The 72,089-nt window shown below is 32.6% G+C and overlaps 1 long non-coding RNA gene across 1 annotated transcript; it reads right to left on the minus strand.

Moving 5' to 3' along the window:
- Window positions 1-31,433: 31,433 nt before the first annotated feature.
- LOC131383412 (uncharacterized) lies at window positions 31,434-33,654 on the minus strand. Its single transcript, XR_009213415.1, has 3 exons — window positions 33,605-33,654; window positions 33,172-33,214; window positions 31,434-31,527 (listed from the first exon to the last, which is right to left on the minus strand). It is a non-coding gene; the product is annotated as an uncharacterized LOC131383412 (long non-coding RNA).
- Between the last annotated feature and the right edge of the window lie 38,435 nt (window positions 33,655-72,089).

Here is a 72,089-nt window from a genome sequence, read left to right on the forward strand (position 1 = left end):
TTATATTGAGTGAAGGAAACTAGAAAAAAATAGATCCAATCATATAAATCCATTTAGATGAAATTATAGAAAACGTAAATAATCAATAGTGACAATACTGATTGAGTTATGGTCTGTGCAGACTCTGAATAGTGTGTGAATAGTAGATTAAAAACAAGCACTAGGTAATACTGGTTGATGATATTTTTCTATTCTTTGTGATGATGTTTTCAAGTTGTATATATGTAAAAATCGATTAAAATATATACTCTCCCTGGGTGTGGTGGCTCACGCCTGTAATATCAGCACTTTGGGAAACCAAGGCGGGTGGATCATGAGGTCAAGAGATCGAAACCATCCTGGGCAACATGGTGAAACCCCATCTCTACTAAAAACAGAAAAATTAGCCAGGCATGGAGGCACACGCCTGTAATCCCAGCTACTCAGGAGGCTGAGGTAGGAGAATCACTTGAACGTGGGAGGTAGAGGTTGCAGTGAGCTGAGATCGCGCCACTGCACTCCAGCCTGGCAACAGAGCAAGATTCCTTTTAAAAATAATAATAATAATAATAATAAAATATATACTCTAAATGTTTGCAGTTTATTGTACATCAATTAAATAACAAATTTATAGAAAAAAGAATAAAACAATGTATCAATTTTAATTTGTGACTAAATTATCATAGCAAAAACTATATCTAAAGCATCAATTATGAGAATTTATTTGTGTCAAATATTTTTAACTTATCATCAGATTATCATTTAAAATAGAATAAGTAAATTGTTAGTTCATTAAAGATTATTTCTTCATTAATTTTATTCATTTTTTGTGGCTTTTCTACTCACAAGAATTTCTTTCAAACCTTTCAATGTATCTTGTTATTTTTTAGTACTTATTTGTTATCTTGTCTTACTTAGGGAGAATATTAATCCTTTGTTTCCTCATATTTAAAAAATTTAATTTTTATCCACCTCATATTTCATTTTATGGGGTTAAATATATTTGATTATCAAAATGCTAGTCTTCTTAAAACTACATTTTACATTGATCTTTTTCTTTGAGAACATTCTTAGAAATATTGGATCCATTCCTGTGTGATAGTGTCCAAATGCAGATTCCAATAACATATTCCATCTGTACATGCATGCTACTACTTGCATTATTAAAAGATAATCTATTTCTCCCCTTAAACTTTGGTTTGTCTCATGACCCCCTTTGACCAATAGAGTGCAGCAGAATTGATAGTCTGAAACTTTCCAGTCTGCACTTACTATGTACCTTTGTCAAAACTAGAAAACCAGTGGGAAAATTATTTTGGTGGCCAGAGAGTTAAAATTTTTATGAATTGGCAGGACAATTACTGAAACTATTACAGAAGATATAGAATGTACCAAAAGAATTTATGAATTTGAGTAAGATGGTATCTGGTTAACAAGTATAAAGTTTATTTGGCTTTGAAGTAGATGATCTCTGGTTTAGTTTCAGTGTCTATCTTTCCTTTGAATTTGAACTCGACCTGTGGCTTGCATTGATCAATAGATTACAGAAGTTGTGATATTCAATATTCTATACCTTCCAGGTCTACATCATTAGAAAATTGATAGCTTTCATGTTCTGTCTCTGAGTGATTGGAGGATCTTAATGAAGAGAGAGTCCAAGAAGTTAGAGATCATCTTAGATATTCAGCCCCAATTGAGCTTCCAGGTCATACAACTACATGAACAACCTTAGCTGAACCAGCTGCAAGTAGTCAATTCACAGAATCATAATAAATGATAGCACTATTGCTCTGTAAAGCTTCAAAATTTAGGAGTGCTTTCATTACACAAAAATTGATAACTAAAAGAACTAAAACCAAAAAAAAAATTTCTGTCTTTTGTATCTAAAATTATTAGTATTTTCACTTGATTTTTTCTTTCTATTCACCTTTTTCTCCTCATAATTTTCTTATTTCTCCAATCCTCTTCCTCACTTCCTCCCTCTCACCTTCTCTCATTCTTTTTTCTTTTTCTTTAATTTGATAATGCGTTTGAAGCCTCAGAGCCATTATTGTTGTACTAATATTGACTTCAACAGGGAGACATAAACACACACACACACACACACACACACACACGCAATGTATATTGACAAGGACTCTCTCCTTGACCAAACTTTAGTCAAGGTCTTGAGAACTTTCTTTTTAATTAGGCCTCAACATTGTCCTGGAAACCTTGGTCTACAGAGCCCAGTTTTAGCAGAGAATCTTGCTAAGCCAATTTATCAGGAATCTCCCACCTTTACTATTTGATCAAATTCATCATCCCTCATTCTTGGTAGTTCAACCTTATCCTGCCTTCATCAAGAATCTTGTTAAGTCAGTTTAGCAAGAGTCTTGGTATTTAATCAAGTTCCTCTTAACTATTTTTCTATCTACTGACCCTCTAGCTCTACTCTTATTTATTTATTTATTTTTTTTGAGACGGAGTCTCGCTCTGTCGCCCAGGCTGGAGTGCAGTGGCGCAATCTCCGCTCACTGCAAGCTCCGCCTCCCAGGTTCACGCCATTCTCCTGCCTCAGCCTCTCTGAGTAGTTCTACTCTTTAGCTACACATTTTCAACCATCCTTGATGTGTTTAGAGTTCAGTAACATCCTTCACTCCTCTGCAATAGTTGTGAGTCCTGCTGCAATAGTCTTGAATAGTCTTCTTTGCTGTTTATAACAAGAATCCAATGCCATATGTATGTTTTCTTTTTAGCACACAGATTGTTTACTTGGACACCAAAAATAATTGTTAAATTTTAAGTCCCCTATTTGTGTAAATTAATATCAATATTTTGTTTTGGTTTTATTAATCTTATTGTTATTAACACTTTGAATATCATATATTTGAAAACTTCTATGTATTTGTTTCCTTCAAGTTCTCCATATTAAATTTTCTAAAGGTAATAAATACCAATAAGTGGTCTAATTTTACCTTGCAATTCCCGTTTTATCTCTCTGTCTCTCCATATAGATATATGGTGTGTCTGTGTGTATTTTTACTTAATAAGTGATGACATTTTGATTTTCTATTTGTATATTACTCATTGAATTTTTTATGGACAAGATGCCTGCTTTTGCAATGAGTCAGTGTTGCATAACTTTTATGTTTCATATTTGTTATGGCTCGAGTGTATACTGTTCATATTTTCATATGATCAAAAAAATAAAAAATCAGTACATACAAAATTTTATCAAAATAAATTGTAATATTTTGTTAATGCCTTCATATTTTCTATAAGTTAAACATTTGATATGTTTGAATTTTCTCCTCTTGATAATGGTTAATATTTTACACAGACTAAATTTCAACCCAAAATTCATATATTCATTGTTGATATATAATTTATATGTCTGTTTATTAGTTACTTGAAAAGAAATTTTTTCTTAAAGTGAAACAAAATAACTACTGATGTTGACTGCTATATTCCATAAATACAGAATTTAAATCATGCGATCTTGAACAATGTCATTGTGTTATAATGTGGATTTACTATGCTATTACAAAGAACATTAATGACACATATCTGATAGGTAATTTCTGGGAAGTGATTTATGTTACTGTTATTTCATGTGGAAAACTCACAGTGTCACTTTTCCTTTAACTACATTTGCTCTTTTATTAAAAGCTTTAACAAGCTCATCCTGAAAACACTGGATGCAAGATATTTTAACTTTCTAAAAATGCTGAAAGAGTAATATGGCAAAAGAATATCAAAATATAAAAACAATCTTCGGCAACCCGCTCAGGTCCCCTTCCACACTGTGGAAGCTTTGTTCTTTCCCTCTTCACAGTAAGTCTTGCTGCTGCTCAAAAAATGAAAATAATAAAAAAAAAATAAATAAATTTTAAGCATTTGAGCTAAATCCAGAGATGGAAAACAGATTCTGTAGCTATGGTTTTATTTCTGACTACATGTGGAGCTCAAAATGAAGATGTATATTGATCAAACTACTAGAGGACACACTAAAATTCCTCCTGGTTGTTGTTATAGTATAATGAATGCCCACAGCTCAGAACACATTATAATGTTCCTCTGAAATATTTCCTGCCGTGAAGTATATTTTAGAATCATATTATCTTAGGTCATTTAGGCTGTTATGACAAAACGCCATAAACTGAGTGTCTTATAAACAACAGAAATTTATTTTTCACAGTCCTGGAGCTTTAGTGTACAATCAAGGCACCAGCAGATTTTGTGTCTGGTGAGAGCTCATACTTCATACATAGATGGTGTTTTCTTGTTGTGTCCTCACATAGCAGAAAGGGGAATCAAGCTGCTCTGGGTGTCTTCTATAAGGGTATTTATTTCCATCATAAGGGCTCAACTCTCAGAACCTAATAACCTGCATGCCCTACCTCAATACTATTGCATTTGGAGTTCAGTTTTGACATATGAATTTTGGAGAGACACAAACATTCAGATAATAGCAGATACCTATTTGCAATTTTCATGTCATATTCTACTACTTTACCTTTAGTGAAAAGTGGCAAGATTATTTTAGGATATAAATATATAGAAAGTAAAATCAACAATTATATTAATTTTCCATTCAATAGGTAAATAATGTGTACATACAGACATAGAGTGTGGAATCATAGACTCTGGAGACTTGGAAGGGTGGAGTGGGTAAGAGGAGGTGGCTGATGAGAAATTACTTACTGGGTACAATGTACATTAATCGGCTGATGGATACAATAAAAGCCTAGACTTCACCACTGCACAATATAGTCTCCTGACAAAACTTTATTACTGCCTCTCGAATTTACACAAATTTTTAAAAAGAAAAACAAATTAAAAAATAAAAACATATAGAGGTGACTAACAATTAAGGCCGATTCTCTAAAGATTTATGAGCAACTCCCATAATTCAATAGAAGTTCAAAAGGGAAGAGCATAAATAACCAATTGACTACTAGAAATGACCCTTAAGGGTACGTCGACATGAAAGCATTTTTTTGCAATGTTGCATGGGGAGAAATACTATGCTAGATGGGAGCAATAAAACAATGTAATAATTTGAAGTCATTCATGGTTTTTGAAGGCCAGTCCAATTAGATGTCAAGTGCAAGGTCCTCAACTTTGCTGCCAGACCTTGGATAACATTTTCCACACATTTTGATAATTAATATATTTATATATGAAATGAATATAAGAATGATTTATGTAGGATGGTTGTGATTATTTGAGTGAATGAATGAGAACATACTCTATATCATGAAATGGCATCGCTAAGTGAAACTATTATTGTTATGATTAGTTCTGCTTCTACTACTAATGAGGAGTGGGAAATTAGAAATACGATTTTTCTGGAATTAACCTACAGGCAAGAGAAATGGTGATGTAGTATTAATACTGCTAATAATCTACACCAACTATTGATAGATCGTTTTAATGAATTATGGCCTATTGGTCATGGAAAATATGTTGCTAACCTTCATGTTTTCACTTTAAAGTGATAACAAAAGCTTTCTCTGTAAGTAAAAAATAAAATATTAAAAGTCTAATTTTCAAAATGCTTTCCTTTACTTGATTTTATTTTAACTAGACATTAAATGCACTGATGCCATATCATGGTTATGAGTAAAATCTGAAATAATCATTTTTGCCTAGTCTGAATTAACACTACAAGCTCCTTTAATTTTTGTAAACATTAGAAGATAAGAAAGCATACCCATCATAACTTGTATCTATGAATTATGTTCTGTATAACTAAGTATTAAATAATAACAATAAAAAGCAATGTAACTAAACACTTTCATGTGTTTTGGAAGAAAGCTTTTCCATGACCATATTGTAACGTGAATCCGGAGGGACAATTTCTCCTGTCTTGCTATAGCAAAAAAATAAATTTCTGTGTCATAGTTCTCATACATATTAGCCAATTTGTGCATAAATATGACTCTTTTTTCATTTTTTAACAACCTAAAAGTTATTAAAATGGCAAGTAGATTACAAATGATTTTATGTTTTTTTCTTTAAGTTCCTAAATCACATATAACTTTATTTTTTCTGAATTATTTAAGAGTAACTTACTGACATGATGCCCAGTCATGCAAGTAAAAGTCATTGTGTATATTTCTTATTAACAATCATGTTCCATAAAACCAAAGTAAAACATAAAGATCAAGATTTTATATTTATGTATTATCACCATCTACTCCAAAGACACATTTAAATTTCTTGAATTATTCCAGTATTAATAATATTCATTCAAAGATAAGGATGTAGTTTAAAATGAAACATATGCATTTATTTATGTCATTTTAGTTTTATTTGACCTGGAAAAGGACTTTAGTCTTTCACTGCTTTTGATGATCTTGATACATGGTAATATCATTTTTGTGATTTATTTGATCAGTTTTATTAAGGTATACCTGACAAATAAAAATTGTATATAATTGAAAAAGTTTTTTAAAAGTATGCAGCTCGATGTCTTAATATTCTCATACATTGTGAGTAAATAACATAATTGAGATAAATAACATATGCACTAACTCACAGTTACTTTTTTTGTGGTGAAAATATTTAACATCTACTTAGAAAATTTCAAGTATACAATATATTGTTATTAACTATTGTTACCATTATGCACAGTAGATCTTCAGAACTTATAACTGTAAGTTTGATATCTGAGAATATTAAAAGCCAGTAATTTTGTATACTCCCCTTCAATTTGAGATCTTCACGTATTTCATCATAATTAGATTTAGATTAAGCATCTTTGATAGGAATCACAAAGAAGTGATACTGTATTCCTCCTATCCAGTCTATCAGGGCACAGCGTTTAATTGATTTCATTGTTTATTGATTCTGAGCCCTTTATTAAGATGACACATGCTAAGATTATTCATTCTAAAGTTATTGTTTCTCCCCCGTTTCTTTTTGCTCTAAATAAGTATTTGGATGGAGATATTATTAAATATCTCATCATATTTTCTATGTATTCACTCATTAATTTATATTAGTATAGACTCATGAATTTCTATATGATTTAATGGATTATAATCCATTACTATTATTATTAAATGCTCAAATTCCACAGTGAATATGTCTTTAAGTTGATTTCTGTGTCTTTTGACATGCACTCATTGTTCTTTGAGCACTTTTTAAAATTTTCTGTCCCAGAAAATTCTCCAATCTCATTTTGTACTTCTAGAATCAATCATTTCTCCAAGGACTCCTAGAACATTTCAGTGGATAGTAGAGAAAAGAAACAAAAATCTTGGCTCTACATGTACTCATTGCTATTGGTATGACACTGTACATGGAAATATTGTAGTACAGGGAGGTAGATATATATATGCACACATACCTATATGCACATGTTCATATTTATATTAATTTTATATAGATATGTTGAAATCTCTGAGCTCATACTGTTATCTCCAACTTGAATACAACACTACAGGTTTACTTTAATTTTCCCCATTTTTCTCCACTATACATTTGCATGTCCTCATACTTCTTAGGCTCCAAAACCCAATAATGAACTCCTCCCAATTAATTTAATGCCTCATCACCTTGACATGTGCTAAGACTCCCTACTCTAAGCTACTAGCCCACCAATGATAACCTCCTTACTCCACTTCTTCAACGATATCCCAGGGTAGACTGCAGCTTCCTCATATGGATATCATTCTACCGCAACTCTAATTCCAATACTGTGGGCTGAGCAGCCACTGCCATTTCTACCAACTCCTCTGCCCAGTATGGATTTTCTAGGTAATACTGTTTTGTGACCAAGAGCCCTTGTGAGGATGTCCTTTTTCTTTGAACGCTGTCCTCACCTTACTCAGAGTCTGACTCCAGGTGTTGGAGTACCATGGCTTACCATCAACACACTCACACACATAAGCACCCGCTCTGCTCAGTCCCACCTAGTAGCCTTTGAACTAAAATATTCAGGAAGAGAAGGAGTAAAAGGCAGAGGAGAGAAGAGAAGAGGAACAAGAGAAGAGGGAAAGGCAGAAGAACTCCAGCTTGTTTTGAAATGTTGTATCACATGTTAGAACAACATAATTTACAGAATGAGCCAAATGTGAAATCTCACAAAAACAAACTTAACAAACTATTAAGCATGTCACAAAGACTGTGACCTACTGTCTATGAATATTAGATGTTTTGAAGAATTGTCTCCTAGAAGATGCTATTTTAAATCTAGTTTCTCATATATTATTGTTATTAATGTTATTGTTATTGTACCAGTTTACATTCTACCAGAATTGTAAAATTGTTCCCTTTTCACCATGTCCACACCAATATCTGCTTTTTTTATTTTTAAATTATGGTCATTCTTTCAGGTGTAAGGTGGTATCTCACAGTGGGTTTAATTTGCATTTCCCTGATAATTAGTGATGTTGAGAATGTTTCCATATGTTTGTTAGCCATTTGTATATCTTGTTTTGAGAATTGTCTATTCATGTCCTTAGCCTACTTTTTGATGAGACTATTTGTTTTTTTCTTCCTGATTTGTTTGAATCTCTTGTAGATTCTGGATATTAGTTGTTTGTTGGATGTATATATTTCAATATTTTCTCTCATTCTGTGGGTTGTCTACTATGCTGATTATTTATTTTGCTGTGCAGAAGACTTTTAGTTTATTTAAGTCCTATCCATTTATTTTTGTTTTTGTTGCATTTGCTTTTGGGTTCTTGGTCATGAACTCTTTGCTTAAGCCAATGAGTTTCCCCGATGCTATCTTCTAGAATTGTTATGGTTTCAAGTCTTCGATACAAGTTTATGGTCCATCTGGAGGTGATTTTTGTATAAGATGCGACATGAAGATCCAGTTTTATTCTTCTACATATGGCTTGCCAATTATCCCAGCATCATTTAATGAATAGGGTGTCCTTTCCACATTTTATGTTTCTGTTTGCTTTGTTGATGATCAGTTGGCTGTAACTATTTGGCTTTATTTCTGGGTTCTCTATTTTGTTCCATTGGTCTACATGCCTATTTTTTATCCAAGTACCATGCAGTTTTTGTAACTACAGCCTTGTGGTATAGTTTGAAGTCTGGTAATGTGATGCCTCCTGATGTGATTTCTAGTTCTGTGATTTTTTTTTCTAGTTCTGTGAGGAATGGTGACACTTTGATGGAATTACATTGAATTTGTAGAGATTGCTTGTGCTCTTTCAGACTTTTTGATGTAGTTATTTAAGGATATAAACTTTCCTGTTAGCACTGCTTTTGCTGTATCTCAGAGGTTTTGATATGTTTTGTCACTATTATTCAGCTTAAAGAAGTTTTTAAATTTTCATCTTGATTTTATTGTTGACCCAAAGATTATTCAAGAGCAGATTATTTAATTTCTATGTATTTGTATAGTTTTGAAGGTTCTGTTTGGAGTTAATTTCTAGCTTTATTGCTCTGTGGTCTGGAAAAATACTTGATAAAATTTTAATTTTCTAAATTTATTGAGACTTGTTTTATTACCTATTATATGGTCTATCTTGGAGAATGTTCTATGTGCTGAAGAAAAGAATGTATATTCTGCAGTTTTTGGGTAGAATGTTCTGTAAATATTTGTTAAATCTATTTGTTCTAGGGTATAGTTTAAGTCCATTGTTTCTTTCTTGACTTTCTGTGTTGAGGACCTCTCCGGTGCTATTGGTGGAGTATTGAAATCACCCCCATTATTGTGTTGCCATATATCTAATTTCTTAGATCTAGTTAGCCATTGTTTTATAAATTTAGGACCTCCAGTTTTAGGTTCATATATATGTAGGACCATGATCTTCTCCTGTTGGACTAATCTATTTATCATTATATAATGTCACTTTTGTTTTCTTTTGGTGCTTTAAAGTCTGCTTTGCCTGATACAGGAATTGCTACTCCTGCTCACTTTTGGTTTCAATTTGTGTGGAATATCTTTACCATAGGTTTAGTGAGTTCTTATGTGTTAGGCGAGTCTCATGAGGACAGTAAATACTTGGTTGATGGATTTTCATCTATTATATATTTTTCAAGTGGCACATTTAGGCCATTTAGGTTCAACATTAGTGTTCAGATGTGAAGTAATGTTCTATTCATCACATGAGTTGTCACCTTAATATCTTGTTTTTTTTTCATTTTGTTTTTGTTTTATAGGACCTGTGAAATTTATGCTTTAAGGAGGTTCTATTTTAGTATATTTTGAGGTTTTGTTTCAAGATTTAGAACTTCTTTTAGAATTTCTTGCAGTGCTGGTTTAGTAGTGACAAATTCTCGTAGCATTTGTTTCTCTGAAGAACATTTTATCTCTCCTTCATTTATGAAGCTTAGTTTTGCTGGGTACAGAATTCTTGGCTGACAATTATTTTGTTTTAGCAGGCTAAAGATGTACTCTGATACCTCTGGCTTATAAGATTCCTGATGAGAACTCTACTGTTACTCTGATGTGTTTTACTCTATATGTTTTCTGATGTTTTTGTCTCACAGCTCGTAAAATTCTTTGCTTTGTCTTGCCTTTAGATAACCTGATGACTATATGCCTAAGTGATTATCTTTTTATGATAAATTTCCCAGGTGTTCTTTGAGCTTCCTGCATTTGGAAGTCTGGATCTCTAGCAAGGCCAGGGAAGTTTTCCTCAATTAATTCCTCAAATACATTTTTCAACTTTTAGATTTCTGACTTTTCTCAGGAACACCATTTTTCTCATCTTTCTCAGGAACAACAATTATTCTTAGCCTTGGCCATTTCACATAATCCCAAGTTTCTTGGAGGCTTTGTTCATTTTAAATTTTTTTTATTTTTCTTTAGCTGATTGGTCAATTTAAAAGCCTTCTCTTTGAGCTCTGAAGTTCTTTTATCCACATCTAGCCTATTTTTAAAACTTTCCACTGCATTTTGTTTTTCTCTAAGTGTGTCTTTTATTTTCAGAAGTTGTGATTTTTTATTCTTTATGATATCTATCTCTCTGGAGAATTTTTCATCCATATCCTCTATTTTTTTACAAATTTAAGTTGTTTTTCACATTTCTCTGATATCTCCTTGAGTAGTTTAATTATCAACCTTTTGAATTCTTTATCTGGCAATTCAGAGATTTCTTCTTGCTCTGGATCCATTGGTGGGAGGTGATGTAATCTTTTTAGGATGTTACAGAGCCCTGTTTTGTCATATTACCAGAATCACTTTTCTTATTCCTTCACATTTGGATAGACTATTTCAGTAGAGAGTTCAGAAACTCAAGCCCTGATGTTCAGATTCTCTTGTCCCGTGGGGTGATCCCTTGATGTGATGTTCTCTCCCTTCCTCTAGTGGGTGGGGCTTCCTGAGAGCTGGATTGCAGTTAACTGTTATTACTCTTTTGGGTCTAGCCAAAAGGCTACCAGGCTTTCGACTGGTGCTGGGGGATATCTGCAAAGATTTTGTGATGTGATCTGTCTTTAGGCCTCCCATCCATGGATGCCAGCACTTGTTCTGGAAGAGGTGGCAGAGAAGTAAAGTGGACTCTGTGAGAGTATTTTGTGTGCTGGCTTTCTTGAATGCTGGTTATACTAGCAGTGAAGTTGTCATGTGGACACATTCAGGACCTCTGGTTAGCCAGGATGTTGCAGGCAATGGAATTAGGTGTTGTCTTTTCTTTTCTATGATCTTGGTTATTCTATCATGAGTGCAGTAATGGCTTGAGTTTGCTGGCCTCCAGCCGGGAAGTGATACTTTCAACAGAGCACTAGCTATGATAGTAGTAGGGGACTGTAAGCTTGCCCTAAGATGACCAGGGTAAGTATTTTGAATTCTCTGTCAATGGGCAGGGCCACTAAGCTCCCAAGGGTTTCTATGTTTTGTGTACAGCTACAAAGGCAGGAAGGGAAATATCATCAGGTTGGGGCAGGGTTAGGCAGGTCTAGGCTCAAACTCTTCTTGGTTAGGGCTTACCTTGGCCACTATGGTGAATGGGGGGTTGTTCTCAGGCTAATGGAGTTTATGTTTCTTAGGCGACCTTAGCCATCTCTTCTGTGTTATATAGTTCACCAGGGAAGTGAAGGATAGCCAGTAATGAGAGGTCTCACCCAGTTCCCATGCAGTTGGCAAGATCAGTCTCATTCCAACAGTGCCTTGGTCAAACCTTGCCTCAGGCTGTGAGAAGCCCCACTGAGAAAGCAAACGTGGCTTTTGCACCGAGCCCCTTCACATCTGCCCACTCCATCAGTGGCAGCACCTGTGTTCCTGCACTCGCTCATACCTGCAGCATCTTCTGCTTGTCCCCTGGACTTTGCTCGAGAAAATTTGTGCCCAGCTGAAATTGCCTGATTCTCTTTTGCCTGATACTCAAATGCTGATTTTCTTCTTGGTTTTATTTGTATTATCATTATTTATATTTAAATGCGTTGTTTTAGTTGAGTCTCATAGAAATAACATTGATTTGGGTTCCTCCCTTCAAGACATTTTAAATTTTTTTAATTGGTGATTTGACTTTTACATTTACTCATTAGAGAATATAATGATTCCAATGTTTACATTTTATCTAAAAGTATAAATGTTTGTATTTTAAGTATACTTGTTAGCTTTACTCTTAAGCCATTTTAATATGTGTAGTCAACTGTTTCTATTAATCTTTTTTAGCTTATACATTTTTAATGATATACTTTGCCTCATATTGTTTATGTCATAATCAATAAATGTATGTTTTTTTCCTGTTTCGTCTCTTATTTTCCAATATCTTAATTTCATTATTTCTATTTTGGCAGTAAATAAAATATGTAAATGATTATTATTCTATCTTCATTCTGACCTATGATCATATCTTAGATCTAAAATTAAATATTTATTCCTGGAAACACCCAAACTCCCAAGATTGAATCAGGATGAAATTGAAATACTTAACATACCAACACAGAGTTCCAAAATTGAATCACTAATTCAAAAAAAATCTACCAACCAAAAAAAAAATCCCTGGACCAGATAGATTCACAGCTGAATTCTTCTAGATGTGCAAAGAGGACCTGGTACCAATTCTACTGAAACTATTCCAAAAACGTGAGGAGAAACTTCTCTTTAACTTATGCTAAAAAGCCAGCATCACTCCAATGCCAAAACAGGGGAAGACACAATGAAAAAGGAAAACCATAGGCCAATATGTCTGGTGAACATGGATGCAAAAATCCTCAACAAAATACTAGCAAACTGAATTCAATAGCACATCAAAAAGTTAATTCACCGTGATCAAGTAGGTTTTCTTCCTGAGATGCAAAGTTAGTTCTACATATGCAAATCAATAAATGTAATTCACCACATAAATAGAATTACAAACAAAAACCATATTATCACCTCAATAGATGCAGAAAGAGCTATTGATAAAATTCAAAATAACTTCATGATAAAAACTGTCAATACCCTAGATATCCAAGGAACATACATCAAACTAATAAAAACAATCTTTAACAAACTCATAGACAACATCACACTGAATGGGCAAAAGATGGAAACATTCCACTTAAGACCCAGAACAAGACAACGATGCCCATTCTCACTACTCCTATTCAACATAGTACTAGGTATAAACTAATAAAAATTTGGCACAGTCAATACATTTTTTCAAATGTTAAAGCATTTATTTATCCTTGTAGAACATTTGAATGTATAGTTTCTTCTCATTCCTCAGTTCTTCACTATGATGCATTTACAAAACAATTACTGTCAAAAGCTTCATCTGACAAGAGTGACTTGGAGTGGTAGAAATCTGCTACAATATTTATTTAATGATCTCTCACACCTACTCAGAGCAAGTGTTTTGGAATATCCCAACACTTGCTTTTGAATCTCCCAAACTGAGGTCTGACACTTATTAATGAGTTATTTTATTAATGAATTTTTAATGAGATTTCTAATGAATTATTTATTTTCTGAATCTGTATTTTTCACATAGGAAATGAAGAAAAATTTCACTATTTACTTTAATGTGTTAGTTACAAAACTGTCATCTAATAGGTCTTAATTTATCGGTACTCTATAAGTTGCAAAAAGCAATCTTTATTTTCTATATAGTATTGCTTACATCGGTAATTCAATTAATGTAGCAATTGCTATTCCTTATTGGCTGATGCTGTCTCAGTTTTAATACTGTAACTCCCAGAAACCAAAGAAATTTCTATAGCTCAGTACACTAAATAAGTATCAATAGATATTATGTGTTCTTTTCTTTAAGAAGCCTTAATTTCACATACATACATAGCAATGTACTGACTGAATTTTATCTCTTATTAGGCTCTTGCATGTCGCCCCTCATTTTGATAGCAAAATAATTTATTTTAATTTAAACCTGAGACTATTCTTGTTATTAGTGCTTTTCCTAATTTTCAGGATCATTCTTTCAAAACCTTGATTTATGAATGGAAGAGGAGCCCACATTGTGAATTAATTATTCATGTTTGAGAAAACATGTTTTGAAAGTGTTTATTTTTAAGCTAAGAGAAGTTAATTTACAAATAATAATATTTTTAATTGATTTCAAGCCTCTGTGCCTGGGGTGGGCTCTGGGAAGAAGTACTTTCAGAAATGCTCAATTGATTTTTATTATTATGCAAATTTGAGAAACTATGCCCAAGAAGATAATCATATTTTAATTTGTAACAAACACAACTATATTATTTATTTGCCATAAAAGTGTCATAAGAGAAATATTGCCATTGTTTAAAACACTACTTAGTGATAAATAAGAACAAAATTTTGTCATTAGCTGCAATATGGATTAGCTTGTGGGCTATTAAGTGAAATAAGACAGACACACAAAGATAAGTATCACATGTCCTCTCTCCTATGTGGAAGCTCAAAGAGTTGATCTCACAGTAGTAGAGAGTAAAATAGTGGTTACTAGAGGCTGGGAAGGGAAAGGTATGTCGGGGATAGCTGGAGATTGGTTAATGAATATAAAAGTACAGCTACATAGCAGAAGTAAGTTCTCGTGTTCCATAGCACTATTTAGTGACTGTAATAAATGACAACCAATAGTGTATTTTCAAATAGAAGAGCAGATTTGAATATTCTCAACGTAAAGAAATAATAAATATTTGAAGTGATGGATTGCCAATTACTCTGATTTGATTGATACACATTGCATGTAGGTTTTGAAATATCACCTTGTACCTCATAAACATGTACTATTATTATGTGTCAATTAATTTTTAAAAAGTTGTCAGTGTAATACATTAAAGATGTTTGTCTACTCCTATAAATGCTTCTGAAAGAACATAAGAAAATGTATAGATTGTTATATTGGTCCTTTTATATCCTTTTGAAAACACAATAGAACTTCTTTGCATTTATAAAATAATAAAACTTAAATGTGAACATATATACATTTCTGCTATTTTCATTTGATTCATACCAATGTCGAGGAGAACTCATAAATTTGTACATGACTTTTTGCCCCATGTCTTGAACACTAATCAATGATTTAAATTGGTATAAAGTGTAACTTATTTAAATAAATAAACACTAAAAATAAGCTCTCTACAGTTTCATTATTTCCATTGATATATCCGAAAAAACACATATATGCCTTTTAGATTTGTACTTTGTATGCCGAATATTATAGAGTGAATATGAGGCTTTGTTTTGGAAGGGATGGGAGGTTTCCTGTGCTCTGGGACTCACAGTGTCAAAATAAAGACAGTACTGGCCAAGATATATAAGTAAATGTGATTTTAAAAATCTTATTTAAAAATGAAACTGATATATCTTATGAAGTGTGATATCGGGCAAGATGCTTTAGGCAAACACATTGATACTTGTAACATCAAATTTTTCAAGTTTTCTTAATACAAAGTTTTATTCATTAAAAAAACTTTCCCTTACTTTGTCTTTCTCTCTCTTGTTCACATACACACAAAAATTTCTTCTGGAATAATTAGTTCATAGTTCCAGGATATCTAGTGAATTTATTTGAAATAGATCAATAAGGAAGAATTTCTTAAACAAAATAAAGGTACATTTAGTTCTTTACGTGACGAAATGCCCCTAGGGCAATTTCACTTTCATAAATTTTGGGTAAAGTATTTAAACTGTTGCATAAATTGATATCTTTTACTTTCCTCCCAGTCTCATTTTAATCCACATATTGCAAATTCAGTGCTCCTAACAAATGAGATACATTTTCTGCCTCCTAAATATCAATGGTCTTTTCAATAAATAATTTACATTTCTTGCATAAGCTCTTGATATTTTGCTCTGATGCTGTACATTATTGTCGGTGAACTAGAACAGTTATTATAAATTTAGTACTAATGAATAAGTCTATTGAAAACACTTTCTATCAAAGTGACACATAAAATTTATGTATGTTATATGCCTATTAACTGAAAACTTCATAAAAGACATCAGAAAAAAACTGTTGACTAAATAGTTATTTGTATTACTCAAATATTTTATACAGCAGAAAACCACAGAGACCGTGTTAGTGGTATCTCAAATGGGAGACACAGAAAGAGGATAATGATAAAATCTTAGGGCCTAGAGTAAGACATTTTAGGATGGCTCTTGAAAAGCAAAGGACTGAGTGATATTGTACAGACTTTTATGGCAGTTTTCTTTCTTTCTGTTTTTTTTGTTGTTGTTGTTGTTTGTTTGTTCTAAAGATGACACGTTGAAGCAAAAGTCTTCAAGCAAGTCTTGATAAACAAGCTATTATTAGCATTATTAAGAAAGCTATTTGAGGGAGTTCACAGTTTCAACTTTGATCAGCATTTTTTCCCCCTGAAACACAGTAGCTAAGCTATTTCTGGTCATCAGCAGTATTTAACACAGGAAAATTAAGCATCCATGGTTCCAGTATGGTCTAACAAAGACACAGAAACAAATGTTGCTTTAATTTTCTTGGGTGTAATGGTTATAATTTTATGTGTGGCCCTTTTCCTAGTATCTATTGACTTAATATAGAACAGCTGTGTAGACTAATGTTTGAACATTTCTGTTATCCAGTCAAAAGCAATGTATTTGAATCCCAACAATGACACTATGATTGGTACCCATGGCAAGTTACTTAACTCTTTAAGATCCTCTCTACTATTCTGAAAACATTTGCTGTAGTAAAAAAAAAAATTAACTAAAATATTTCATATATATTCTGAATATAGACCATGAAACATGGTGCTTTAAATATTAGAAAATAATATATAAATAATATTTCTAAATTTATTATAACCTATTAGTATTATTAGCATAGGCTGCAGTACATGGTAAGTGCTTATTACTACATTATATATATGTATATATAATATATATATTAATATATAAATGTGTTATTTCCCATTAGGGTTATCTTGTTTTTTCTTTTTAAAATTATTACATTTGTTCCACACATTAATTTGTTTATATGGAATATATAGAAATATTATTCTTAAAACATGTGCAACCATTGAATAACTAATAAGTAAACAGTCAACCTGACACTAATGAGAAAAAGAAATTAGGTAAAAGACTATTTTGTATGTGTCACTACTGTGATACCAATGTTTTCACCTCATAAATAACAGCTATATGGCAGTAAAAATGATGTGGATTTATAAGATAGTGGAATATTTTAGTTATTTTAAGAGTTTAAATCTCCAGAAAATGAGAAGATTATTCCAGGTACATATTCCATAACAGATACCTCCACAACGGGGAGTAGAAGCGAGAAAATGCCTGGTACTGTGAAGCGATAGCTTAAAACTGTGTTACAAAAACTAATTCAATTATGATGTCAAAGGGAAGCCAGATAGAAAGCACAAAAATATTTCCTGGAATTTGCTAAATTCTTCCATTCTTCCACAAAGAAAGCACCTGGTACATACTATGTGTCCGAAAAATACAGCCTCACTGTATTAGTGAGCTAGGGCTACTGTAACAAAATACCACTGATAGGGTGGCTTAAAAAACAGAACTTGATTTCTCACAGTTCTGAAAACTAGAAGTCCTGGTCAAGTTGTTGGCAGGCTTAGTTTCTTCTGAGGCCTCCCTGTGTCTTTCCATGGTCATCTCTCTGTGGATGTACATGTCTGGTGTCACTGTGTGTACAAACTTAGTCTTCTTAAAAGCACATCAGTCACATTAGATTAGGCCCACCCTACAGGACTAATATTTACTTAATTTATCTTTTAAAGGTCTTATCTCCAAATATAATTACATTTTGAGGTACTGAGGTTTTAACACTTCAACGTATACATTTGGAAGCCAGTGCACGATTCAGCCCATAACACTCATTCTCCATGTTTTTAAAATAACACTAAATGGGAAGAGGGAAAGACAATATATTTGAGCAAGTCGCAGTAGCCAATGTGTCAAAATAAAAAGCAAGTTAAAGGATACACAACTGCAACATCTTGGTAGAAAAAAATCTTCCAAAAAATTAAAAGGCTTTAGACAGCTGAAATAAAAATAATATTTTCTTTCTATGAGTACTATTGAGAATATTAGTATTCTAAATCACTTTTCCTTATCAGTCTAAGTGGTGTACAATTTCAGTATTCACTTTGTTATGAATAATCTAGATGGCCTCATGTCTATTGATGTTAATTACCAAGGCAATTATTCTGTTTAATTTTAGCAAATTTTTATGGCTTGATCTCTACCAATAGTATTTTTGATAAATTGTGTTATGTCTCTGAATTTTCACCAAGAACTCAACGTGGTAAATGGTTTCTATCTGAAGATATCCTAGAGACATCCCTTGAATAAAGTTGATCATCTTAGCAAGATGCCTACAGAGTGAACATGACATTTTGCAGTACAATTCATGTTTTAAAGTCTTCTCTTATACAATGTTACGGCATAACTACGTGAGGCATTTTCTTGGGTGAAATATATATCCAAATAGTGATTTCATGTCAGTATTGAAGTTTTAATATAAAAGTTCAATTATATCAGTTCTTTATGATGTCGTCTTAAAAATTCTTTAGAAAGTATACTGTTGACCCAGATGGCGAAGTCCTGAAAATATCATATAAAACAATGCCTCCTTTAGGATGCTAATATTCCAGATAACATTTATATTTGTGAGTATGGCGGATGGTGGTAGTGAGAAGTGTAACTGCATTTATGTCACATTTGTTTGAATGCCTTAGTTTTAGGTAATTGGGGTTGTCAGAAGAATAATTCTGGCATATATTTCAAAGCTGTGAAAGGGCTGAGTGGCCTTCACTGGTTTCATTTCAAGATAGAAGTAGAGTCTCATGGCACATGAAGTGCTGGAAACAGGAAAACTGCTATCAGATAACATCACTGTATAACACAAGCAGTTCTGCTTATCTGTTCTGTTTCAAAGAGTCAGACTATATTCAATTGATTGAGTGTGATTTGAATTGAAGAGAAAAATTGCATGGATGTATCCCACTCCTCTTCTTGAATTTTTTTTGTTTATTTTTGCACTAAACTACACTTTAATAAAAAGAAAAAATAAGTCAAATAGACTTTAGACATAGCAATATTTGATATCTACAAATCATAGTGAGATAATTGCAACCTAACTCAATGTAGCAAAATTTGGTGAGAAAAGATAAAATCGCAAAGTTTTAACCACAGTGATTCTTGACATCTTCTGCTGAAATGGAAAAATCATACAAAATCAGGAAAGAATGTCTTGAAAGTTATGGTGAGAACATTTACAAATTTTCTTTTTTAACTTTTCCCAGGAAGAAACAAATGTCTTAAATTGTAGTGTTATTGGTTTCCCCAGTGAAGTATCCTTATATATTTTGCCTAGGGAATTATTACTTGTCTAACCAACTTCCACAGGTGAAAAGAAAAATAATTACAAATGACTAATTTAGAAACCATTATAAAATAAGTCACAGAAAGGATCGTGTTAGTATGAACGATGAACAATTTGAATATCTGGTAAAATAATTAAAATTGTAAAGTATTTTTTCTATTTTAATATTTATTGAAGTGTTGAATACACACAGAAAAGGGCAGTCATTAGAAGAAGACAGTTTGCTGAATTGTCACAAATTAGACACACTTATATATCCATGAAATCTCTTTGAATAAAATAAATTCATTTCTTTTAAATGACTTTGTTTCCATTTTAGGCAGCTAGATATATGATAGAATTAGTTTTCTCTTATTGCATAACAAATTGCCCCTCAAAATTCGTGATTTACAAGAATGAATGTTTATCATTGCTTACAGTAGGGGTCTCCAACTCCTGGGCCACGGACAGGTACCAGTCCACAGCCTGTTAGGACTGAACTGCAGGGCAGGAGGTGAGCAGTCGGTGAGAGAGCATTACAGCTTGAGCTCCGCCTCCTGTCAGATCAGCTGCAGCAGTAGATTCCCATAGGAGCAAGAACCCTATTGTGAAGTGCACAGGCAAGGGATCTAGGTTGTGCACCCCTTATGAGAATCTAATGCCTGATGATCTGAGGTGGAACAGTTTCATCCCAAAACCATCCCCTGCTGTCTGTGGAAAAACTGTGTTCCACAAAACCAGTTCCTGGTGCCAAAAAGGCTGGGGACCAACTTTTGGGCTGGTATGGTCTCTATGGGTCATAATTATAAAGAAAGATAAGCTGACAGTTTTTTTGGGAGTTGTGCTTCAGTGTCACCCGTGGCTTTAGTAAGCTGAAGCTGCTTTTAAGGTGTTTCACACATGGACAGCATTGTGTACTTGTTATTAACAGAGAGCTCAGTTATTTCCTAAGTGAGCCTCATTACAAGTTGATCAAAATGTAATCGTGACGTTAGATTGTGTGATCCAGAAAAGCAGGAGTGAAGCAGCAGTGTTTTTTATGACCTGGTGTTACCTGAATAATATTCTTTCTGCCCTAGAAATTGTCCCTTATTAATTATGAGTTCAAGGAGGCATAGATCATTGATGGTCATCTTTGAAACTAACATATTTAAGTATAAATAAATATACACCTATGCATTTGAAACCATGCATCTTAAACAGAACCAAGTGTTTGCAAATATATGCTTAAATTAAAATGCAGACACTCAGAAAAAAAGAGCTTAGAAATTCAGGGAAAGTTGCATGAATATCTTATGTGTCATATGTCTTATGTTCTGGGGAAAGCACATAATATCATCTTTTGGTCTATATTTAATCTAGATGAAATTTAATAGTCTTGAAATAACCAAAAAAGTTTGCACTTATCGCCCATAGGAGTTAAAGGAAAAAAATCTGTTAAGGATGATTATGAAGAAAAGTTTTAAAAACATTTTACTTAGAATAGTTAAAATCAATATGCAAGAATAGCAGATGTGCCTCAATCCAAGTGGCAGGGATTTCAAGGACACAGATATCAGGAGAGTTCATTCCAATAGTCTCCAGGAGACAATCTACAGTTATAACATTTTTAAAATAACATTACTCGACCACAGAATTAACACCATAAGCATCATTATTTGCAAATTTACAAGAAAAAAACAAACAACCCCATCAAAAAGTGGGCAAAGGACATGAACAGACACTTCTCAAAAGAAGACATTTATGCAGCCAGAAAACACATGAAGAAATGCTCATCATCACTGGCCATCAGAGAAATGCAAATCAAAACCACAGTGAGATACCATCTCACACCAGTTAGAATGGCCATCATTAAAAAAGCAGGAAACAACAGGTGCTGGAGAGGATGTGGAGAAATAGGAACACTTTTACACTGTTGGTGGGACTGTAAACTAGTTCAACCATTGTGGAAGTCAGTGTGGCGATTCCTCAGGGATCTAGAACTAGAAATACCATTTGACCCAGCCATCCCATTACTGGGTATATACCCAAAGGAGTATAAATCATGCTGCTATAAAGACACATGCACACGTATGTTTATTGTGGCACTATTCACAATAGCAAAGACTTGGAACCAACCCAAATGTCCAACAACAATAGACTGGATTAAGCAAATGTGGCACATATACACCATGGAATACTATGCAGCCATAAAAAATGATGAGTTCGTGTCCTTTGTAGGGACATGGATGAAACTGGAAAACATCATTCTCAGTAAACTATCGCAAGGACAAAAAACCAAACACCGCATGTTCTCACTCATAGGTGGGAATTGAACAATGAGAACTCATGGACACAGGAAGGGGAACATCACATTCCGGGTACTGTTGTGGGGTGGGGGGTGGGGGGGCGGGGACAGCATTAGGAGATATACCTAATGCTAAATGACGAGCTAATGGGTGCAGGAAATCAACATGGCACATGGATACATATGTAACAAACCTGCACATTGTGCACATGTACCCTAAAACCTAAAGTATAATTAAAAAATAATAATAATAAAAAAAATAAAATCCAACTTTCACACAGTAAAAAAAAAATACATTATTATCAACAGTAATTTATTAAGACACATTTTTATGATGTTCATAAAAGACTTTCTGTAAGACTGAAAAATCACACTAAATTCATATTGCCTACTTTTCAAATATCCAATAAAATATACTTAAATAAAAAAAAAAAAAAAAAAAAGCATCATTATTTGCTTAAGCCAGTCCTGTGGGTTGGGAAACAAAGGAAGATTATGTCACATTTGCCTGATGTACCAGTCAGAGTTTATGATATGTATATTTTTTATAGATTTATGTTGTTTACTTATGACATGGTGAAGTTGAGATTCTTTTCAAACCATTGATACACACTTCATAATTTAATTCCACTAATAATTTTTTGCTTCATGTTGCCAGTGTAGATTTTCATCAAAACCTTGGTCTTCGTAGTTGGTATGGCCTTCACAATACTTAAGAATACAGTGGATGATCTTTTAGATGGTATTAGAAAGCTATATTGTAGAAAATCTTATGGCAATTAATAATATTTCCCTGTCATAAAATTAGCTTTAAAATAGAAAGTTTTGCATTGAACTTCATTAATCACATGTCACCATTATGGACAGAATAGAAAAAAAAATCCTTGAATATAATTTTATGAAGATGTATTTATAAAGATCACTTTATCTTTTTCAATTAATCAATCTCTCTCACAGACTCACTCTCTCTCCATGTAGATTTAAGAACAATATATAGAATATATTATTTATAATTATATAATAAAATGTATATATATTTGATATAAAATACATAATTATATATTACCTATGTACATTTATAATGCTCTGCATATATTATAAATTAATAGGTGAAATTTAAAATTTATCTACAATATATGTGTATATAGATTATAAATGGATATATCTATCTAGATCATATAGACATAAATAGATTATATATCTGTCATGTATATGTGGATGGATAGATAGATACATAGATAGATAATTGAAAGAGAATAATAAGAGCTACAGTGACAGGTGTTGAACCCCCTAAACAAAACCGGTTTTAATTCTAAATTGAGGATTCTTAATACCAGAATTTGTAATTGGCTTATCAGCTATTACTATGTAACAATTATGTTATAAAATTTCATCCTATCAATTAATTCACATTGACTTCTTTATTCTTCTCCATCTTTGTTATCTGTATTTCATAAATACAGATTAATGCATTAATCTGTATTTCATAAATACAGATAAATGCATTAATCTGTATTTCATAAATACAGATAAATGCATTAATCTGTATTTCATTAATTGCTACTCCTAACTTACATTTTTTTCTTCTATTTTCAGTGTGTTTTGCAATTCTTTCATTAACTTACTTATTTGTGTGTTTGATTTGCTATTTTTTATTGTTATTTTCTTTTAGGAAAATATATACATAATTCAACTGAAAAAAACCCCTGCAATATGTATAACTTTCTTGCTCTTGGTTAACAAATTAAGTCAAACAGCCAGCACTGTTTCTGCAATCTGAGAGGATTGCCCTTACTATATTACCCACTGTGTCCCTTGGTTCTATCTTCTGGGAAGTCTTGCCCATTAGTCTTCTTGGCCCCTTCTGTGTTAGACATTGGAAAGATAGTCTTCCTAGAGGATTGAATTTTTACAGTTCTTCCTCTGTTTTACTCAGTTGAGAGTTTATGGGATTGAAATCATTACATGTTGTAAGGAGTTTCTTTGGAAAGATAACCCAACAAACTCTTATCTTAACAACCTGATGGATTAATTACTTCAAATAAATTTTCTTGCTGAGTAACTATAGCCAAATATTTTTTTCTAGACAAACCTTTATACTTGAGGTTCTCATCCTTTATTATACGGCTTCATCTTTGCCTGTCTCCTGGCCATTTATTTAATGGCTTTTTCCATGAAGCAACTCAAAACTGTCTTTGTGATAGGAAGGCAGCATCTTTAATACAAATTTTAGTAATAAGAGCAGTGGTTATTCTCTATATCTTGTATTAGTTTTGGGTTATTTTCACATATTTTCCTTCATTTTTTTCAAATTAATTTTTTAAACAGAAAATATAAGGCATATTACCAAATAATTATTTCTATATGAAAAAATAGATAATAGCAGGACAATCTACACAATTTGTGGGTTCTAGGACAAAATGGAAATGTGGCCTTCCTTGTTCAAAAATAATTTCACAACATCCATGGAAAAGCCAAGTATGAGGACTTTCTAAACCTAGGACCCTCTAAACCTAGGACCCTCTAAACCTAGGACCCTGTGAGACTGCACAGTTTGCACGACCAAGAAGCCAGCCCTGAGTAGAGATCATGAGCAAGAAAAATCTCATTTATTCTGAGAGAAGTTATGAATTTTAAAATATTTAGTCAAGGAACTTTCAAGAATTCATTGAGTGAGTAGTTATCACATTAATACACTTGAACATAAAATTGGAATTTGTTGTTCAGTTTGTTAAGATATTTAAGTTAATGTTAAATAAGACGAAACAGTCATATGCAATGTCACCATACCGTATGAGCACATTTGTAGTAAGTGTATAGATTGGACAAATGTCATGATTGTCTCTAAAATTTGATAAAGGCCAAGTGAGGTGGCTCACACCTGTAATTCTAGCACTTTGGGAGGCTGAGGTGGGTGTATTGCTAGATCTCAGGAGTTTGAGCCCAGCCAGGGCAACATAGTGAAAACCTGTCTCTACAAAAAATACAAAAAACATTAGTTAGGCCTGGTGGCTTCTGCCTGTAATCCCAGCTACTTGGAGTTGGGAGGGCTGAGGCAGGAGAGTTGCTTGAGCCCAGAAGGCCAAGTTTGTGGTGAGCTGAGATCGTGCCACCACTCCATCCTGGGTGGCAGAGTGACAGCCTGTCTCAAAATAAATAAATAAATAAATAAATAAATAAATAAATAAATAAATAATAGTTGATACAAATAATCATTATTCTGATTACCTATTTGATTTGTTTATTTCATAGCTGTATTCCTTAAACATAATTATCTATACTTAGTATTTATGACACCAAATCTTATTACATGTGATATTAAATTTTAATTTTTTCTGTGAAACTCTTAAAATACATTATCTTCAATTTCTAGATGTCTTTTGTTTAAATAATAAAATGGAAAGTAGGTTTGAAAATCTGTGATTATACTTTTAATTTTGAGTTTAAATTGTTGACTGTCCAAAAGTACTTATTACTTTTGGTGAGACTACCCCTATTTAACACTTTTATTAGCATGCTAATAATTTTACATCTTTAATAATTTTCTATAAATTTAAATGATTCCAGAGGCAAATAATTCCAGAGGCTTAATATATAGTAAGTACTATATATTATACTAGAAGTATATAGTACTGAGACTATCATAAAAACATAATTATTCAAATTAGTAAGTATGCACTGGCCTAAAATAGCAGAAATGGTAATTAATAATGAGGCATAAAAATATACCCAATTGCTTAATTCCCAGCAGAACCATATATCTAGTTTTATTGGCTATATGGTATGAAATCTCTTGATCACTAAGATAATAGTTTAACTGGCGAGATTCATTTTAAACTAATAAAATAATTAATTTATACTACGTTTAATTTTGACTCCTTTGTATGCTTATAATCTGTTTTGTCCTATACTCTGTGACTATTCTATTTCTTTCCTGAAATGTCTTTCATGGTAGGATAATAGTAAGGAAACATCATGCATTTATATAGACATTTTCTTAATTACTTTTCTTATATATACACATATAAATGTGTGTGTGTATATATATATACTTTAACACCATTTTATTTTTAAGTGAAGCATGCTGAGCAAAAATTTTAAAAGAATGTTACTATTAAAAAAGTTTTCTTTTAAATTTCTAGAACAAGTCTCAGTGGAACCTCCATTCAAAGTAACTTCCATCTGATGTAATCAAGTGTAATAGAAATAAAAAATATCTTACAGAAGACAGAACCAAAGATCAAGAAGAACAATGATAAATGATGACAAAGAGAGTGAAATAAGAGTCTGACAAAGAACATTTGCTCCTCTAAGAACTATATTCCTTTTAATATATATCCAGTGAGGTTTTAGAACATCATATAACAAAGACGCATAAGCCTCCCTCCTATTTTGTCTCTTAAATATCGTGTGTGTGTGTGTGTGTATGTATACATATGTAATGTTTCTGCTCAGTTATCTCATTTTTATATTGCACATTTGTGTGATGAGGGACAATAACTGTTGTTTTTTTCTTTTAGTTTTCAGTTGTCCAGAGCAAAAGAAGCTATGTACATCTGACATAGAAGAAATCACAAAACACAATGGGATCTTGGGCCTAGTGCTAGATATGCTGATTAGGTGGGAAATTTGGGATTGGGTAAAAATGTTTCATACATGGGTGAGGAGGAAACCAAATATTTGATGGACAGAATGACAGAATGCATTGGTGTTCAACCATATATGGGTCCCATCTTGAAAAATGCCATATGATAATGTCAGGTTAAACTATGTGACTTATCAGCCAGAAAAACATAAGAAAAATGACCTTCTGGGCAGAACTTAAACCATCGACACTTATTTTTAAAAATCTTTTTTTTTCTTGACTCTGACATGCTAGAGTTGTATTTCTATGGAGCTTACGGTGTTCCTTAGATATATTGATAAAGTCCACTTGCCAACCTATAATGGACATATAATCCAAACCAGACACTATCACGTTAAGTCATTGATATTAGATTGTGCAGTTTTTCTCTATAGTTTAGCCAGGATGTGGATAAAATCATCTTTCTTCAAAACTCTCATATAAGTCTCAGCGTATTAGATCAATTTCTATGATAAATGTATCAGATTGGTTCCCACTGTGAACTAAAATTAGTATAATTTAAGAATGGGTTAATAAAGGGACTACTTTGAAATTAAAATTCTCTAAAAGATATATCACAGTACACCAGAGCTAATAATAACACGTTCTATTAGCCTGAACAGAGAGATGCAATTGTAGTTACCAGAACCTGGAAGGAAAGAATTCAATGGAGTGAACCACCTTGAGTGGTGGTGTTAACAGCCAGGAAAAGATAAAGCAACAGAGAGAACTGTGGAATTAATAGTTCTCTAGTCACTGTTCTCTCTCCCTTTGACTTTCTGGTAGCTCCAACAGATCAGTCTCTTTTAACAGAGAAGGGTGGAGAAGGTAAATGAAGAAGTAAGCAGAAGACTTCCAGTTCAGTCAGATTTTTTGATTGACCTGGAAATAGCAACATTCAAAGTCAGAATGATATTGCAGAAAACTAAACGAATTAATTAAAATAAACTAAAAACTTAAAAAATAAAATAAAACAAAAACAATATTAATAAGATGGCCTAGGTTACAGGTTTGAGGAAAAAATAAAATAAGCAAGATGGGAAAGTGGAAAGAAATAATGCATTAAAGACTTAAAAACATGCAGTAGAGCTGATGTTAGTGTCAGTGTTTGAATAACGAAAAACACAATGAGGATTATCAAAGGAGTAAAAGCACAATTTTTTCTCTCCATATACTTTTCCAGAGGGAAGTTATTTCCTCTTCAGGGGACATCATTCCCTTCACTACCACTCACACACATACATACACAGGCTCACATTCACACTAGATAATTATATTTCCTCAAAGAGTACTTAGTTTACTCACCATAATTAACAGGTTATTACATGTTTAGACATACATATAAATTGAAAATAATGTCTTAAAATAGTTATATCAAAATGTTCCAATTATGTAAAAATTACTCAGATGTAGTAATTCTTACAGATTTAACTCAAACTGAATTTGATTTGGAATACCTATAAAATAATCCACTTCTTCTTCAGTCACTTCTTTGAGTACAAAATGAAAAAAAGTTTGTATTATTTCTTACATCTTTTATAAAAATAGGTGAAATAGTTTTGAATCTTGATTTTAACTCATTAAATGATGTACTCTTCTAGTAAGATCCATTACTTGTTCAGTGCAGTGGCTCACGCCTGTGACCCCAGCACTTTGGGAGGCCGAGACGGGCAGATCGCTTGAGCACAAAAGACTAGCCTGAGCAACATGGTGAAACCCCATCTCTACAAAAAATACAACAAAATTAGCTGACTGTAGTGGCTTTCACTTGGGAGGCTGAGGTAGGAGAATCACTTGAGCCTGGGAGGCGGAGGTTGCAGTGAGTCAACATCACGCCACTGCACTCCAGCCTGGGTGACAAAGCAAGACCATGCCTTGAAAAAAAAAATTCCATTACCTGAAATATATATATCATTGTCTGTTTAATTTTGTTGTTTCTCAGAAAACTCATTCCTCTCTCCTGTGCTGTTAAAGGATGTACAGACATACCACATTTTACTGCATTTTGCTTTATTGTGCTTCTCAGGTATTGCATTTTTTTTACAAATTGAAGGTTTGTGCAACCTTGTGTCAAGCAAGTTTATGGCACCATTTTTTTTTGACAGCATGTGCTCACCTTGTGTCTCTGTGTCACATATTATAATATTCACAATATTTCAAACATTTTTATTATTATTGTATCTTTTAGGGTGATTTGTGATCAGTGCTCTAGATTATTACTATTGTAATTGTTCTGGGGCACCACAAAATTATATGGTGTTTTGGGGCACAGTATAAGATGGCAACCTTAATCAATAAATGCTGTGTGTATTCTTACTGCTCCATAGACTGGCCTTACCCTGTTTTTTACTTCTCCCCTGGCCTTCCTTTTCCTAAGACAAAACAATATTAAAATTAGGTCAATTAATAATCCTACAATGTTCTTTAACTGTTCAAGGGACAGGAAAGTTTGGATGTTTTTTACTTTAAAACAAAAGCTAGAAATGATTAATCTTAGTGAGACAGGCATGTTGAAAGCCAAGATAGGTTGAAAGCTAAGCCTCTTGCACAAAACAATTAGCCAAGTTATGAATACAAAGAAAAAGTTTTTGAAGGAAATTAAAAGTGCTAATCCAGTGAACATATGAATGATAAGAAACCAAAACAGTCATTGCTAATATGGAGAAAGTTTTAGTTGTCTGAATAGAAGATCAAACCAGCTACAACATTCTCTGAATTTGAAGCCTAACCCAGAGCAAGGTCTAACACTCTTCAATTCTACGAAGACTGAGGAAAGTGAGGAGGCTTCAGAGGAAAAGTCTCAAGTTAGCAGATGTTGGTTCATAGAACTGAAGAAAAGAAACCATCTCTATAACATAAAAGCAGAAGGTGAAACAGCAAGTGCTGATGTAGCAGCTTTACAGAAAGGTATCTAGAAAAGCCAGCTAAGATAACTGATGAAAGTCACTACAGATTTTCAATGTAGACCAAACAGCCTACTATTGGAAGAAAGTGTCATCTGGGGCTTTCATAACTAGAGAGGAGAAATCAATGCTTGGCTTTAAAGCTTCAAAGGATAGGCTTACTCTCCCATTAGTAGTTAGTGCAGCTGGGTGAAGCCAGTGCCCATTTCCCATTTAAAAATTCCTAGACCCTTAAGCATTACGCTAAATCTACTCTGTCTGTGCTCTATAAATGGAACTAGAAAGCCCAGATGACAGCACATCTCTTTACAACATGGTTTACTGAATGTTTTAGCCATGTTTTTTATATACATATATATATATATATATAGTATTGTTTATCCCATTTATCAGTTTTTGGATATTTGAAATGCATCTACTTTTTGGCTATTATTATCCATGCTTCGGTGACTATCTTTGCACAAGTCTTTATATGGAAGTATGTTTTCATTTTCCCTGCCCTGAGTCCTATGAAAAATATTAACTTTCAAAAAAAAATGTTTTTCAAAGTGGCTATACTATCTTATATTCCTATCAGCAGTATATGTTAGTCCTAATTTCTCCATATCCTCAGCGACAGTTGTTATTTTCTTTCCCCTATATATATTGACAATAATAGACAAATAAAATTGTATATATTTAAAGTGTATGTTGTAATATTTTGATATATGTATATGTTGTGAAATATCCAATATGATTATCTGTTTGTCTGTCTCTCAAAGTTTGGGAGCACTGATTTTCCCTGGGACTTAACTTTTCTGTTCAATCTAAGGATTCTTTTTCACTTTCCCATTTTTCCAGTTTTTTATTTGTTGGCATAGAGTGGGGCTTCTAATCTTCTTTCCTGCTGAATGCAAACTAGAAGTTTGAGGATATATTTTTAAATTAAGAACTTACTTTTTTAATCTTTCTTTTTTTGCCATATTATATTTTTTGTTATTTTTAACTTTATTCTAAAAATATTTATTGTAACTTTATTAATCTTTGCTGGCTAATTCTAAAATTCCTCACATCTATGGGTTTGTTTCTATGATATGATTTATTTCCTAGTTATTTGTCAGATGTCAAAGGAATTTTCCTGCTTCATATGTCAAGGAATTTTTGATAGGATGCCATATATATTATGCTGTTATATTAGCATTTTATCATTTTTCTGTGGAAGATTTTGAAATTTGGCAGACATTTAAGTCATTTCTGAATAAATTTCATCCACTCAAGTATTACTTATAAGCTTTATTGATACAGCATAGACTTTATATTCCTATTTGACCTACTCCTAAGGCATAATATTTCTGGGATCTCTGCTCAATGTCACAAGTATTAAATACAATTTCTCCACATTTACTGGTAGAAAATTGAATGGTTTCCAAGTGCATTAGTCTGTTCTCACACTGTTAATAAAGACATATCTGAGACTGGGTAATTTAAAAGGAAAGAGATTTAACTGACTCACAATTCCATGTGGCAGGGGAGGCCTCACAATCATGGCAGAAGGCGAATGAGAAACAAAGTCTTGTCTTACATGGCAGCAGGCAAGAGAGCTTGTGTAGGGCACCCGCCTTCATAAAACCATCAGATCTCATGAGGCATTTACTATTACAAGAAAGACTCACCCCCTGATTCACTTACCTCCTACCTGGTCCCTCTCATGACACATGGAAATTATGGCACAATTCAAGATGAGATTTGGGTGCGGACACAGCCAAACCACATCTCCAGGTCTGCATGAACTCTTTAAAATAATCAAACAAGTCACTACCAAGCACTTTTTCAATGCCTGGCCTAATAGAGTTTTACTCTATTTACCTTCAGATTAGTATTCTTTCAAATATTTCAGTGAATTACATTTGTACATTTTTGGAACTCTTTCACTGGGTATTTTCTGCTTACCTCTGATACTTGAATTCACAGATTTCAATTATCTTGGCCTCTCTTATTTCTTATTCCTCTTTCCTCTGCTCAGCAAGACTACTGGACTGTCCTCGGGTTCCCAAATCGTGTGCTTCAGTCTGGAAACTGCTGTTATTCAAAAAATCTAGGTATCTCACAGAACTCACCCAATTTACTTATCTTCTCTTAGAAGATTAGAAATTATGGTTTAGGAGACACGCAGCTGGAGGCCGCAAGATTCTGATCCCCCTAAACTGCTCCTAAGATCAGTGCTTGAGCTATTTTGCAGATCTCGCATTTGATTGATCAGCTGGCACCATCCAGATTGATAAACTGGCTCATCTGATCTTGTGGCCCCCACCCAGGAAGTGACAGTGCAATAAGACAGCTTCCACTCCCTATGATTTCGTTTTTGACCAACCAGCACTTCTGCCTTTCTGACTTCCCCCAGCCCATCACGTTGTCCTTAAAAACTCTGCTCCCTGAATGCTCAAGGAGACTGATTTCAGTAACAACAAAACATCTCCTGCACAGCCGGCTCTGTGTTAATTACTCTTTCTCTATTGCGATTTCCCTGTATTGGTAAGCTGGCTCTGTCTATGCAAGGTGAACCCACTGGGCAGTTGGTTACAGAAGATCACCTTCCTGATGCCTTATTTGACTTTTCCTGCATTTACAAACCATTTTTCATAACTGTACTTTGTGTATTAGCCACCTCCTAAATTCTGTCTTATTTTCTTTTACTTGGTGGGAGATAACTTATTTATTTTATTAGAAGAGGCAAAATGTGTGATTCCATTTTTAGCAAAACGTTTTTTCTTAGCATTTTAAGCAATGGCTACTTTCTAAGTTTATTTATATAATTTAATAAAAACCATATTAATGTTCCTGTTGTAAGTGTGTCATTAACGCTGATTGATAAAATATTTGAAGAAACAAAGTAAAATGGAGACATTGGCATGAAGGTAAGGGTCTTGTAGTCAAAAGGCAAAATATTGTTATTCTTCAGAAGTGAAACATTAGAGAACAGTTTGAAGTTGCCATCTGGAGTAATAATAAGCTCAGTAAAATAGCAGATGTCAAGGCCAGGTTCTCCTAGTCAAAATCAAATGTAACAAGTAACTCAATTTTTCACTGGGGGACAATTTGTTTTGGGGGAACTTTTTTACTTTCTCACAATCCCAAATATCTCATTTGTATTTCCCAAACTGCCCTAAGCGCAATTATCATCTCCCTGGATGATCTTTTTCTCAATGTAAAAAAAAAGTACTGTGTTATTGAAGACAGATTGTTGTTAAACCAGTCTCCCTCCTGTCATAATCTCTTTAATTGTTGAAAATGACTCATGTGGGAAGTGGATTTAAAGTGAGGTGAATGTTGCAACATCTAACTGAATAACAATTTCACGTTTTCTTTCTCTTTTCTTTAAATTCATTTTCAGTCTTTTCAATATCACACATAGGTTGATTAATCTTAGATTCTTTTCTAATATAGCACATATATTTTTATACTTTAAACAAACCTGGGATAGTCTTACAATCTTACAAAAATAATTTGCAAACTTCTTAAAGACAACCATAATATAAGCACTTTGGCGTATTTCAAACATACCTATTAACCCACTCTTAATTCATAGTTTTAACTTCTGGTAACAAAATTTAGGAATTATTTTTAGATCCTCAGATAATTTACTCAGATCCTAACCTGTCAAAATAACCCACATAGAAATAAATTTGTCAGATAGTAACTATGTTTAGTCATTAATTAACATACCTATTCAATGGTATTGACTGAATGTCTTCTACATCACATCCAACTGAAATGACATATGGAATAAATAAAAATAATTTGCAGCATATTAAAAAGAAACTATACATTTAGATTTACTATATGCCTTTCTTGCAGCTCATTGCCATTTAAAATATCCTCAATACCTTTTTTACATTAGGCAGGTTGTATTCGAGTCCTTGAGTATCCTTGCATCTAAACTAAAAATAAACTTAAATATGTATCTGAATGTAAAATGTATTTATTTTTCTTATTTGATCAGATTTTTTTTCTTACGTGAGGTCTGTCTGTAAGGATCTCAAATTTTCAGTCAATTTATTAAACACAAAAAGCAAAATTTTCTGTGACTCAGTCATTTTATATTTTTTGATGAGCTGTCTTTTAAAAGATAATTTTACATTGAAAAGAAAATACATACATGATTTCTCAACTGGAATATATTCCTTTGGATGGATTTTCATACCAACATATTCTTTAGAGAAAGGTACAAACGTACAAATTAATATGAGTAAAATAATAATACACTATAATATTAAATTAATTTCTTCAAAAGCTGGCAATTTAAAACAATTTCAAGTGATGCAGGTTATTCTAGCTAACCAGTAATGCAGATGAGCTGAGTTAAGTTACTAGTAGGTTGATATAATTGAAAATAACTTGTAAGAGAAAGGTTTCAACTGATAAATAAAGAGAAACATGTAGGAGGAAACAATAAGAACAAGAAGCCAGAGAGTCATTTGTGACTCAGTGCCTAGTAAGATGGCAAAGCTCAAAATAGAGACCTAGAATGGCTCCCACTGGATATGCTCAGTCATATCCCAGACAGAATTAGCATTTCTCTTGAAACATGATACTGCATAACACAATATTTTATAATAAATATTTATAAATATGGAAGGAATCTTATTTTTTCCATTTCTTTCTTTTCCATCTTACAATTTTATTGTTTAAAAATTCTTTCTACATAACGTTTTTTTTATTATTATTTTTATTATACTTTAGGTTTTAGGGTACATGTGCACAATGTGCAGGCTACCTAACGTTTTTTGCTTATTATGCTTTAGTATGCAACATCTTCTCCTGGATTCACTATGTTTTTTTAAAAAATATGTTTTGAATATCTCTTTAAAGTATGAACATTTTCCAAAAAATATTCCAAAGACATATTATTTAACTAATTATTTGAGGAAGTATGTTGATTGTTTCATCCCTAACTCAGTGAGCAATACACTCTCTGCCATATTGAAGCTACTCTAATATTCTCCTATAAAACCTCCTAAATTATACTGTCCTATAAAACCATGAAACAGACAATAACATTTAGGAAATTAACATTGATGCATTATTACCCTTTAATCCAAAGTTGCCCTTAAGATTTCACCAATCATCCTAAGGATGTTCTTAATAGAAAAATAATATAGTTCAAAATTGTATGTCCCATTTTGTTGTCATGTCTCTTAGTTCACTTTATTCTAGACCAGTTCTTCTGACTTTCTTGAAGTTTCAATCTTGTCACATTTAAATTGTACAGAACAATTATTTAGCAGCATGAACTAAACATAATGTTTGTCAGATGGTTGTTCAGTTCATGATTAATACAAATTATACATCTTTGGAATATGACAGGCATGGCGCTGTGTTTCTATGCCTACATACTACTACAAAAGATACAATTTCAATTTATTCAATTATTAATGTAAAACACTTTGAATGCTTGATTAATGTCCGTGATGCTTCCACAATAAAAAGTTACTTTTTATCCCCACATTAATTATTTTGTTCAAGGTAATTTGTTGCTTTATTAATAGCCTTTTCTCACTTTTGTGGTATTTATTATTTATTTACATCAGTAAGTGCCATGATTTTCTATGTGTTCAACTGTTTATAACTAATGTAACCATTTACTCTGTTGCTCAAAAATGTACAAACTTGGACAGTGAGAGGTCCTTCAAGTTTCTGCTATGTCACCTCATCATTTGAATAGTTCTTTGTTTTTCTGAAACCACAAAAAGTGACAAGTTCACTTCATATTGCTCCTATCCCAACTTTAGAATAAGTCATTTTTCTAAGAAGTAATGGTTTGTTTTAACGGAAAATTATATGTACAACCCAGAATTTCTGTCTCAGGTTTGTTTATGTTTATTAATTTGGGGATCGCAGCAGCTCTTATCTTAAGCTCTCCCTTGCATAGATAAGAAAAGTATGAGTAAACATGCAGAAACATATATTCATATATTAACACACATATTTATTTTCATTTCTATATTTATCTATACATATTGATAAGTCATAATTTAACAATGACACTTCCCATTCCAATTTAATACCTTTAATTTCAAGGTTTATTTATTCCCATTTTCACCTTTTCTAACTGTGACTAGCCTGGCTCCATTTATACTTAGTTTATTGAATTATTTGAGAAATTCTTCCAAAGTTACCCAGTCTCCCATTACTGCTGTTACCCTCTTCCCCACATGAGTACACTTTATATATATATGTATTTTTTTATTTGAGACAGAGTCTTGTTCTGTTGCCCCGTCTGAAGTGTGATGGCATAACCTCGGCTCACCACAACCTCCACCTCCCAGGTGCAAGCGATTCTTCTGCCTCAACCTCCAGAGTAGCTGGGACGAAAGGAGCACGCCACCACTCCCAGGTAATTTTTGTATTTTTAGTCAAGATGGGGTTTCACTATCTTGGCCAGGCTGGTCTCTAACCCCTGACCTTGTGATCCACCTGCCTTGTCCTCCCAAAGTGCTGGGATTACAGGTGTGAGCCACCGCACCTGGCCGAATACACTTTAGATTTTACTAGGACTCTGATACACACTTGGGCCACTGCCAACACCCCCGTTGATATAGTTTGGATATTTGTCCCTCCCCAAATCTCACGTAGAAATGTAATCCCCAATGTTGGAGGTGGGGCCTGGCAAGAGGTGTTTGGATTGTGGAGGTGGGTCCCGCATGGCTCTGTGCTGTCTTCCTGATAGTGATTTCTCATTAGATCTGGTCATTTAAAAGCGTGTGGCACCTCCCACCCCACTCTTTCTCTCTAACTTCTATTTTCACCATGTAACATGCCCGCTCCCACTTTTTCTGCCATGATTGGAAGATTCCTGAGGCGTCCTTAGAGCAGATGCCAGCACTGTGCTTCCTGTACAGCCTACAGAACTGTGAACCAATTAATCCTATTTTCTTTATAAATTATCCAGCTTCACATAGTTCTTTACAGCAATGCAAGAATGGTCTAATACATGCAATGAATTATCTGTTTTCTGCCTCCCTGCCGCTTGGATACAGTCTGACTAGTGAGTACATCAAAACTCTGTGCTATGACTTTTGCTCTCATAGACATCCTTCTCATTCTCTCATGCCCTATCAGACACCACTTCTGTGTAGATTCCTCCTCATCAAGTGTGGACTTTGATACCTCATGACAGGGCAACTCATGTATGGAAACTGAATCTGAGATAAAAGACTTTTAAAATATAGCTAGACCAATAGCTAGAGTACCAGGTTATACACTTTAGTTTTCTAAGCCCTAATTCCCACAGGTAATTTGGGGGGCGGGAAGGATTTTAAAAATGCACATGTGATAGATGACCATATAGCAGAGGAACAAGGGTTGAGAGAACAGCCCTAATTGCGTAAGCATCAAACACCGTAGAGAGCAGCAAATAAGCAAGACCTCGTCTGAGCGGTGAGTAGTTAGGCTCTGACTTGCCTGACTTACGTAGTCCAATCTCAATTGCTACAGAAACTACCCACCATCAGGAAACGGATAAGGATTGCAGTCTGGAGTGCTCAGAAAGAATGTGCCATCATGCTCAGCGCCCAAGGCAGACGACTTCTGCCAGCAATCACCTCAACATTCTCGGGTTCTGAAACTCCATATCAGGCCTTGCCCCGGATGTATACTCTCCTGATTCTGCCCAGGCTCTGACACTCTATGGTAGGCAGGCCTTGCTTTCATTTGAGTGTCTTTTTCACCTAATTTGGCCTCTGACCCCTTTCCATGCCAATTCACCTTTTCACATACATGCTTACTTTGCCCCGCCCCACTTCATGGTATTGGGATTGGTATTTCAATATAAAGAGCAATAAAGGGGATTTGTGAGGGAAACATGGTAAAAAGTGAAGGGAATCAGATACAGAATGAATAAGAAAAAGGAAGAAGGAATGGGAAAGAGGAAAGGAAAAAGAGAAAGAGGTCGAGAGAAGAGGAAAGAAAGAGAATGTGGTGGGAATAACTGTTTATATTTGTTTAGAATGGAGCTCTGGATAGATACGGTTTTGCACAATCTTGGCTAAACGCGTTTATTTTTTTCTCTCTCCAAATTTTCTATATAGTGGTATGTGTGTTTGTGTGTGTGTGTGTGTGTGTTGTGTATGTAGTAATAAGTTGACACATGTATTCCCCTCACCAAAGATGTCAATTTCAAATTCCTTGTACTTGTGATTGCTACCGTATTTGGAAAAAGGGTCATTCCATTTTGCAGACATGATTGAGTTAAGGATTTTTTTTTTTTTTTTTTTTTGAGACGGAGTCTCCCTCTGTCGCCCAGGCTGGAGTGCAGTGGCGCAATCTCGGCTCACTGCAAGCTCCGCCTCCCGGGTTCACGCCATTCTCCTGCCTCAGCCTCCCGAATAGAGTAGCTGGGACTACAGGCGCCCGCCACCACGCCCGGCTATTTTTTTGTATTTTTAGTAGAGACTGGGTTTCACCGTGTTATCCAGGATGGTCTCGATCTCCTGACCTCGTGATCCGCCTGCCTTGGCCTCCCAAAGTGCTGGGATTACAGGCGTGAGCCACCGCGCCTGGCCAAGTTAAGGATTTTGAAATGAGGAGATTATTTTAAATAACTCAGGTGGGACATAAATGCCATCACAAATATCCTCATAAGAGAGGCAGAGAAATTAGATGCACAGAAGTGGAGCAAGTCATGTGAAGATGGAGGCAGAGATTGGAATAATACAACACCAAACCTCAAGGAATGACCGAATCTACCAGAAGCTGGGAGATGCAAGGCAATTATTGTCCCCAAGAGCCTCCATGGGGAGTGTGACCCTCCCAACACTTCGACTTCACACTTCTGGCTTCTGGAACTGAGACAGAACAAATTTCTGTTGCTTAAGCTGCTGTTTTTATAATAATTTGTTACAACAGCCCATAGAGTTTACATGGCTATTGTAAAAATTATTATATCATATATCACATACATGATAATTATATATACTCATACAATTATAAAATATTATTCACAGTTGACATAAATAATTAATGTCACTTAGCAAAAATGTATTGTTTGGTAATTGTTATCAAAATGTATTAATTGAAATCAGTGTTTGTTTGTTTTTTTAAACTCTTAAGCATTGCACACAGCTTCAACTTTATTAGGTTTCTACTTTGAAGGACATTGTACTACTTTCTTTGAAATCTGCTTTATTTAATGTGGCAAGTAAGATGTATCCTATACAAAGATAAGTAATATTGCTTTACATTAACAAGGATACAGGGTGACTTAAAGAGTCATATGTAAATATGATGGGTACTTTAATTCTTAATAGAATATTCTAATTCAGTCAAAAATATACTCCTACATAAAATATGTCTAATGTATGTGTGCTGGGGTGTGTATGTAAGTCCACGAGTGCATGCATGTAGTTATTCTGAGATTGAAAAGGTTTTATCAGCAATCAATTACCAGGTTCTTAAAAGCATATCCAACTTTCTAAGGTTGATTTCCAATTGCTGATAAACTAAAGAAATGAAAAATCTTATGTGCTCTCTTCTAAGCAATGACATCTTATAAAACTAAAACTTATGAAATATAATAATTTATTGATCTATCTTCAATTTATTTGAATTTTGATGAAATAGAATAGTCTGATATGTTGGGAGACCACGTTTTGAATTCTTATAAAATAATTTGCTAGAGTTGTTCATAATGCTATGTATTCTTATATTTCAATTTGATAAAAATTGAGTCAATCTTTTTAAAATATTAGGTAAGCTTATCTTACATGTACCTGAAATGACATTAAATTTCACTTGTGTATTTATTTATTATCTCATCTGTTTATCCATCAAGAGATACTTACTGAGTAGATATTGAATCTTAGATGTTACAACAAAAATACCTAAAAAAATAAAAAAAGAGAAAAACAACTATTTTCTTTATAGCAGTCACATTTAAAAAAAAGCTTGACATAATGTATGTAATTAACTTTCATGATATATTAACATAAATAAAGGAAAGGGAATATAAATAGTTGAAATTGAGACAGGCATAAAATTTTTGAATGGTCAGAAAAATCCTTCTTGGAAAAAGTGAGCTTTGAGTAAAGACCTAACTGAAGTCAAGATAGTGTTTTAAGGATATCTGAGGTCAGAACAATGTGCAAATGCAAGTAAAATATTGATGAATTTTACATAAATGCTTGGTTTTACACTCTGTTGAAAGTAATTTAACTGTTTTATTTCAAGTATTGAGCAATATTCTTCTCTTTTTAAAGGGAGTAACAAGGAAGGATGAGAAAGTCCTACAAAGTATACTAATTCTACTAAAACAAAAGCCATATTCTGATTTATTGTAAATCCTATATATACAATTATATGTCTATATTAATACTAATCCTTACATTCAGTATGCACTATAAAAGTAGTTAATAAACATGGAAGCAAAAGGCTAAAATACAGTCTAAGAGACACCTAATGTGAAAAGATGACCTAAATATAGTACATAATTGAGATTTGAATATATTAACATTATTTTCATGTTTAGTTCCCAATTATCCTTACATACACATAGATGATAATAATTTATTGTTTGTTCCTAGGTATTAATAATGTACTAAGTAAATATTATTGATATTTAAATGGAGAATATTTTTTAGATTTTTTTATCTCACATGAACTCATTATGGAGTTTTCTGAAGAATTATTTTAATAGGTATTTTATTATTATAATGATTATCATCCTAAGTTTATTTTTTTTAAATTACAGAAATTTATTGTTTTTCCTACATTTTTACACATTTGGGATACATTTAATTTGTTCAGAGACATGGATATCTTCACTTTCCTGATCATTTAGAAGTTTATTAACATTATCCATTTTGCAGGATTCTCTGTAACCAGTTTTCTAATCGTATGCCTTCTAAGTTTCTGACTAGAACACAATTTCTCATTGCTAATGATTCAGTGTAGGTTCATGCATTTGTCTAGTTTTCTTTCTTGCTGCATTGATTGAAGTCTTGTACACTGGAAAGATACTCCTCTCCTGCAGTCCTGCAGGGCTACTGTTGAGTGGAGCTGTAATTCCTGGTTATTCACTCGAGTGAATAGCAAAATAATGTGTGCAACTATGTGTAACTAAAGCCATTTTTTTTGTAAACTTAGCCAACAGGTTATCATAAGTAAGAGCCCATAAAGCTATAGTTCTAGTCTATAAGAGCTGCCAAATAACTACGAGTAGGTGTCACAGAGTCTGATTTAGTTGCTTATCCAACTATTGGTACCATCAATACTTCATCACTTGCCTCTTTCTCATAGGCAGAGGCTACAGGGTGGAGTAAGTTGTCCTTCCTCTTGCAGGGGGTTTCTTGATATGTGCTTTTGAAAACAAAATACACAAATGAAAGTCAAGGCAAATACTTATGACCCTTATCTATGATCAGACTGTTTAACTATATAGTGTATGATTTTGCATTCTTTGCATTCACAGGCTGGTATGTCATTGAGTACTAAGACCTTATTTTAGTAATTGATACCAACATGTTTATATATATGTGTGTGTGTATATATACTCATACATGTATATATATATATGTATGTGTGTATATATGTATTTATAGGTGTAAATACTATATATGTAAAATATAGAGTATTAAATATTAAATACTATATATGCAATACATACAAATTGATATATACACATATACATTATGTATATGTGTATATATGTATATACATATTGCATATACATTAATATACATATTAATGTATATATACATATATGTATTACGCATGTAATATATACATATTAATATATACACATATACACTATGTATATGTGTATATATGTATATATACATGTATATACATTATATATTAATATATACATCTATACTATTTATTTTTTAATACTATATATTTTACATGTATAGTATTTATATGTTATATATAGTATATATGTTATATAGTATATATGTTATATATAGTATATATAGTATAATGTCTATACATATACTACATATAGTGTACATATGTTGTATAGTATATATGTTATATATAGTATATATGTTACATATAGTATAATGTCTATACATATACATATACTACATATAGTGTAATGTATCTAGTTTGTGTGTGTGCATGTGTGCATGTGTGTGTATTTAAAAGCCATGAACCTAAAGAAGAAAAACCTCAAAGAGGTATTAGAGGTCTGGGACATATCAAGATACCGTCTGCAAGAGGAAGGACAACTTACTCCATCCTGCAACCTCTGCTTATGAGAAAGACCCAAGTGCTGAAACATATATATACATAGTTGATTCATTTTGTTACCCAGTATTTTAATAATAGGCTTGTATTTTAATACTGACTTAGTTAGCCATATTTTTCTTTATAGAACAATTTTTCTTCACCAAACCCTTATTCTCTGCCTCTGGTTTTTTTCAACTAAAAATCATTTTAGCTGTGACATATAAACATGTATATTAGGTATTGAAGAAATAGCTTTAATTCATTTAAATAAACTATTCAATGATGAGAATTTGTTGTATTTTCAAAAAGATGCTTTTTTAATAGTAGTATTTTATGTTTTAAAGATGTAGATATTTTCTATAACTGCTCCCACTTTCATTTGCGTATGAAAACAAAATTGCTTAGCAAACAAAGTTCATCTACTTAGAAATACAATTACATTTTTTTCTTTGTGTATAATAATCTTTAAGAGCCTGGTTGTTCATGTTCTTTGAGAACCAGATATATGATACTTTATTTACATAATAAAACAGTCATGAAAGCTAACCCTAGTGAGATTATTATCAGCTGGGTGACTAGTACCAAGTTAAATAAAGGAACATAGTATTTAACATACTGTGTATAAATATACCAATCTATAAAAATGGATGGAAAATTGAGTCACCAGCAGTAATATGTAAACAATCATGACTCACTCTCCATGCTGAAATTGTGTTTGGTATAAATGGAAAAATCAAGGATGTTAATATTAAAGTTCAGAACAAAGCAAACTGAGGTGGACATTTTTAGTCATCTCAAATTTTTGATGATTAATGCCACAGAGAGAGATGAATACATGGAGCCCCCATTTCTTGTAAGATATTGGTGATTTGGAATCTCTGAAGTTAAGTTATACAGCACCTGCCTATAAGCAAGGACAATTTATACCTATGTCAATTCATAGGATGCTAGGAAAAATTGGTTTCTCATAAGTCAATGACATGAGTTATACACAATGTCAAACGATCATTTTTCACCTTAACATAAGTACAAGAGGCAAACTCTGTACCAAATTCTTCAAAGTTATGTGAGAGACACCCAACTGGTATATTTTGGGAAGTGAGATCTCTAATATAGCTTGAATAAAAATACTAGATGGTACTAATCTACCATTGAAGGAATGAAAAAAAGAATCCAGAACAACAAACTACTATCCCATGAACCATATAAACTATTACAGATCAAAATGTGTGTTCTTTCTGAAGTAACAACTTGAGTAGGCAGATAGATCATATCCTTTCTACTCATACTTTTTCTATATATTGGGGAAGTCTAGTGGGTCCTGGTATCAATATTCAAAGCTATTAAAACAGATATAAAAATCCTTTCCAAAATTCAAAGGAAAGTTGTCCTTTGAACAACTTTATTTTTAGTTGCATTGCAAATAGAGAAAAACATATACATAAATAAACAACCATTTGTATCACTTTTTAAGCTACACATATTTCAGTTATCCTGCATGGCTGTATCACTGCAGAGATATTTTTATAAAAAGAATTGCCTTCTATAACCTTTCTCTTCAAAATGCGATTAATGGACCAGGGCCAACCAGCCTAGGAGCTTGTTAGAAATGCATAATCTCACGTCCTATCTTTGAATTATTGAACACAAATTGACATTGTAGCAAATCTGCCAGTGATTAAAGAAGCAATGCTTTATACAAAATTAAACCTGATTTATTTAATATGTACCAGTTAATCTTAGTCTGATATTTTCTCCTACGGCAAGGTTTAGTAAATGGCTCCAATATGGGAAAACGTTATGTCCCAAAAAAGCTACCTTATTCATTATATTTAATAAATAGAACAAATACATTTTCAAATAATTACTGAAGAAACTTGAAAAAGTGACGTTATCATTCAATTATTATAATTCAGAAAAAAAGAAATACAGTAAAAGGTTAATCAAATTCAAGTCAGCAGAGATTGTAACTTCAGATGCCTTGAAATCTAGACATGGCAAATCCTGTGTTTAGATGACTGACTCCAAACATTTTTTAAAACAAATTGTGCCTATGTGACATATGTGTCACCCAGTGTTTGACAAGAACATGAATTTAAAAGACTGGATTATACAATACATGTTTTGATTGTCACATTATGGCTTCTTTAGCTAAAACTCACGTAACTGTTAAAAATTTTAATATGTATTATCCACTTTAGATAAAAGGCACTATATTTGGCAAGGGAAAAATAATATCAACATTCACAAAGTGTGAGCATTCAAAATAGGCCATGCGAAAGAAAAAATCTTCCACTTCGATTTCACTTTGACAGAAAAATTTCTGCTAGACTGTTTAAATTGGACATTTTATTTTCAAAGTAAGTCAATCAAAGAATAATAGATTCAAAGTTGTTAAAATATTTTATCTAATGCTAACGAGCGCTGGAAAAACGATGCATTTTTTCTTTAAAAATGATCAAAGAGAGGGATCTGTTTTTCTTTTTAGATACAAAATATAATATAAAACTCCTATTGGTATAAACGATCATGAAAGTCTTCAGTCCAGGACTGTAGATGATCTAAAACAGTTGTCCAGCAAAGAAAACAAAATCATGTGCGCGCATAAACACAAACACACACACATGCGCACACACACACACACACACACTCTCCTTCCTAGACGGCTTTAGTTACACTGACTTCCATCATTAACGTGAATTGTTTTTACTTTTGTTAAAAGTGAAAATAACATATAATACCCATTTTTTGTGTTTACTGTAATTCCAAAACACTTTTACTGTTCTCATCAATCCTTCCACTATTAAACAATATGTAGATTAGTCTAAATTTGGGACTGGAGTAAACACTTATCCATCCTTCAGAAAGTATAAACTGTCTTCCTTTTTTGGGGTGATGATATTTGTAAAATATTACATCCACTAATAAGATTTATCTGCCTAATATTTCTCTGCATGCCTAGGAAAAAACTTTAAAGGCAGTGTTAACACAAACAATATTTGATGAATAATGAAAAGAATGAGTCTCTGAAATCAGGTTAACAACATAGTAAATTACACAGATTATACCAGTTACACCAAGAAGAAAAAATAAAAACCCAATGAAATAGTTTGAATAATCAAATGAACAGGAATTAGAATCAGATGGCTACGATATTAATCCCAACAATTTTTTTTTCTTTTACCTTTGGCATTGAACAAAGAATTCTTATACTTCTTAACAGTGACAGATTGTGGTTTTAATTAAAACTAAGTTTAAATTAATATTTTAAAATTTTAAAATTAAAAAATAGTACTGTTAATATATAATTGACACAGTAAGCTGTATTTAAAGTGCTCAATTTGATTGGTTTTGAGATTCATGCTTCTGTGAAATCATAGTATAACAGATATATACCCTTTAATGACGTTTTTTGATATATTATCTCATTTTGGGGATGAGCGAGAATGGGGTCTAGTTCTATTTTCTTTTTATCACTACTACTTTGGGTGGACATTAATACATGAATTTGTGTATGCTATCTAGTATTTTAAAATTTTTAAGACTGTGTTTAACTATCTGGTAATAGCCTATTTGTCATTTTTGGAGTTGGCACAACTTCTGCTTAGATATTTACAGGGAATTATGTTTATTGAACATGTAACGCTTTGTAAATAATACCAACCAAGCCATAATTGTTGAGTTTACAAGGCATTTTAATGAAAACAAATAATAAAATAAATTTCTAAAAATAATTTCATCAAATCTCATTTCCACAGGTAAACAATTAATATTGGGTGAATTAAGAGATTTTTGAAATGATAACTGTTTCTTTTCTTATTTTGGCAAACCAAGACTAAAATACATCCTTCTCTATACTGATCCTAAAGTATTTTGAACTAAAGTGCAAGTGCATATATGTTGTAATATTTTAAATTAAGTATAAGAAAATAGTGCTTTCCAATGTCTGACAACTACAGATGAACAATGCTTAAGTTTCATGAAATTTATTTTTCAATAGACATATTTTAGATGTCTTCATAGTCAATGAACAAAAAGTGCATAAATCTGAGAGTTTATGTGTTCATTTATTTTTGAATAATGCTAGCAATTTATTTTCAAAAGCAGATGGTTTGATTTCTCTTCAGTATTCAAATCAGAGGAAATGGAAACTAGAAAAAATAAATTAAGCTTTGGAAAAACAAAGTATTTTACTTACATTTGACTATTAAAAATAGATGATGATCTTTATAACAATGTATTTGTAGTGTGCTTATATACTAGAGAAGTACCTTTAATCTTATATTTTTAGATCATACTACAAAGTACAAAATTATCTATAGTGACAAAAAGCAAATCAGACATTTTCAGAGGTCAGGGGGTGCAGGAGAGCCAACAGAAAGGGGTTAAACAAGGGGATGTGGCAACTTTTGGGTATATAGATATATTTTCTATCTTGCTTGAGATAACTGGTTTCACAAGCATATATACATCGGTGGGGCACTGTAGAAGAGATACAATTGACTCTTGAACAACACAGATTTGAACTGTACAGGTCCATTTATACGAGATTTTTCTTTCCATCTTTGCCACCCCTGAGACAGCAGGACTAACCCCTTCTCTTCCTCCTCCTCCTCAGCCTAATCAACATTAAGATGATGAGGATGAAGACCTTTATGATGACCCACTTCCACTTAATGAATTGTAAATACATTTTCTTTTCTTTACGACTTTTTTAAACATTTTCTTTTATGTAACTTACTTTATTATAAGAATGCAGTATATAATATACATAACAGAAAATATGCATCAATTGATTTTTTTATGTTATCAAGAAGGCTTTCAGTAAATAATAAATTATTACTAGGTAAGTTTTGGGGGAGTCAGAGTTATACATGATTTGTTGACTGTGCAGAGGCCAGCGCTCCAATCCTTGCATTGTTCAAAAGTCAACTATATTTTCAAGTTTTTGCAGTTAAAACTTTCTTCTGAACAAAGAAACTTAAGACCATGGTTAAAGAACAAGCCTTGGAAGTTAAGAAGGATTGAAAGCTAAAACTCTTGAGAAAATATAACCTTACGTGTTTACCTTTTAAATGGGGACAAAACTTGGATGTTAAAAGTGGGAGTCCGTCTTATCTCTTGCTCCTCACCCTCAAAAACTTTTACTTACACTCCAAACACTAAGAATATAGGGACTCTTCCCTTTCTTCCCTAAGAGAATTTGCACAAATTAGGAAGATTGGATTGCCCCTTGTCTCTCAGCGGGTGAGAACAGGTATGCAAGCTGTCCTATATACGCTTTCAAGTTTCTAATTTCAGGGCTCCTATCTTTTGGTATGACTCCCACACATGCAAACCTGCCTCTGATCTCATCATCCTAGAATGGGAAAGAATCCTAGCAAGAGAGAACAATGTAATTACTGGTGTAGTTCTTAATAATCTGCCTTTGTCCTGAAATCTTGCATTTACTTTCACAATAATATAAAGATAGACATTTAAATTATCATTGAAAGTTATCAAATTGTTCATTTTAAAAGTAAATTGTTCATTTTAAAAGTATATTGTTCATTATACATCAATTATACTTTAATAAAAGTGTAAAATAACAAATGATTACAAATGTGAGGGTGATTTATTACTCCCATTTTGGCCTAAGTAGAGAAAGCAGAAAATATAACCCAGTGGATTTTTCAAGGCAATCTAAACGAAGCCAGCAAACCCACTGTAATACCAGTACTATATTGATATTTATCTTTAAATTTAATTATACTATTCTCGTTGTAGAAAGTATAGCTCTTCCTTGGCTTCATTTGCTCTTGTATTTTCTAAGTGTGCTCTATCATAACTATTGGTGGAAAACTCATTTATGAAATGGAATTTTTCAAGAAATCCATTATTATCTGCTTTTCTTCTGTCCACCAATAAATATGCTATCATGGATTTTTAAACTAATTCCATTTGACACTTTGTCTAGATATGACCAGAGATAGGCACATTATTACAGTCATTTGTTCATTAAAAATTTATTGAGCTCAGTAGAATTTCCAGGTAGTGTTAATAGTGTGCAATATATTTAAAGATTTTAAAAAATACAGTATTTATGTCTACCATACCCTCACAATTTACTGGAAGAATAACAAAGTGTATTATTCTTACAAAAGAAAGTCACAGAACAATAAATTTTGGAGTGATTTTGAGGCTGTCTAATCTCACTGCTTCATTTTTCAGGTCAGGCAACACTCCTATACATATTTCATGTATTTTTTTGTATGTTCCTGGCACTGAAAAACAAAATTACTGGTGAAAAGGCAGTTAGAGTGGACTGAAATAATAGCTGAGCAATATTTAGAAACCCTCACAAATAGATAGATAGCTCTCTTATTCATCCACAACAAGCACACCAACATCATTCCCAAAACTACAACAAAATCTTCTCATCTCCATATTATGTTGTCAATGTTTCAGACTATTTGCTCATTTCTAATACCTATTCCTTCTTATTCCATTGTGGTAGAATCCCTAAATATTATATGGACACATGGGTCCCTGGAATAATGAATTATTTCTAGTCCCCCTTTGAGTCATTTCAGTTCACATTAACTAAATTTCAGTCAATGATATAGAAACACTGCATCTGAGGAGCTTCCTAAGCATATATAGTATGCTCCATTTAGCTTCTAACTAATTTTTTTCCCTTTTTCATTCTTGCTGTTTAGATTCTAGGTATACCATATTGGGATGAAAAAACAATCTTGAACAATGAGTCAGGACTCAAAAGTTGAAGTTGGTTGAGAAAAACCTATCTATGTCTATCAGCATGGCTATGATGATCATGAGCCCACTCTACCTGCAATAAAACTATTCACATGTGATTTTATGTAAGAAAGAAATACACTTCTGTATAATATTTTGGATTTTGTGTCACTGTCAGCTTAACGTAATGTCAGACAATACACAATTTGGTATCTGGAAGTGGCTTGCTGCATGTAGAAAAATCTGAAAATTGTTTTATTAGCTTATTGGAAGTGAACAGTCAATAGGCAGCAAATAATTGGAGATAGAAAACTGGAAATCAAATAATTATTTTTATGATAAAGAAAAGCCCCACCACCATAAACAACATATGACTAAAAATGACCATAGGAGTCGTAATTTAAGCCAACCAAAGCTGTGGTTATGAGGAAATTACAGAAAAATATTTAGTTCTGACATATATTAGCCAAATCCTGCCACTTCCAGAGAAATCCTATGAAAGAGATAAATTAGGGCTCTATCTAGCTGTAGTTCAAGCAAATAATGGAACAGAGCACAGCCTTAGTCAAGAAAGAATTTTCTTCCTATGCAACTGGAGAGTATTATGCTAAATAAAATAAGCCAGGCACAGAAAGACAAATACCGCACAATCTCACTTACATGTTGAATCTAGAAAAGTCAAATTCATAGAGGTGTAGAGAAGGATGGTTATCAGAGGCTGAGGGGTGGGGATGAAAATAAAGAATTTTGGGTCAAAGGGTACAAAATTTCAGCTAAACAAGATGAATAAGCTTTGACATCTTTTGCACAGTAAGGTGACTATAGTCAATAATAACGTATTCCATACTTCAAAATAAGCAAGATAGTAAATTTCAAACATCTCACCACAGAAATGATAATTCTGGTGATGGGTATGTTAATTAGCTCAATTCACTCATTCCACCTTGTAATACATATATCAAAACACCATACTGCACTATATAAATGTATATGATTATGATTTGTCAGTTAAAATTAACATTACTTCCATGTTTTGGCAATTGCAAATTGTGCTGCTATAAACATGTGTGTACACGTATCTTTTTCATATAATGACTTCTTTTCCTCTGGATAGATACCCAGTAGGGGGATTGCTGGATCAAATGATAGTTCTACTTTTAGTTCTTTAAGGAATCTCCACATGGTTTTCCGTAGTGGTTTTACTAGTTTACATTACCACGTTTAGTGTAGAAGTGTTACCTGTTCACCATATCCATGCCGACGTCTATTTTTTTTTTTTTTTAATGGCCATTCTCGTAAGAGGAAGACAGTATCTTGTTGTGGTTTTGATTTGTATTTCCTTGGTGATTAGTGATGTTGAGCATTTTTTTCATATGCTTGTTGGCCATTTATATATCTTCTTTTGAGTATTGTCTATTTATGTTCTTAGCCCACTTTTTCACTGGATTTTTTTTTACTTATGGTTTAATTATCTAACCAAATAGTTATCTTCAAAAATGTACAAATGTTATTTTTCGATCTTGTACTTAACAAATGTTAAATAAGTTGAAAATATATTGATATGTTGATAGGATAGAATTGTATCCAATTATTAGAGTGTCATTTATCAAGGAGCTACTTGAGGTGAGTGTTCAAGTTTCTGGCAAAACTGATGTGCTCTATATGATTTTGTCTATATGGCTCCAAAGCATTAGCGCAAATTCTGTCCAGAAGTCCCTGGTCTCTTGTTTCAATTCTTACCTGTTGATCAGTTTCACTTACCTAATCATTAATTTCCACCATCTCAGTCGCTTCTGGGGTAATAGGATAAATTGTCTACGATGGCCTAGATTTCAAAAAGAGAAAACCTAGTTTCAGTTACCTAAATTTTAGCCTTCGACCATTGCCATCTTTTCTCTTAGTGCCCACATATCATGAGGAAAAGGAGATGAGCTAATGACCTACACAGAGACAAAAATATTTTATATTTTTCCAAATAATTTATATCTACAGGAGGCGGTCAAAACGAAATTTAAATCTTTAGATTTAAATGTCATCAAAATAATGTTGGCTTCTGACTCTGAAATTTAAATAATATACTTACATACATAGTGTGATATATTTTTTATGTACATATTTGTAAATTAGTGAGGAAAATTTTTAAGAGATGGGAGGATCAGGACACCATCTCGTTAACTGAATATATTAATTCATTATACTCTTTTAGAACAAACACACAGAAAACACTACTTAGTCACAACGGGTGTAGGAGAAAGCAGCAATTTGTAAAAAAGCTTAAGATCTTTACACCTACCCTTTGAAAAAGCTATTGTACTAGGATAGTGAAACACATCAAATTATTAGTCACTAGATCAATTTTCAACATGACTTACTGTTTAGGGTTTCGACATTCAATTATAAACTTATATATTCTTAAGATATCTTTCTTTTTACACTTGTGTGACATAAAAACAAGTTACTTACTTTTTATGTGAAGAGAAACCGCAATGAAATTTTATGTTACATATGATAGAAATTATTGATCAAAGACTTACACTATTTCAAATGAATTGTTGCATAAAATATTCCACTCAATATAGACATGTAGTAATCAAGCACACAGCTAATAATAAGCAAATATAAAACAGACAGCTATATTCAGTAGTTGATAAATAATCTTCATGAAAAGTGTTGAATTGAGGAGCCCGGGAAAATGATGATATTATTGTATAAAAAGAATTTCAGTTTAGTCCAAAATAACAACCTGTTTGGAGATCAGAGTAATGTTAAATCTGTCAATCATTTTCTCCAAAATAATTTTATAAATGTACAATTCTTCAGCCTTTATAGTGAAAGACAATGTGAAAGATCAATGAGGTACATTATCATCAATCTGTCTTGTTTTCTTGAATTTAGTTTAGGGCTCATATTATCCTGGTATTCTAGAATAACTCTTTTAGTTTTCTTTACAACCAAATGACTAATTCAATTTCCTTTTTTTTCCCCCTTGGAAACTTCAGGTTTTCATGATAATTATTGTATAAAAACATGAATTTTGGGTAGGATCAAACTAAGTAAATACTGATCTTAACAGTGGTAAACTTGCATAATTATTTAACTTTGAATCAGATTCTTCATGTAAAAAAGGGGTGCAGTAATTCATATCTAGCATACATTTTAAAATAAAGGTTTATTGAAGTATAACATACATATGAAAAAATGCCTAAATAATAAGGGCCTGGCTCCATGAATGTTAATGAATTAATAATGTGAACTCATCCATGTAACTATGATTCAAACGGAGAAATAGAATATGAGCAACATTCCAGAAACCACCTTATGCCCCTGACAAGCTTCCCTCGTCCCAAAGTGCAAATGCCGTAATTATTTATGGCATTATTTACAACACCTCTGATTAAATGTTGCCAACCTTGAACTTCATGTATAGGCATCATAGTATACAGCAATTTTTACCTCTGGCTTTTTGCTTAACATTATCTTTAATTAATGTGGCTTAATGATAGTTCTTAATATGTTAGTTAAGACCTCTCGCTTTTTTTTCCTTTTGCAAGCATGTTATGGCTATTTCTGACCCTCTCCATTTCCATATAATTTTTTGACATACATTTTTAATCCTTGTAAAATGGCTAGACTTTTTATTAGAATTGCATTGGATCTATAGATGAACTTAAGGAGAATTCACACCTTTAAATATATCTTTCGAGACAGGAGTATTGTGCATTCTTCCATTAAATTAGATTTGCTATCCTTTGTCCCAACAATACTGTGTAGTTTAGTTTACTTATTTTGCACATCTTTTATTTAAATTATTCCTTTGCATTTGATGTATTTGATACCACTATAAATTGCATTAAATTCCATATTCTTTTTTGTGCTGCAATAAAATAATATAAATTATTTTTACATATTTACTTGGCATTTCTAAATCAATGTATCTGTGGATTACTATTTTGTCTATGACTGAAAGCAGTTTTACTTTAACATATTTAAATTCTTATACCTTTTCTCGCTTTTTTATATCTTATTGCCATAATCCAGGTCTCTATTACACTGGTGAATGTAAGTTGTGAGAACAGGAGTTGGCTTTTCATCCTGAATCTCAAACATGCAGTATTTCACCCTTCAATATAATGTTTGCTATAGGTCATTTTTGTACTTTATCAGGTAAAGTGGTTACTTTCTCCTAACTTACTAAGAACGCTTACCATCTCTTGCACCTAATGAACATGCTAAGTACCTTTATATTATATCAATTTCATAGGTAACATTAGTTGATGTGAATATTAAATTGAAATTTTCATACTGAAATTAATGCACTTTAGCTCATGGATATATTGAATTTTACTTAGTCACTAGATAAAGGTACTCATATTTTCTTTAGGTTGTTGGTATCAGTATTCAAAGTGATACTGACCTTCAATTTCACTTCCTTGTAATGGCCCTGTAAGATTCTAGTATGTAGGTCTAATGGTGTCATGGAATAAATTATGCAATATTTCTATAATATTGATGTAATTTATTCCTCAATTACATGGAATAACTCACTGCTAAGGCATCAAGCATGGTGTTTTCACTTTTAATGATAAATTTATTTAATACTTTTGTGACTGTAATTTATATTTTTATGTCAGTTTCATAGATTGTAATTTTCTTTTTTATTTTATTAATATTTAAATGTATTTTTATGAAAATATAGTGATATCAGATTTTTATTTCTGATATAGATCTTTGTGTCTTCTTTTTTTGGCAGTCATTTATCAATTCCACCTATGGTTTTATTATAAATATAATTATTTAGTTTTAATACTACTAGTCTTTTCAGAAAACCAACTTTTAGGCTTTTACTCTATTGTATGTCATATCACATTTATTTACACTTATATTTATCAATTTACTTATTCTCTTTTCTTTGTGTTTAATTTTTAAATTCATGATCTAGATTTTCAGATTATTGATTTGGGGGCTTTATTTGTTTTCTTCTATAAGCACTTCAATATTAATCTACATATGTGAGTTTAGATGCTCCCAACAAGTTTGATATGGCATGTCTTAATTACTATTCAGTTAAAATAATTTCAAATTTAAATGACGTTTTTAACCTATGGGAACATTACATGTGTACTGAATAATTTTCAAACAGAGAGGATTTATTAATAATCTGTGTGGCTATTTATTTATAGCTCAGTTCCACTATGTTTTCAGAACCTATGTTCGATGATGTCAGTACTTTGAAATTTGTTGATATTGTTTTATGAACCCACACATGGTTGGTATTGGTAAATATATAAAACATTTGGGCATATTCCATATGCCCTTATAAATATTGTTTGCTCATTGTGAATACATTGCTCTTATTTTCTATATATTTACTATTTTTTAACATTTCACTGTATCAATTAACAGAATTATTTGTTGAAATCTCGCTATATGATGGTTGATTTATTTCTCTTTTTAGTTCTATTAAATTTAGAGCTATTTAACTACTAGCTCTAAAAAATTAAGACTACATTAACTCATATTGTCCTTTATTTTACCTCTTGGAATATTGTCACCTGTGATTTTATTTGATGAGAATTTTAAATTACATGATAAATATTTCGATATTCATTTATTGCTTAGTATTTATTTACATTTAATAACGTTTTCCATTTTTATTAGTTGTTTTAATTCCTTTTTCATTTTCATTGTTTTACATTTCTATTTCAGCTGGAAGCACCTTTCTTGTCTCTGAAAAACATATTTTCATATGTTTTAGAATGTAAATTTGATGGTAGTTATTTCCTTTCACCACTTTAATTATGGAATGCCATTGTTTTTGTACTTTCATTTTTTCTGTCGAAAACGTAAAGAATTATCTGTATGTACTCCTTTGACATTAATGTGTACTTTTCTCCATTTGCTTTTACGATTTGTTTATTTTACTCTAGTTTTTTAGAGTTTTACTAAAGGTTTCATGGGGCTGCTCTACGAGTCAGAATGCAGCCTCCTCCAAATATGGCTGCCTTTGTGTTATTGTAATATTTTCACACAGGATCACAGTTTTATGTTTTCACACAGGATCATGCATTATAGTTTATCTACATTATTTTGTAAGGGAGGGTTGATTTTTATCAATTCTATAAAATTATAGGAAAGAAGAGAAACTTCTTAAAGATTTTACAGACTGAAAATTAATTCACATGTATAAATTGAACAGAATCTCTAATAAAAGCAATAAATAACAACATTTTTCATGATACAGACCAAAACGCATTATTTAAATGTAAACTAATTACAAATAAAGTCTTTATAAGCATTTATTGTTATTAATATTAATTTTTAAATGTCATTTTTAATAAAAATTACAATTATCCTAAAATGTTAAGGAGCTACTGATATGTGCATAAGATCATGAGTTTATATGTTTATGGAAAAAATTGGTTATCAGATGAATGATGATGGAAGAATAATAAAAGTAAAGTAAGAATTTCAATAACTGTAATAAGATGGGGTTTTGTTCTTATCACTGATATTAAACTACTATTTGTCTTCACAAAAAGGAAAAAGTTTATCTTATTTAAGGTAGCAAGCAATATGTCTTTCTTTCTTTCTTTCTTTCTTTCTTTCTTTCTTTCTTTCTTTCTTTTCTTTATTTTTAGAAACAAGGTCTCACTTTGTTGCCCAGGCTGAAGTGCAGTGGCATGGTCATAATTTATTGCCTCCTCAAATTCCTGGAATGAAGAGATCCTCTTGCCTCAGCCTCCTGAGTAGCTGGGACAACAGGCACACACCACATGCTGTCTAATCTTCTTTTTAAATTTTTTTCTAGAGGCTAGGTCTCACCATCTTGCCCACGCTTGTCTTTGAACTCCTGGCCTCAAGATATCTTCCCACCTCAGCCTCTCAGAAATGTTTATTTTAAATAACACTGATTTAAGATCCACATGCATTTTAAGTACATATTCAAAATGTTATTTTAAAACAAGACAAAATGTTTGTTTATTTACAAAGGGCATGAATAATTATTTGTGTGTTAAACGAATCTTTCTTGAAATTACAAATCAAAGACATTAAAGAAATCAGACTGATACAAATGAGTTTGTTTAGTTGCCATAGAAGTACCATTTTGCGTTTTGAAGTTAATATAATGTGTAATTTATTAATGCAGTAGTAGTAAAACTAATAGTAGAAATTGCAAGGTATAATTTTGTGGATAGTCAGATAACAATTAAAGTATATAAACTGATGCAACCACAAATTAGAACATTTTTATTTTCAATGTATTTATTTACAGAAATTGTTTAATCAGTTTAACTTTTCTTTGAAATAAAAATACACATAAAAAATTCAAAATATTTTAGTGGTTATCATAATTCAGTAATCTAAAGATAATATCTAGAATAGTTAACAGTTATCAACAAATATTTAGTCATGCCCAACATCAGAATCATGCTCACTGATGCAAATACAATGTATTTTATGCCACTGAATGAAGTAAGAGGAGAGAGAGAAAAATTAAGAGATACAGACAGACAGATAGAAAGACAGGAAAAGAAGGAGGAGAAGCGGCAGCAGGAGGAGGAGGCAGAGAAATAGGAGAAAATATCAAGCATTTCTTTAATATCACTGACTCAGAGTACCAAATAGAATTCATTGCACATTAGAATATTTAAAAAAACAATAACTGCTGTCAGAATCCTAGTGGGCTAAATAAAAACAGATGTTAGCAAAATTTTGTTCTCATTCAAAAAAACTGTGAAGTCAAATGTATTTCTTCTTATTTGGTTATTTAAGTATTTCAAATACATGTAGATTTTTTTTATGCTGAAAATCCTAGCTGATTTTTCTTTAACTGTTCCCAGTTTGACTCCTACAACAATTCTATATTTATTGCTACTCCTACTCAATAAATTGGGCTAGCTTCCAAAGTATGTTTCTTCCCCATTTGTGTTTCAGTTCCTCGTGCTTCTAGTCATTAAATTTTCTTTATATATACATACATATGAAAAATCATTTAGGGGTAGTGCATAATCACGATCTCTAAAATAATTTTGAGTGCAAAAATAGCCAACTGTATTTCTTAATATCAATTTTCAAGATAATATGCTATTTCCTTAAAAAATCAATAAATACAAGCTTTTGTACATGGAAAGTTTAAATTAAATCTTTTTTGTTTTGTTTGTATTGTTTTAGTTTGATCAGCAAATTATATGTGCATCTCTCATATTTGTATTAGCCATCGTTTCTTTGCATATGACTCCACGGGAGAGAGAATAAACATGTTACAACTCAACTCTGGTAATAATATTTTACTAGTATAAATGCATGAGTGAACTCAAAAATATCCTGAGTATTTTGGATTGCTAGAACAGATATGTTGATTGTTAATAATTAACGCAAAAAATTAAGGTTTTATTATCATTATGTCCAGAAGTGTCCCAATAATTATGTAATATATTCACTAGTCATCCAGAATAAAGGCTGATATACTCCAGTCACCAGTTTTCTACTTTAAGTGGATAACTAGGCACTAATTAAGGAAATAGCCATGAGAAGTTCATATATAAGTGAGATGATTAGAAGATATAATAGTTTAAAATCAATGTCACAGAAAAATAATATTAAGGACAAGTCATTTAATGAAGAGTTTTCACAAAGATTGTTTATAAAGACTAATTTGCCAAATTCACTTTCATCAAAATTAAAATGATTGTAAAATAATGGAAATAGTCTCAACTTTTAAAAGCATTTTTGGTATCTTTTAATGTATTGTAATATGCAAACTTTTGCTTAAGTCACTTTATTAAATAAAATTAAAATGGTATTTTATTTAGCAAAATTATGATTTAAAATGTGATAGTGTAGTTTATTTATTTATTTTTTTTTTTTGAGATGGAGTCTCACTCTGTTGCCCAGGCTGGAGAGCAGTGGTGTGATCTCAGCTCACTGCAAGCTCCGCCTCCTGGGTTCACGCTGTTCTCCCGCCTCCGCTTCCCGAGTAGCTGGGACTACCGGCGCCCACTACCATGCCTGGCTAATTTTTTTGTATTTTTAGTAAAGAGGGGGTTTCACCATGTTAGCCAGGATGGTCTCGATCTCCTGACCTCGTGATCTGCCTGCCTCGGCCTCCAAAGATGCTGCGATTATAGGCATGAGCCACCATGCCCGGCCCGTAGTGTAATTTTAGTTAGTATAAATTAAGAATTTACATATTTATGTATTCTAAAATATTATTTGCCTCTATTCACAGTCCTTGGCTTATAATTCATCAAATTCCTTATTTCGTGTACTGGTTATTCTCCTAAAGGAACTGTACAATATAAATTGCTTAGCTTCAGTCTCTTCTTCAGAGAAGTTTGACATAGAGCAGTGGCAGTAGATAATATTGTCTTGTAGAATGAGAGCCCTTAATGTTAGGCCCATTATGTAGCCACCACCTCTGCTACAATGGCTACTCTAATTACTGGTACATCACACAGGATCTAGAATGACAATGACAATGTCTGGAGAAATCATCTTGATCATCTGGTTCACTAATATTCTTCTGCAGTAAATGCTTTCTTTAGGTATTTATGTGTGATACAACAGACACACCCTGTATTACCATTCCTGTACGTCTACCCATAAGCCTCTTTTCCAGGCTTCTAAGCCAACATTGATCTCCCGGTTTCTTTCATCTCTAATTACTAGCCAATATGCCAAACCAGTTGGCTTTATTCATGATTACATGCATATCTTTACTTTGAAGAATCTTTGTACATAAAGTGGATGACAACATATACAACTCAAAGCAAACCAAAATCTTTTAGAACTACATGAAATTATAGTGTAGTTATTTTGTGGTAAAGGTCTAGTCATTCATCACTATACCAAGGTGATCAATCCATGTTTCCCTTTTTTCCACTATTGTAACAAACGTCCATGAGACAATACCTGTGAGTAAGTGGAGAGGTATCATTTCAGTGATAGTAGGTTACATATGGTTCTTGGGTGTGGAATATTTGTTAATGCTGTTATATATGTTCTCTGTACTTTATGAAGCCTAATTCCAGGTGAACAATATACATCTTAAGAGTGATTGGTGCTGTGCCCACCAAGCCCTATGACATGACCGTTTTGATGTTACCACATTCGTGGTAGACAGTTATGGATAAATAGTCACTTGGTGTGATGTCCCATAGTTATATATTGAGTCTCTACCAAGACTAAGTTTAATAGCAGGCACTGCTTTCATATGGTTTGTAAGTCTCTGCAGCAACAATATAATTTTGTTCTAGGCCCCTAGAGTCATAAAGGTGACCCTTCTATTAGGACTTTTAAAAGACAACACCTGTTACACTTACCTGTCACAGAGAGTTTCATATCATGAGATCTTGTTCATATGGCAGGACCATATAGCAGGAGGGATTACAAAAGAGTTTAAAGAAAACTGATGAGAATAATGGATAAGGTCAAGATCTTGATTGTGGTGATGTTTTTACAACAGTGTATATGTATATACATATATATATATACACATACGTATGTGCACTTTGCATATCTGAATACATAAATCTCTATTCTTTTATTCCTTTACATACATATAAACATATGTATACTGTATATGTATATACATACATATTCACATATTCACTTTGCATATCTGAATATCTGAAGTTTGAGTATCTGAAGTTTGTTGTGATCAATTTTATTTCAATAAAGCTATTTTAAAAAATAATTGATCAAAGTGGGTAAGGGAGGACTTCGGTAACCTCAATGAACAGGTAAACTAAATTATAGCTTGCAGGTCAATTATAATATTTTAGTAGAATCAATATAGTCTGTAGAATGTAGACTGTGGGTATTTACATGGAAAAGACATTCTTGTTAATCCTGATTCATTGTAGACTGTCTACCATGCTTTGAAAAGTTACAAGAACATCTAGAATAGCTTCCCATGTATGGTTATTAGGTTTAACTAACCTAGCTTATCAAAATAACTGGCCATCAAAATGTTCTGTAAACTTTTGAATGAATATGTGCCTTAAAATTATAATGTGGAGGACATCAAAAGAGTTAAAATTGCGCTGAGTCAAGACTGAAATTGCTCACTTCTCTCTATCCACGAGGAGAAGGATTAACAAGAATCTTTTTCCCATGTAAATATCCACAGTCTACCTTCTACAGGCTATACTGATTCTGCTAAAAATGTTATAATTGACCTGTGAGGTATAATTTAGTTTACCTGTTCATTGAGGTTACTGAAGTCCTCCTTATGCAGATATGCAAAGTGTATGTGTGTGTGTGTGTGTGTATATGTACGTACATATACACTGTTGTAAAAACATCACCACAATCAAGATCTTGACCTTATTTTTATCCTCATCAGTTTTCTTCAAGCTCCTTTATAATCCCTCCTTACTACCCGTCCTAATTCCCTGAACACAGGCAACCACAGATTTACTTTTGTCACTATAGATGTTTAGAATGTTCAAATTTTTATGTAAATAGAATCACACAGCACGTGCTATTTATGCTTGGCTTCTTTCACTCAGCATAATATTTTTGAAATCAATACACATTTCGCAAGTATTGATATTTCCTTCCATTGTATTCCTCAATAGTGTTCCATCATGTGCATATACTACAATGTGTTTATCCATTCACTTGTTGATGGGAATTTGGGCTTTGTGGTTTTCAGTTCTGGGTTGTTAAAAATAAAGTTGCTATAGACATTTATTTATAATCCTTTTATGAAAATATGCAATCAAACATAAAAGTATGATTCTCTCCTGACTAAACATTATCAATAATGGTGTACTAACTACAGCACTAATTTTGAAAATTTGAATTTCACTGCCTGGAAAAATTTATTATACATAAAATTAAGAGAGAAACCAATAATTTTCCATTTATGTTGTTGAATTAGAGTTAGAAAGTCAAACCAGTAAAAATTCAAGACTTAAAGAAAAACTACCAGTTGTTATATTTCACATATCTTAAAAAATAATATTAGACAGCAACAAATATAGAACATATAATATCTAAAAATATGCAGAACTAAAAATTTATTTAAATTAAATGAATTCTCATTAATAATAAAGTTATTACATTTTCTTATTTTTCCATAAATAACCAAAAAGCTCATGACAGACTAACACTGGCAAAGGAATTGGCTGGAGTACCACTGACTTACAAGATGTATTTTATGTGCTTGCTAAAACAAAAAATACATAAATCTCTCTGCTTTTTATTAGGGGATCTCGCCCCCGATATTTCAACGTAGGTTCTTTCTATTTTCCATTAGTGTCGGCTGGCTGAGAAATAAAGAGAAAGAGTACAAAGAGAGGAATTTTACAGTTGGGCCTCTGGGGATGACATCACATATTGGCAGGACTGTGATGCCCACCTGAGTTGCAAAACCAGCAAGTTTTTATTAAGGATTTCAAAAGGGGAGGGGGTGTAAGAACAGGGAGTAGGTCACAAAGATCACATGCTTCAAAGGGCAAAAAGGAGAACAAAGATCACATGCTTTTGAGGGAACAGGACAAGGGCAAAGCAGAACTACTGATAAGTGTTTATGTTCAGCTGTGTACGTATTGACTTGATAAACATCTTAAACAACAGAAAACAGGGTTCGAGAGCAGAGAACCGGTCTGACCTCAAATTTACCAGGGTGGGGTTTTTTCTCCACAGTAATAAGCCTGATGGTACTGCAGGAAGCCAGGGTATATTTCAGTCCTTATCTCAACCACATAAGACAGACACTCTCAGAGTGGCCATTTATAGACCTCCCCCCAGGAATGCATTCCTTCCCCAGGGTATTAATTATTAATATTCCTTGCTAGGAAAAGAATTTAGCAATATCTTCCCTACTTGCATGTCTGTTTATAGGCTCTCTGCAAGAAGAAAAATATGACTGTTTTTGCCCGGCCCTGCAGGCAGTCAGACCTTATGGTTGTCTTCCCTTGTTCCCTAAAATCGCTGTTATTCTGTTCTTTTTCAAGGTGCACTGATTTCATATTGTTCAAACACACATTTTACAATCAATTTGTACAGTTAACACAATAGTGGTCTTGAGGTGACATACATCCTCAGCTTATGAAGATAACAGGCTTGAGAGATTAAAGTAAGACAGGTGTAAGAAATTATAAGAGTATTATTTGGGAACTGAAAAATGTCCATGAAATCTTCACAATTTATATTCCTCTGCCACGGCTCCAGCCAGTCCCTCTGTTCAGGGTCCCTGACTTCCTGCAGCAGCTTTTATTCCTGCTTCTTTTTCCCATTAAATCTACCACTTCCTCGGAGTGTATTTGTATATATGTCTGTGTATTTGTTGTGCATACATTATAGGCATACACATATATACACAGAATATTCACATGAATATATACACACACATACATGGTTTTCTATTCACATTTTTTACTTTTAAATTTGCTTACACTGTTCATATTCCTTTACATTTATTCTCTATATTGTCTTACTCACATGCATAATTATGTGTATTGTTTAATATTTTTCATAGTTTTCTCATTACCCACATAGGTTTTTCTGACCCTTAATCATCAGTGCAATTTTAATCTATGCTTCCTTAACATTTTACATTTCTGTATATATCAAAGACAAAAACTAAAAATGCTTTGATAAAATATTTTCTCATATACACATCTGCTTTACAGATTAAAAGCCCCTGATATAACAGCATGGATTCTTTAAAAATTAACATTACTGGCTAGAAGAGAACTAGAAAAATATAATATTTACCAAAGGGATTTTCCCCAAAAGTCAGAAATGGTTTATCATTAAATTAAAATTTTGGGAAACATTCTTTCATCCATTGTTATAGGTTGAATTGTGTCTCCCCACCAAAATTGTGAAGTCATGTATATATGTGTGTATATATATATACACACACACACACACACACACACACACACACATATATGTATATATATAGCAGCCAAATAACTCAATAGCAAGAAAACAAATAGCTGGATTTTAAAATAGGCAAAAGACCTGAATAGACACTTCTCTAAAAAAGAAATACAAATGTCCAACAGATATCTAGGTATAAGAAAATATGCTCAACATCACACATCAGGGAAATGCAAATTAAATCCACAATGAGATATAACCTTATATCTACTAGAATGGCTACCATGAAAAACATGAAAGATAACAAGTGTTGACATAAATGTGGAGAAAAGGGAGCCTTTGTATGTTGTTGCTAAAAATGTAAATTAGGACAGCCATTATGAGAAACAGTATGGGAGTTATTCAAAAATTTATAAATAGAACTACTATATGATCCAGTAATTTCACTACAGGATATATATCCAAAGAAAATGAAGTCAGGCTCTTCAAGAGATATCTACACTCCCATATTTATTGAATAACTTTTCACAATTGCCAAGATATGAAGTAAATCTGAATGTCCATCGGTGTGTCCATCAGCAGATACATAGGTAAATAAATGTGGTATGGATACACAGTGGAATACTATTTAGCCCTACAAAAGGGAAATCTTGACCAAGTGTGGTGGGTCACGCCTGTAATCCCAGCACTCTGGGAGGTCAAGGCAGGCAGATCACCAGAGACCAGGAGTTTGAGACCAGCCTGGCCAATGTGGTGAAACACCACCTCCACTAAAAATGCAAAAATTAACTGGGTGTGGTGGTGGGTGCCTGTAATCGCAGCTACTTGGGAGGCTGAGGTGGGAGAATTGCTTGAACCCAGGAGATAGAGGTTGTAGTGAGCTGCAGTCCCACCACCGCACTCCAGCCTAAGCAACAGAATGAGACTCCATCTCAAAAATAAATAAATAAATAAATAAAAAGGGGAAATCTTGGCATTTGCATTAACATGGATAATCTGGAAGGACATTATGTTCATTGAAAGTCAGGCATAAAAAGACAAATACTGCATGATATCACTTGTATGTGGAATATAAATAGTTGAACTCACAAAAAAGAGAGAGTTGAATGGTGCTTACCAGGGGCCAGGGAAGGAAGACAGAAGAGGGAGATGTTGGTCAAATAGTACAAAATTGCAGCTAGAAAGAATAAGACCCAGGAAAAAACATAGCAGCATGGTGACTGTAGTTAATAACGATGTGCTGTATATCTGAAAATTGTTAAGGGAGTAGATTTTAAATGTTCTTACCACCACTAGGCAATACATCCATATAACAAAATTGCACTTGCACCCCTTTTACTTACACAAATTAAAAGATAAGTGAGGTCATGTAAATGTTAATGAGTTTTATTTAGTCATTCACAGTGCATACATATATAAATGCATCACATTGTACACCATGAAAAAAAATGCTAGTTTTTGTCAATTAAAAACAAAACAGAAAAAGACTGCAGCCTCAAATATTGCCTGTGTTTTCAGCCTGCTGGCCTGTCCTACAGATTTCAGATTTGTCGGCCCCCACATTCAGGTGAGCCAATTCATTAGTGTCAGAATCTATGAAACTATGACAGACTCACTTGTTCATTTCAAAGCAGGGTAAAATACCATGTGGGCTCTCTACTCAAAGTATTTCTGATTTCTTCTTATATCTCTGGTGTAGATATAAACCTAATTATGCCATTAATATAGAAAATATGATTACATATTTTTAAATTTTGTAAAAGTAAAGAAAAGATTTCACAATAATTTGTTGAAATAAATTAACAAGGTAATCAGAAAGGGACAATTTAAAAATTATGTTCAATTTTATTCAAAAGCATGTTTTTACTGTTATTTATGAGGATAATGACCTTAATTTTGCCAGTTTATGTTTGGCTGTGGAAGCACATATATATAATAAGTGTTTCAGGAAAGATAAGAGAAAGCCAAAGTGTTTGACCTTTGAGCTATCCTGTAAGTTGTTGATAAAAAATTAGTAAGTCAAATAATATGGTTTGGCTGTGTCCCTACCCCAATCTCATCTTGAATTATAGCTCCTGTAATTCCCATGTGTTATGGGAGGAACACAGTGGGAGATAATTAAATCATGGGGACAGTTTCCTCCATATTGTTCCTGTGGTAGTGAATAAGTCTCATGAGAAGTGATGGTTTTATAAGAGGTTTCCCCTTTTGCTTAGTTCTCATTCTCTCTTGTCTGCTGCCATGTAAGATGTGCCTTTTGCCTTCTGCCATAATTGTGAGGCTTTCCCAGTCATGTGGAGCTGTGAGTCCATTAAATCTCTTTTTCTTTATAAATTACCCAGTCTCAGGTATGTCTTTATCAGCAGTAGGAAAACAAACTAATATATAAAATATTTGAAACGACCGAATGACAATCAAATGAGGGCTGTCTTAAATTTAACCAACATAGAAAAGTCTCTTTAGTACATTGATACAATTTAGTGGCATTTATAGTTTTACAATAGAATAAACATGAAAGTAGGATTGGAGGTACAAAGGCATTGCCAAGTGTTTGGCCTAGAACTGAGTCATTTAAACTAAGACACTCTGTTATGTGGTAAATATAGTGATATTAAACAATTATTAAGGAATTAAACAAAAACAATCACTTAGTTTTGTTTAGAGACCACTGTGTTTTGTTCCAAATTATTTTAAATACCTAAAGAAATAATATATTGTCAACTCAAAGAAATGAAATCAAGTTTATAGTACAGAAACATTTCAAAACAATGTTAATAGTTTCCTTCCTTGCTAAGGACTCTTCCGGACTAAGTATCTTAGGTGATGACCCTTCTAGATCTTATCCTCAAACTATTTTCCCCATCTCTTGCTACACCCCAATTTTCTAAGCAAAGGCTGCTAAACTGCGACCTAATCGTGTTGCTCCTACATCCTGTCCCATGATTAATACAAAATAAGATCATCCCATATCTTCTGAGAATTTGAATTGTGAACAATTCTCACAAGAAAACTGATGTTAAATATTGTGCACTGTATATGCCTCAGTGCTGTAATGCTGCTATAGCAAAATACCTGAGATTGGGTAATTAATAAGGAATATAAACTTATTTCTCACAGTTCTGAAGCTGGAAGTCCAAGATCAAGACACTGACAGATTTGGTGTCGTGTGAGACTGCAGTCCTGTGCTTCCAAGACTATGCCTTGAATGCTGTGTTCTCTCGAAGGGATGGATGCTGTGTCCACAGAGGACAGAATGGTCTGGAGGGCAAAAGGAACAAAGGAGTGTTGATCCCACCCACCTCTTTTATAAAGTTGCTAACCTCGTTCATGGGAGCTTTGCCTCATGACTTAGTCACATTCTAAAGGCCTCACCTCTTAATACTATCACACTGCCAATTAAGTTTCAACGTATGAATTTTGGAGGACACAATCTGATTATATCAATGTGTGTGTACATGTGGATATGTAGTCATGTTTTTCTTTCTTTTTGTAGGTCTTGATTTTTTAAAACATGTACAATCAATGGCCTTTGGATCCAATTTACGACCTTTCAGGAATGATTATTGTTGCATACAATAAAATAATCTATACTCACTACTCTACTGTTATATAAGGCTTAATTTATACTTCTCTAGCATACTGTAGTGGGATACCCAGATAAATGAAAATTAGAAATCCTAGACTCTACAGATTATGAGGCTTATTCCTTGTCTTTTAAAAAGAGTAATGAAATGAGAGTATAAAAAATTATTTTTTTATAAAATATAAAGTTGCATACAATTATGTGCTACTATTATTGCTGCTTTCTGTATAAACACTCACCTCAAAATGCTGTTTTAAGAATGACAAAAGCATAAGAATGGATTTATGAAAACATCAACTAGATAATTTATTTTACTTGTTTAAAAAGTTGCCCCAGCCTTTCAAATAAGTGTCATTTTTGTTTATTTACTTGTTTATTTTACACATACACAAACAGGTAAAGAGTTTGACTTAAACATTCTTGGAACGAACATAAACAGATATTTGACATATTTATTTAAAATTTATATGTGAGACATTTTATATTTCTGTTTAGACATTCCTTTAAGATCAACTCTAGTGAATACACAAATCTTTCTATATTCATATTTTTATTTCTGAAAAGCTCAAATGGAATAAACAGCTTATTATTAGTAGCAATAACATGGGAACCCAGAAATTTTAAAGGATAGAATACTGCAGCAGTTAGAGGCAACAACACATACGTTTTAAATACAATAATTAAATGAACGATAAGCATCTGTCACTGTAGGTGACAAGAAGCACGAGATAATACTCTGTAATACTATTCAGCACTGTTGGTTTATAATCCTTTTTTGTACATATTATAGCAAACAAGAATTTTCCAAGTGTATAATTCTTAACCAAACAGCTTAGGCATTTCTCCAGGAAGTGAGTTGAGCAGATTGTGATGATTTGTAAAACAGAATCCCTGCTGAAACTAATTTGTACTTAAGACTCTTTTCAGGAAAAAGAGTTTTTCATTTATAATGTAATTGTATAATGTAAAATTCAGTGATAATTGAATTTCGTAAAATTGTCATTAATGAGTTACCAGGACATTTTTTGCAACACCATGCTCAACATGGTTTAATTTCAGGAAAGAATAGAAAAAGTTGTATTTTGCCCAGATAATTTTTTATAGGCATATTACATTATCTATTTTTTCTGTATTTGGTCAAAGAATATACAATTAAAAAACATTGAAACTGGGTCATTAATTACATTGCATAGTCCAACATTATGAACAATTAAAAAGGTATTCACAAAATTAATACCAAACTGATATCAGTTTATTTCTAGAAATGAATAGTGGGGACCTCAAAATTCTTTCTTAATTAACATTACTTTATTGCCAATAATCTTACAATCTTTAGTTTATCTGTAGAAGTATGAATTGTTAAAAGAAATTGTTCTCCAACTTACTGAACGTACTGTGAAATATTCCTTAAAAAGTACTTTTACTTAATAAGTAATTCATTTCAAATGACTTCATATAATTAGTAAGCATAGATAAAGCAGCAGAAAATTGTATTTTCTTAAGTTCTTTTTCCCTATATTCATGTAATACTTTTATATATTTGGTTTAGCCCTAACATTGATGAAAATCAGATTATTCATGTCTAGCAACAAGCATGTAACTATAGCTTGATGAGTACTCTAGATATGTTCTTAATATTGTGAACATGTTCTGTATTATATAGTATGGCAAAATCTGTTCATGACATTAAATATCTCTCATCCTATAGTGGAATATCATTTATGGTATATATAAATGCATGTATATATCCATATATGTGTATATAGTTATGGAAGAATGTGTGCCTATATATGTATATGTGTATATGTGTGTGTGTGTGTGTGTATGTGTGTGTATAATGGCAAATTATGATTGTTTTAAGAAACTTTTGGAACATTTATGGAAAATAGTATTTCAGAATGCAAATCTCAGAGATTTTAAAAAATTAATAATGTACATATTGCATTTGTTGACCATAATTTAATGGAATATGGAACCAGTAACAAAAGATAGCTAGAAAAATCTAATATGTTATAAGAACAAAAACTTTGTCAAGTTAACAAATAAATATGCTGATTTTTGTTATGGACATTGACAAAGATGGTCTTAATTTTCCTCTTAGCTTGACTAAACTTTTAGACCAGTTACTTCCTGACAATAGGCCTCCGACCTCCCCTTCTTTTTTTATTTTTTAATTAATTAATTAATTAATTATTTTTTGAGACAGAGTCTCACTCGTTACCCAGGCTGGGATGCAATGGCGCAATCTTGTCTCACTGCGACCTCCGCCTCCTGGGTTCAAGCAATTCTCCTGTCTCAGCCCCCCGAGTAGCTGGGACTACAGGCATGCGCCATCACGTCCGGCTAATTTTTCTATTTTTTAGTAGAGACGGAGTTTCACCACGTTGTCCAGGCTTGTCTGGAACTCCTGACCTCAGGTGATACGCCCACCTCGGCCTCCTGAAGTGCTGGGATTACAAGCGTGGGCCACCGCGGCCGGCTGATCTTCCCTTCTTTAGAGCACTTAACTTTTGAAAACTCGCGACTGTAAATTCTTTCTCTCTCCCTTGGGGATGTAAATCTTCCCCCAGCCTCTTGCCAGTTTTGCTCAGGAATGTCTTTCTCAAAGACCCAGGAGCCATCTCTTTGAAACGTAATCATCATGAAGGATAGAGTCCCTATTTTCATTCCCTGTGGGAAGGTAGGATCCTAACTGTGATAAACACCAATTAGCAAACACAGGTGTCCTATTCATATTAAACCAGGTTCTCCTCAACCTTCTCTTTCTCTGGTGCTTTTTCACTAACTCACTCTACTTACATACCGTTCATTTAGGGAAAAAAAAGTTTTCTTAAAAAATGTCTCTATTAATTCTTTATATAGACAACTCACTAACTCCATTTATTTGTTGTAGGAGTTAATCTGGGAAGGTTAAGGGAGAAATTTCTACATTTGCAATCATATATCTAAGAAAAACGTTTATTTATTTAATTTCTCTGTATTCTTTCTTTTTAAAAATTTCTTGGCTTTCTTGTCAAGTCATAACTTCCAAAACTGTCTTATAGAGACGTGTATAATTTTTCACATGAAATTTATTTGAAAGTACTCTTATGAATCAAATTAAGAGAATTTCATTTCATTTTCTATTTACTATGCCTTTTATCAAATGTTTATTGGTACGTATTGGGATAACCAAGAAATTTTTCTAATTCAACTCATGTAATTAATTATATTGATTGATAATTTTTCAAATGTTTAACTACATTTTCATACCTATAAAATCTCCATTTTAGTTGAATTTATTATCTCATTGTTTTATTTTTCCTTTATGCATAATATTTTATATATTTGGGGGGTACATGTGAGCATAGAATGTGGAATGATCAACTCAGGGTATTTGGCGTATCCATAACCTTAAATATTTACCATTTCTAAGTATCACTTCCATGGGTTGGTAACATTTTTAAGTCCTCTCTTCCAGCTACTTAGAAATATAAAATACAGTGTTACCAACTATAGTCACCCTAGTCTACTATAGAACATTACAGGTTATTTCTTTTATCTAACTATTGATGTCTACCCATTCACCAAATTTCATTTATTTCCCCCTCTCACCCTCACATACTTCCCAGACTCTGGTGTCTATCATTCTATTCTCTATTTTCATGTCATAAAGATTTTTAGCTCTCACATATGAGTAAGAGTATGTGGTATTTGTTTTTTTGTGCATAGGCTATCTCACTTAACATAATGATCTCCAGTTCCATCCATGTTGCTTCAAGTGACATAATTTTATTCTTTGTATGACCAAATGGTATTTTATTTTGTACACATACCACATTTTCTTTGCCCATTTGTCCATTGTTGGTCACTTAGGTTGATTCCTGTATCTTTGCTGTTATGAATAGTGCTGTGACAAACATGTGAGTGCAGGTATCCATCTGAAATACTAACTTATTTTCCTTTGCATGGATACCCAGTAGTGGGATTGCTGGATCATATGGCAGTTCTATTTTTAGTTGTTTTACAAAAATGTCATGTTATTTTTTATATTGGTTACACTACATACATTCCTGCCAACAGTGAATAAGGGTTTCCTTTTCTCCATATCCTCACTAGCATCTGTTATTTTTTTGTCTCTTATTAATAGCCATTCTAACTGGGATAAGATAAAATTTCATTTTGGTTTTGATGCATTCCCTTGTTGCTTAGTGATGTTTATTATATTTTCACATACCTGTTGGCCATTTGTATGTCTTCTTTTGAGAAATGTCTATTCATATCAAAAAGTTGACTCTTTACTCTGTTTTTCTTTCTTGTTTTGATTTGTTTATTGCTGTACAGATAATTTTTAGTTTAATATAGTCCAATATGTTTTATTTTTGGTATCTGCTTTTAAGGACTTTCCCATAAAACCTTTAACCTAGACCAATGTTCTGGAGTGTTTTTCCTATGTTTCCTTTTAGTAATTTGATACTTTGGGGTCTCCTGTTTAACTCTTTAATTCATCCTGAGTTGCTTTTTGTATATGAGGAGAAATAGAGATTCAGTTTCATTCTTCTGCATATGACTATTCAATTTTCCTGGCACCGTTATTGAAAAAGGCATCAATTCCCCCACTGTATCTTCTTCATGCCTTTGTCAAAAATCAGTTGGTGATAAATACGTAGATTTACTGTCGTGTGCTCTATTCTGTTCCATTAATCTATGTGTCTGTTTGTATACCAATACCATTCTGTTTTGGTTTCTATAGCCTTGTAATATATTTTGACATCAGGTAATGTGAAGCCTCCAGCTTTCTTATTTTTGCTCAGAATTGCTTTGGCTATTATGGCTCTTTTTTTGCTTCCATACGAATTTTAGGATTTTTTTTTTCTGTGTCTGTGAAAAATAACATTGGTGTTTGATCAGGATTGCATCAAATCTGTAGACCGCTTTTGGCATTATAGGCATTTTACTGATATTAATCTTTCCTCTTTGTGAGCATGAAACATCTTTCCATTTTTCTTCTCTTCAATTTATTTCATCAATGCACTGTAGTATTCTTATTTATGTAGAGATCTTCACATACTTGTTTAACTTTATTCATAAAAATTTTGTTTTATTTTGTAGCTATTTTAAACAGCATTTTCTTCTTGACTTCTTTTTCTGCTATTTCATTATCAATGCATAAAAACACTACTGATATTTGTATGATAATTTTGTATACTACACATTTACTGAATTTGCTTATCAGTTTCAACAGTTTTAGGTGACGTCTTTGGATTTTTTCTAAATATAAGGTCATATCTTCTCCAAAAAAAAAAAAAGAAATAATTTGACTTCCTCTTTTCTAATTTAAATTTCTTTTTTTACTTTTCTGGCCTAATTGCTCTAGCTAAGACTTCCAGTAGTATGTTGATTAGGAACAGTGAAAATAGGTATCCTTGTCTTGTTCCAGTTCTGAGAGAAGAGGCTTGTAATTTTTCCCTATTTAGTATGATATTAGCTGTGGGTTTGTCACAAATGGCATTTATTATTTTGAGATATATTTCTTCTATATCTAGTTTGTTGAGAGTTTTCATATGAAGGGATTTTGAATTTTATCAAATGCCTTTTCTGTGTCTATTTAGATGACTTTAAGGTTTTTATTCTTCATTCTTTTAAAGTGGTATATTACGTGTATGGATTTGTATATGTTAAAACATCCTTGCATCCCTTGAAGAAATGTCATTTGATCATGCATGATCCATTAACTTTTATATTTGCTTTTCAATTCTGTTTGCTAATATTTTGTTGTGAATTTTTGGTTAGTCAAGCTAGCAGTTTATTAATTTTATCTTTTCAAAGAAGAAACTTTTCATTGGTTATTTGTACTGTTTTTTAGATCTCTATTTCATTTAGTTCTCCTCTGATCTTTATTATTTCTTTTTTTCTGTTAATTTTGGATTGGTTTGTTTTTGCTTTTCTAGTTCACTGAGGTGCATTGTTAGATTGTTTGTTCAAAATCTTTCTATGTTTTTCATGTAGCATTTATTGCTACAAATTTCCCTCTTTGTACTGCTTTTGCTGCATCTCACAGGTTTTGAACTTGTGTTTCCATTTTCATCTGTTTAAAGAAATGTTTTGAGTTCCATTTTAATTTCTCCATTGACTTAGTGGTTATTCAGAAGCTTCTGATTTAATTTCTATGTTTTGGAAAGTTTCCAAAGTTCCTCTTGATAATGATTTTTAGTTTTAGTTTTAGTTTTATTCAATTTTGGTCTGAGAAGTTACTTAATATAATATCAATGTTTAAAAA

This window comes from Hylobates moloch, unplaced genomic scaffold (genome assembly GCF_009828535.3).
Source record: "Hylobates moloch isolate HMO894 unplaced genomic scaffold, HMol_V3 SCAFFOLD_4, whole genome shotgun sequence".
Classification (NCBI taxonomy): Eukaryota; Metazoa; Chordata; class Mammalia; order Primates; family Hylobatidae; genus Hylobates; species Hylobates moloch.